Source organism: Cydia splendana, chromosome 1 (assembly GCF_910591565.1).
Source record: "Cydia splendana chromosome 1, ilCydSple1.2, whole genome shotgun sequence".
Classification (NCBI taxonomy): domain Eukaryota; kingdom Metazoa; phylum Arthropoda; class Insecta; order Lepidoptera; family Tortricidae; genus Cydia; species Cydia splendana.
In genome coordinates, this window is record NC_085960.1 from 19315120 (window position 1) to 19387208 (window position 72089).

The 72089-nt window shown below is 37.5% G+C and overlaps 8 protein-coding genes across 9 annotated transcripts in view; 5 read left to right on the forward strand and 3 right to left on the reverse strand.

Moving 5' to 3' along the window:
- Positions 1–9770: 9770 nt before the first annotated feature.
- Positions 9771–15171, reverse strand: LOC134798157 (spondin-1-like; the record flags this gene model as incomplete). Its single annotated transcript, XM_063770502.1, has 7 exons — positions 15070–15171; positions 14264–14425; positions 12211–12425; positions 11594–11776; positions 11165–11374; positions 10463–10720; positions 9771–9971 (listed from the first exon to the last, which is right to left on the reverse strand). Coding segments are annotated over exons 1-7 (1251 nt in total), but the record flags the coding sequence as incomplete, so codon positions are not given.
- A 469-nt stretch (positions 15172–15640) lies between these two features.
- Positions 15641–21265, reverse strand: LOC134791703 (spondin-1-like). 2 transcript variants are annotated; one of them, XM_063762820.1, is made up of 9 exons: positions 20858–21265; positions 20420–20611; positions 19968–20174; positions 19517–19774; positions 18837–19005; positions 18281–18371; positions 17681–17858; positions 16310–16427; positions 15641–15797 (listed from the first exon to the last, which is right to left on the reverse strand). In XM_063762820.1, the coding sequence occupies exons 1-9, from the start codon at positions 21251–21253 to the stop codon at positions 15703–15705; spliced, it is 1704 nt and encodes a 567-aa protein (XP_063618890.1). In that variant the 5' UTR covers positions 21254–21265; the 3' UTR covers positions 15641–15702. The 2 variants fall into 2 exon arrangements, with proteins under 2 accessions (XP_063618890.1, XP_063618883.1); XM_063762813.1 differs by having other exon boundaries at positions 18242–18371.
- Positions 21266–22299: 1034 nt separating this feature from the next.
- On the forward strand, positions 22300–23486 carry LOC134806764 (sodium/potassium/calcium exchanger 1-like). Its single transcript, XM_063780134.1, has 3 exons — positions 22300–22357; positions 22895–23110; positions 23329–23486. The coding sequence occupies exons 1-3, from the start codon at positions 22300–22302 to the stop codon at positions 23484–23486; spliced, it is 432 nt and encodes a 143-aa protein (XP_063636204.1).
- A 5885-nt stretch (positions 23487–29371) lies between these two features.
- On the forward strand, positions 29372–31070 carry LOC134800203 (sodium channel protein Nach-like). The gene has a single exon (XM_063772734.1). The coding sequence runs from the start codon at positions 29401–29403 to the stop codon at positions 31063–31065; it is 1665 nt and encodes a 554-aa protein (XP_063628804.1). The 5' UTR covers positions 29372–29400; the 3' UTR covers positions 31066–31070.
- Positions 31071–31559: 489 nt separating this feature from the next.
- LOC134791436 (engulfment and cell motility protein 1) lies at positions 31560–34199 on the forward strand. The gene has a single exon (XM_063762461.1). It carries the CDS (start codon positions 31691–31693, stop codon positions 33902–33904), a length of 2214 nt encoding a protein of 737 aa, XP_063618531.1. The 5' UTR covers positions 31560–31690; the 3' UTR covers positions 33905–34199.
- Positions 34200–35020: 821 nt separating this feature from the next.
- LOC134791802 (transmembrane protein 87A) lies at positions 35021–47481 on the reverse strand. The gene is made up of 12 exons (XM_063762948.1): positions 47228–47481; positions 46830–46890; positions 45901–45992; positions 45324–45497; positions 42640–42789; positions 41968–42143; positions 41310–41417; positions 40515–40611; positions 39927–40048; positions 38905–39025; positions 35657–35807; positions 35021–35275 (listed from the first exon to the last, which is right to left on the reverse strand). The coding sequence occupies exons 1-12, from the start codon at positions 47318–47320 to the stop codon at positions 35058–35060; spliced, it is 1563 nt and encodes a 520-aa protein (XP_063619018.1). The 5' UTR covers positions 47321–47481; the 3' UTR covers positions 35021–35057.
- Positions 47482–55410: 7929 nt separating this feature from the next.
- LOC134791447 (mesoderm induction early response protein 1-like) lies at positions 55411–56992 on the forward strand. Its single transcript, XM_063762472.1, has one exon. It carries the CDS (start codon positions 55646–55648, stop codon positions 56831–56833), a length of 1188 nt encoding a protein of 395 aa, XP_063618542.1. The 5' UTR covers positions 55411–55645; the 3' UTR covers positions 56834–56992.
- A 13496-nt stretch (positions 56993–70488) lies between these two features.
- Positions 70489–72089, forward strand: part of LOC134791682 (KIF-binding protein-like) — a 2970-nt gene continuing 1369 nt past the window's right edge. The window contains exons 1-2 of the mRNA XM_063762779.1: positions 70489–71503; positions 71808–72089. The exon at positions 71808–72089 is cut by the window's right edge and continues 1369 nt beyond it. Coding sequence (XP_063618849.1) covers positions 70528–71503; positions 71808–72089 — 1258 coding nt within the window. The 5' untranslated portion in view covers positions 70489–70527. The remainder of the gene's footprint in view (positions 71504–71807) is intronic.

Consider the following 72089-nt stretch of genomic DNA (forward strand, 5'->3'; position numbering starts at 1 on the left):
AATAAATGAAAATCTGCACCAAAATTGTAATGTTCAGTTCTGACTCATCCATGATCAAATAATCAAGATAAACATGCAAAGCTTAATCCAAATAAACATAAGAATACAGACATTTGTGTGGTACCTAGTACCAAGACAGTTGGTTAATATAATAATAAAGAATATATGATAACGAAAATACTAAATGAATGACCCACATAAAAAGGTAGTCATCACATGTCGACAATTTCCTCTAGAATATACATTTCTCCTTTATGAAACACACCTAAATAATCTCATAATAGTAGAACAAAGCATAATGTTCCAGATTTGTAACATTCAAACAAAAGCTTATAAGTACAAATTAAAAAAGAACAGAACTTGCCTCTTTCCGTATTTAGCTTAAAATACACTCCGTACGACACAGCGATTCCAAGTGCTTCCAGAATAAATACAGTTTTCAAAGTTTTACCGATCCACTTAGAGTAAGATGCAGGTTGCGGCTTTTTTACTAGCATAATATAAAAATACTGAAATCGTAAAAGATTTTCTCGTCAAACGTTTTTTATATCGCAAAATTATTTGGATGGAATAAAAGCGAACCGAAGAGAGGCCGAGATGAGATGACGTAAAGTTTTTTTTTTTAGTGTGTCCGTGTTGCCTTGCTAGATAGTTAATTGTTTAGGGCCTCTACAGACCTCACGATAATTGTATATTCGATTTGCATTACATCGCGGCATTTGATCGACCCTTCGAGCAACACCGGCTTCCGACACATCGGAAGGGAGGGGCCCAAGCGATATCTCACCGTACAAATCTTTAGGCCATTTTTCGCGGGGGGAAAGGTGCACACAGTCGCACTTCTCACACACTTACATACAAAATCCAATCTGTAATTACGACACAAATACATAGAAAATGACACACGTCAAAGACAAATCTTGCAAACCTAGATCTCTTTTTGTGTACGGACGAGTGACAAGTGTCACAACACGCACACTAACACATTTTCGTTGAAGTATGTTATTGTATTTTGAGAGATGACAAGTCGGATTTGTCGCTCGACCGATCCGCAATTTGTACTGAGCGAGCAAAATCGATAAATCCAACAATTACATGAGACTAAAATATAATAATTGTGTTTAAATGTAATTAAACGTATGATATGTAAATAAAAATATTACATGTGAAATGTAACACTTTCTTTTTGTAAATTTGATGTCCCCGACCTCTTTTTATAACAAAAAACCGAGCAAACAGGCATATTTGTGCAGCAGTGTTCACGCGCGCGTCTGGACTCGGTCTAGTGAAAAATCCAAGTGCAACTAGTTTTATTACCCGCGCTAGATCAGATTGACGCGCTAATCTTGTACCTCGGCAGAGGGGAAATAGTGCGAATGCCGCCTCCCTTCCGTGTTGCTCGAAGGATCGACCGATTAAAGCCCCTACATTCACACTCCTACCTTGTAGTCCGCATCGTAGTCCGCCTCATTGGGTAGGTTCTAGGTCCTACCCGGATTGTGTATGGGGGTCGCGGACTACGTGCCGTCCTACAACACCAAGTAGGATGCCTCTTGGGTCCTACAAATCCTGCAAGCCCCGCCCACCGCTGTAGTCCGCCGCGTAGGATTGTGTCAAAGAGAATGATTGTGTGTGGGTTGTCGTCCTACGTTGCGGATGGACGTGTTTGACGTATGACAACTTCGAGCAACACCGGCTTCCGACACATCGGAAGGGAGGGGCCCAAGCGATATCTCACCGTACAAATCTTTCTGCCATTTTTCGCGGGGGGAAAGGTGCACACAGTCGCACTTCTCACACACTTACATACAAAATCCGATCTGTAATGACGACACAAATACATAGAAAATGACACACGTCAAAGACAAATCTTGCAAACCTCGATCTCTTTTTGTGTACGGACCACAGACCAACCCCTATAGACCGAGCTTATAGGACGACTCGCGGTCACCGCCCGTATGGTGTATAGCAGGGATGTAACGGATGTGGTTTTATCGGAACCGAAAACGGAAACAGATGTTTTCAATTTAGTTTAACGGAACCGAAAACGGAAACGGAACCGAAAAAGGAAACGGAACCGAAAACGGAACCGAAACCAGAATCGGAGCCTGACTTTTTAACGATGTAGTCGTTTTCCCCTTTCTAGAATAAACCTTCAGACAAAGTATACACTTAGCCGTGTCCCCACTAACTTCATCAAAATAGTTCCAAATCGAACTTGATTTCGGCTTCATTGTGCGTTTTTTTACACACTAACATTCACCACACACACTACACACAGTCAGTAGTCAGTACACAACAGAACGCATACGATTTTAATTATAATAACACGAATAAAACAAAGTATACAAACAAACAACAAATTAGCGTAGCACGTGGCAAGCGGGGCGATGAGCGAATGACTGGTATGAACCTGTTTGTTTTTGATGTACGCCGCCGCCGCCGCGCGAAGCATTGACATCCGTTATAACTTCCGTTTCAAACATAACGGAACCGGAACAGAAACGGATGTGTAAAACCAAACGGAAGTTCCGCCTTAACGGAAACGGAACCGGAGCTCCGTAACATCCCTGGTGTATAGGTCAAATATAAGATTGTTCACGCGCCGCTCCGATCAGTTGCGCCCAACGTAACGACCTGTTAGCAGTGTGCACGAGTCTAAGAAAATAAATCGTAAACTATTGAATTCATTGGGAAATCATGGGATATTGCAGCGTAAAATGGTGTGGCAAGTCATCTAAGACATCTACTTACGAAACAGATGGAATAACATCCCACAGGAAAGTCAAATTCATTATTTCATTGAATAATGTTTCTTGTCCGCGGGGTTCATTTTATACTGGTCAGTAAGCAGAGGCGAAGTATGTCCGTCCCTTTTCGTCAACTTGAAAATGCAATGCGCTATCCTTTTCCCTTTCGACTAGTGATGTGACGATGATGGTTTTTCAGTTGCGGAAACTTCGTGCTTCGTCATACCGTATTGTACCATTTTAGACATAATATACTTATAGGTAATATGTTGTGTAAGTTTTTTAGAATCCTCTAGGCCAGCGGAGCAGTTAGGCCGCATGTCACGAGATGGACCTGATGATGAACTTCAAAGAAGCGCGAGGGCACTCGGTGTTGGTTTGTGATAGACATATGTTGTATGGGTTTTTTAGAATCCTCTAGGTGAGCAGTTAGCTCTCATGTCACGAGATGGACCTGATGATGAACTCCAAAGAAGTGCGAGGGAACTAGGTGTTGGTTTGTGATAGACATATGTTGTATGGGTTTTTTAGAATCCTCTAGGTGAGCAGTTAGGTCTCATGTCACGAGATGGACCTGATGATGAACTTCAAAGAAGTGCGAGGGAACTCGGTGTTGGTTTGTGATAGACATATGTTGTATGGGTTTTTTAGAATCCTGTAGGTGAGCAGTTAGACACTTTTTTCTCGTATCAAAAGAGATTGCGATTCTGAGTGGAAATAATATAAAAATTCTAAACTTTAAAATTCATGTTCTGGGTACTTTAAGCAGAAATGCCCTAATATGTTAAGTAAAAATTTCAGGTACATTGTTAAATTACTTAATGAAATATTAAATTAATCAATATAATTATTAAGTAAGTTTACTCTAAGTATACTAAATTGGTAACAATTTTACCACAATAAATTTCGGTATCACTGGTAGCAGTACCCACTACCTGTAATGAACATGTCCCATCCCTACGCTTGCACGTGTCAGCGCGCCATGTTTGAAACGACCAATCGCAACGCCGTGAGCACCCCTCCCGCACCTCACAGTTTGGTGATTTGCGTCGGGAACAAAATGGCCAATATTAGGTTTCTAGAGGCGGTGTTCTGTGGTACGGACGAGTGACAAGTGTCACAACACGCACACTAACACATTTTCGTTGAAGTATGTTATTGTATTCTGAGAGATGAGAAGTCGGATTTGTCGCTCGACCGATCCGCAATTTGTACTGAGCGAGCAAAATCGATAAATCCAACAATTACATGAGACTAAAATATAATAATTGTGTTTGAATGTAATTAAACGTATGATATGTAAAAAAAAATATTACAAGTGAAATGTAACACTTTCTTTTTGTACATTTGATGTCCCCGACCTCTTTTTATAACAAAAAACCGAGCAAACAGGCATTTTTGTGCAGCAGTGTTCACGCGCGCGTCTGGACTCGGTCTAGTGAAAAATCCAAGTGCAACTAGTTTTATTACCCGCGCTAGATTAGATTGACGCGCTAATCTTGTACCTCGGCAGAGGGGAAATAGTGCGAATGCCGCCTCCCTTCCGTGTTGCTCGAAGTATGACAATAATGCGCGCCATTTTTTTAAAAATTATAAAGAAAATCGCTGTTTTTGGGACCAGAAATCACCCAATCACTCCAACAAACAATGGAGGAATAGGCATTGCAACAATTGTTACCAACACTTAAGAAATATGACGCTCTCTGGCAGTTTCTTTTCCCACACTTTTTTTTATTTTTATCCAATAACAAGAAAATACATAGCAGAAGAGCTATTTTCTTTTTTTTTTTATTGCACGTAACATTTTCAAGAGTAAGTAGACCGACACTTGTGAGAAACGAAGCAGTATTGGTGATGGACGGCAAAACAGTACCGTGTGTGAGCTATTTCTTGCTCCGTAATCCTGCAAGGCGAACTACAACGTAAGAGGGTGTGTGAGCTATATCCTACGCCGTAGTCCTGCGAGGCGGACTACAAGGTAGGAGTGTGAATGGGGAGCTTAAATTCGTTGCACCCATTGCACCTACGAGCGTGCATGAACTGTAGGGGGCAGCACAGGTGCCCCCTGTTTATTGACGCGTAATGTATATGTCAAGTTTTAAGCTTCCAATGTAGCCCACAAGATGGCAAAACCTATAAAACGTACGTTAACTGTAGACGGCAGCACAGCCTTTGGCATGACGTGTCAATGTACAGTTTATGTTTCCGATTCAGTCCACAAGATGGCAGACCCTCCAACGCGCAAGGCCCGTCTAGCGCTTTAGGAACACCGGCCTCTTTCGAAAGTGACTCGATAAAGGGTAGTTGTAATAAGCCCGTAATCATTGGCCACGTCCCCACAACATGGCATGAATTGATGTTTTTGTTTCACGAGCTTTAGCTTTTTCACTAAAGCGCTAACCGGTCAACGGCAGCTTGTCCTTAACAGCAGTTTTCCGTTCCACGTAATATCAGGACACCATTACCAATATTACTTAGTTGAAATTTCTAGTTGAGTTTAGGTGTAAAAATATATATGTTTAGTATGGGTTGGTATGGGTAGCACATCGTAACTGGTGAATTTCCAATATGACTTGGAACTCCGGTAGCCGTTTAAGAAGTGTAACACTCTTGCGGTAGATGTCGCTAAGGGTCCCCTTGACCTATTAATATGGTGGAAAGATTTGCTGGCTATGGATGAGGTCTTAGTGGCTCAGATGGCAGAGCACTGGAGTATCGATCCAGGGGTCGTGAGTTCAAGTCTCACCCAAGACAGTAATTTTTCCACTTTTAAATTTATTCTAAGCTTAATAGCATCGTTCGCAGACGTTTCTGCTTGTTAAAAAAAATTATAAAAATATAGTTTGGCAAGCCATTTCCGTCAGTAGAAAAAGGCGGCAAAATTAAAAAATGCAGGCGCGAAGTGTTGTCCTTCCAAATAAATTTTGAATTTCACGCCTTTTCTACTGACAAAGTGGTTTGCCAGAGTGCATAAAACATTGAATATTCTTGGCAATTTGAGATAAAGTACTTTTTTACATTACGTTCGTGAATCAGAAAACTCAGCCCAGCCATTAGGATCAGAAATCACCCCCTTTCGAGAGCAAATAAAGGGTAGAAAGTAGATGTAGATATAATAAGCACTACTTATACTATAGGTGAAATTACAACTCATTCATTGTGACACACACTTGTTTAATTAATCTCTGTCGGTGGACATGAAATTGTTTTAATTTGGCTCAAATTAAGGTCAATTAGTTGAACCACCAACTTTTTCCCGGAGCGAGTCGTTGCTGCGTTTCGGGCTCCGCTGAAACATATTATTAAGTACCTAAGTAAATATTACTAGTAGTTCGCCCCGAACTGAGAACTCGCGGTTAACCAAAAATTATATAAGCGATTGCGATTGACTTTGTTCATTGTTGCACCTACTTATTAGTTATTTACTCTGAGCCTACTTAGGTACTCGTACTTAGCTAGTGCGACATAAAATAGTAGAAAATAAATGAGTGAGCCACTTTCTACGTAACTGGCACATTTTTGACGTTAAATGCTTACACATGGCAACAATTTAGTATGGACATTTTTGAGGTCCATTTTATTTAATTTCTACTATTTTATGTCGCACTATGGGCGGCAATGGATCAAAAATCACGTGGATTTATTGCAAGGTCTGTGGAGCCCTTAACTGATATATTTAAGCAAAGAGTAGTATGTATAATATAATTAATATATAGGACAAAGATAGCCCTCTCGTGGAACTTTTTTGCATCCATTTTGAAGCGCCATCTGTAATTCTTAACCAGAAATATCAACGTCAATATCAGGGGGGAGGGGCATAAATACCGTCTAAGTATATTGCGAACATAAAACACTCTGAAAAAAGGCTTCAGGGCATTTATTAATACACGAAAACAGATTAGGTACTTTAACTTGACTGTTGATGTAAATAAAGTAGGTACCTATCATACACGGCTGGAATAACACACAATTGACCACGAAACACAATTACACGCAGCACAGGTTGTGAATCTACCCGCCATAATTTTTCAAAAATTTTTGGTAATACCTAAAGTTCTCAGCAACTGTGATGGCGTATGAAAACTTTGTTTCTTTTAACATTGTAAAACTGAAAGTATTTTTATTTATCTGAATTATGTCATAGTACAGACAATAAATGGGGTGTTATAATATTTTGAGTTTTATTTGACAAAGTTGTTTTTTTGTGACAATCGCCTCTATAGCAACGATGGCCATAAATAATCTGTTCTAACAGATGTTTTGTTTGATCCATGCCCTGGATACAAGAGTTTTAAGACGTTCTGGCGAAATAAAGTGGAGCCATATTTAATAAAAAAGTTTAGCGTTAAGTAATATAGATGTCGCTATTTTTTCGAATAAAGTGTTTTATATACGACTCTCCCTCCCCTGGATTTAAGTATAGCGTATTAGAAATCATAGAGATTAAAATAAACTGTATCTGTGCTAAGCTGAAATATTTCCTGTCAAATGTCACATACTTATATTATGTTTACATTATTTTATTATTATCTTGCTAATTATTTCAAAATGGTAAATTTAAAAACGATATTATAAAAGTGCAAACCGAGCACTTTCATTTGATACTAAATTCGACCACGTTTTTAGCAAATAAAATGACCAGAATAGCAAGACCTCTCACAAACAGCTTTTTGGCCTTCTAAGCTCTTCTACCTCAATAATCCCTTGATCGAGCCTGCTCATAATTTAATGACTAAAATATAATGCCCTCGACTACACGTTTATCCAATTTCATTTAAATTAGAACAAATTTACTTTAGTTCTTGAGTATCAAACTATCTTCTGACAGTTCAGCTTAAAAACATCGAAATGCCGGGACGTGCCGCTAGCCAGCCGCGTGATCCAAGTCGAATGTAAAAACTTCGCTTCGCTTCGCTCGCTCGTTCGATAAGTACAAGGCGATGAATATAATAACTACCGCCCTTATCTGCTGAATTTGGCTTGGCAGACTATCTATAGTAGGTCTAGGTACCTTGATTTACTTAGAATCAGATCATGCTAACTCTGCAGCGATTTTGATAGCCCCTACATTTATATTTAAACTTAAATCATTAAGTAAAAAGCAACTTTATTCACCTGTCGAAGTTTCTTCACAGTCTTCTTCGCACAGTTCAAAGTTGTATTCTTCTATTCCTCTACAGATTTCTGGTACCTTCTCGTATTCCTGAACAAATAACATAAACAATGTAATAAAATACCTAATACTAGGGACTTTAAATGCGGAGGTCGCGAGTTCGAAACCCGATGGCCTACTACGAAAAACGAAAATGGAAATTTCGTTATCTGCCTCTCTATCACTCGTGTATATTCGAGGCTCTAAACATTCGAGCGATATATGGTCGCGCACATTTCCTCCCGCAGATGCTCCGGCTGTGGAATGAGCTCCCTGCCGAGGTTTTCCCGTGGGTCTACAGTATGAGGTTCTTCAAAAAGGAGTGTACCTACAGGTGTTTAAAGGATCGGCAACACCTCTGAAGTTGCAGGCGTCTATAGGCTACGGTGACGGCTTACCATAAGGCGGGCCGTATGCTTGTTTGCCACCGACGTGGTATTAAAAAAAGTTTGTTACCTCTTCGTCCCCATACTCGACGGGATGGTTGTTGACCAAGTGGTACCGCTCCCGCTTGTGCTGCCCTCTGCGCTTGCCGCCCTCGCAGCTGGCAACGCATTCGTCCCATTCGCTCCAAGCCGACATGGGACACTCCGGTGATGATTCTGGATCCGTTACTAACGATGTTTCACTAAAAATTAGATTTTTAATTTCATTGTAAAATGGCGCATTTACACTGCGTTGATTCTGGATCGTTCGCCGCAGCGTAGATAGGTTTAATCAGTATATATAATATAATATAATCTACATACAGGGTGTCCAAACCTTGACGTCCGAAATATATTTTTGTATGTTAGCCGATTTTTCGTCGTTTTCGAGTTATGATTTTTTTAACTTAACTTTTGTTACAAAATTCCGGGGTTCCCAGGTTCACAGGGTGGCTAAAAAATACATAACTGCATTCCCGTTGCCAGGGAGGTTTTGGGATTTACTGAGCAACTTTTACCATGGGACCAACCTCGAAATTGCGAAAAAAAAATTTGGCTGTTTAATACATTTGTTGCTGGTCCATTTTCTATGGGAGGGTAATTTTTATTTTTCGTGATTTCGGGGTCGGTCCCATAGTAAGTACCAGTAAGTCCCAGTATAATCTCAAAATCTCCCTGGCAACGGGAATGCAGTTCTTTTTTAGCCACCCTGTATGGGACACCCGCAATTTCATAACAAAAGTTAAAAAAATCATAACTCGAAAACTACGAATAATCGGCTAACATACGGGTATATTCTGATAGCCCACGACGTGAGGAATCTAAAAAAAAATTTTGGACGTCAAGGTTTGGACCACCCTGTATGTACATATATTCAAAGTCGGATTAAGCCTCTGCATGGTATTGCAATGACAACGTGTGGCAATGTTATCATAAGTGTTTTGGAATATTCATTCCTTAAGGGAATTAAAATGGGGTTGAAAATATTTTTTTTAATGAGAGACTTATTTAGGCAGATTACATAAATATTTTTTGCACAGCGTTCATGAAGAATTACATGAACACCATAAAAATCCTGCGAACGAAGTTGCAGGAAACAGTTAGTTTGAATGATTTGGTCTCACCTGGTACTGGAGACAGTTGTTTTTACACTCGATTCTTTATCTTCTTCTGAAACAAAGTTGAGTTGTTAAAGCTTATGGTTTTTTAAAGTACGTAAGTATGGCATTTGAATAACGTAATAATGTCAGCAAACGTAATAATAAGAGAACGTAGGCTGATCTTAGCTGAGACGGGGTAATTTCGACCAAATCGACCGCGCAGATTCTACGGCTTGAACTTTGAATTTGCCTTAAATTTTTAACATTAGTAATATTTCCTGTTGATCAGCAATGGGCTACGCATCTTACCTTCTTCCTTATCTTCTTTTTCTACTTCTTCTTCAGTGCTGTCGTGTCGTGTCGTGTCGCCTCCGACTTCATCCTCACCGGATGTCTCAGTGTTATTTTTCAAGCAGTCCGGAGTAAGTTTAAATGTTCTTATCAGCTCGAAGCGGAGCTTTGCGAATGGCTTGATTTCTTTGGGGGCGTTTTGGAATTTTACATTGCCTATCGCCTGAGGAGGCATGAGGTTGTCGTTCGCTGACTGTAAATTTACATAGAATACCATTTTAATTGTAGTACCTACCTAATTACCTATATAGCTGAATGTCTTCGTCTAGCCCTTTGCAGCTAGTATACATTCTCACAAGTAAAGGCAAGGCAAGGAGTTTGAAATTAAAACAATAATTTAACTGCATTAGAAAACTGAAAATCCTGAATCATTTTTCTAATAATGTAGACGTCTGAATGCACGTCACTGTTCGAGTTCCATTCTATCATTAAATTTACGTCATTAGCAAAAGAGGTGTCTTATCATATATCGGGAATTTATATATGTATTAGCATGTCGAGGACTGAGACTTTTACCCTACGCGCCCGGCGCCCGTCCCCAGAGTGGTGTCCACACCTTTCTTTACTAAGTTATCCTCCCAAAATTTCATGCAGGTCGAATATTATGCTGTACGTACTTACCTAATTACCTATACCTATAGGTAACCTAGCATGAAGGACTTTTAGCGTTAAAGTAAGACTTACATTAAAGTCCGATCCCTTGTCGGTTCCCGCATCTAATGGGTAGAGATTATAAGTTATGTTTGGTGTCCACGTATTTGGATTTCTCGCGTTACATAGTTCTAGGTTGGATGCCCCTAAGAACCAGTCTGGCGAAGGCAGGATTGCTGTCACTACCGACACAAGGTGGTATTTCTGGTTCACACGGAATATCGCGGAGGTGGCCGCATTTGTAGTGCGGGGCCTAGTTGCTTTGATTATGCTTCGAACACTGTTGCCAATCTGAAAAGATAATTTAATTTTTAAACTATGACCAAATAAAATAATGCAAAACGTGTTACAAAAACTTCAAATTGTTGAATTTTCTGAATATAAGCAGGTAAGGTAATCAAACACATCGCGCGTCCTTTGGGGTGATAGTCCTAACGTCGTAGGTTTTTACCCACGAGTCGTGCTTTGAAGGTTTTTTTGTTAGCCTATTTCCTCCCCGTTTTAGTGCTAGCTATTTAAGTAGCGAAGTTGTTTAAGTCGTCTCACCATCTCCGTATTGGGTCTTCCTCGTCCACGCCCTTGCAGCATTCGCATGGTAGCTATGCTAGCCGATCTATCGGGATTCATGCACATTGCACAACCGGCCAGTCCCATTTGGGCCTAGTAGTTTTCTTGTCTTACCTACCTTACCAATGCCTGAGTTGCACAACCCATACTCAAGTTAACCTTCAGTACCTTTTCCTGCATATCTAACTCCAGCACTGTAGTATTCCCCTGTTCAGCAAGTGTTTTAACTCCCTCGGAAGCCTCTTTGTTGATGATAAATATTTTAAAGTTTTTGTTATGTGATGCTCCCACTATATCACTGAATGAGGGCGTACTCGTGTTAGACATAGGGTACAAGGGACGGTGGGTATTATAAGACCATAGGCCTTCGAATGTTATCTGGGAAAGAAAATAAAAATTCTGTTAGGAAGAAAGGTTATCCTATAATCATACAATTTTGTGTAGGCAAAGGCATGAATTTTATCAAATCAAGCAATGCTTTCGACAATTTGTTTCTAAGGGAATCCATGTTCCGTATATTTACTTGTCTTCAGACTTTTTATAGGTTTAGGTATCAAGAGTTTCAACTCTAACTGCAGATATAGATTGAAAGCACACCTTATACCTGGCCTCTTCACACACGGAGCAATTAGGGCTTTCGTCCGGTGGCATGTCTTCAAGTTTGCGTACGTCCTCGCACACGCGTCGCGTCAGGCCGCTGTAGTACATGTCGTTTCTGATCGCCACCATTGCGTGGATGGTCACGCAGTCTTGGCCCTTGGGCGGAGCTTTCCATTTGGCCTCGATAAGATGATATTTGAATTAAACATTTCGTTTAAGTGAATAAAATAGAGACATTAGCGAAAAAGTAGTCAAAGGTAGGCAAGGCAACCGATAAACATCTAAATTAAAAATATCTAAGGCAAGCCAGGGTAATTTGGATTAAAAAAAATATTTTTCAAAAGTTGCAGGCGTGCTCCATTATTTTTAAGCAAACAAGCCGGTGGGAATCGATTTATACAGAAGGGACCCGCATACTCGTAATCCGACTAACTTTAACCATCGATTCCAATTGCCAATGGTCTCCGCAGCGATCGATAGGAAAGTGACTTTGCGATTCAAGTCCCGGTATGGGTACGGGTAGGTATTTGCTTGTGTGATCGAGTATGTATATTCTATAGTGCTTTCCTGTAACGCTAGAGAGACGTATAAATTCATACTTGACATCAAATTACCTGCACGATATCCTTAGGTACCAAATTAGTCTGAATTACTGTGTTATTGGGACATTCTCGGTCTCCAAATTTCGTCAGCGGATCATCCGGTAATAACTGACCAGCTAAATAAATCTTCGGTTTCCTTTTGTTGTCAGGATTTTCTGCGCTGTGCCCCGTCAACCAAATAGTGAAACCTATGAACTTGGCTTTCCCGTCATTAGATTTAAGGATAACTAAAACATAAATTAAAGTTTAGCTTAATGAACCTATCTATAAAATTTAGTATATTTTAAAAATTTTAAGCAATATACACCGTGTTTTTTTTGATTTCCGTTAATTTCAAGGGTGCATACCTGAGCTTAAATCAAGTAACTTTCCCAAAGACACCGATATTCTAATTAACTCCATTTCGAAGATAATCAATATTTTATTTTTTTCCTATAAGGCCTCTACAAGCTTGTACACTTGCCTTAAGGCCGGTTTACATATTGATTAGTGTTTAGAATAAGTTCATACATTTGCTACTAAACTTAAGTAAAATCTCGGTCGATCGATGTTCGAATTGACATTGATATGTCACAGATTTCAATTGTTTGGTTTAGTTAAATGTAATGCCCGTGTTACAACAACGCTATATGCTACATTTAATTACTTTTTATTATTAATTTTTCTGAAAAAAAAAGCAAAAAATTTTTTTTTTTTTTCAAAATTAACTATGCCATTTAGTTTTCTTAAACGTACTTAACCATACCCCGAAGTTAACGGAATTCAATAAAAACACGGTGTATATAAATAGGTACACGTGTCCTGACTGACTGATTCATCAACGCAGAACCGAAACTACGAAAATAGAAAGTTGAAATTTACTCACCAGGTGTACAAGAGATAAGAAGCGATTTTGAGAAATTCAACCCCTAAAGGGATTAAAAAGGGGATGAAAGTTTGTATGTTCAAGTTTTTTTTTAGCCAGGAATTTGAAACTTTGTAAAAAGGTATAATATTAAAAAAAAAGAAAACTAATTTCAGCGTTTTTGAAAATTCATCCTCTGAGGTGGTGAAAAAAGGTTTGAAAGTTTGTATGGAGATCAAAATTTTTTTTGAGTGCAGGACATGAAACTTTGCATATGAACATATTATTAAAATACAAGAAAAGTAATTTCAGCGTTTTTAAAAGGCATCTCCTAACAGGGTTAAAAAGGGGTAGAAAGTTGGAATCCATTACAAATTATTTAAAACTTCTTATACAGACATAAGACATATTAGAAGGAATATAAGATAACAAAATAACATTAATTGAACGTTATTTAAAATTCAACCCCTAAGGAGGTTAAAAAGGGGATGAAAGTTTGTCTTGTGGTTTAAATTTTAAGCTAGGAACTTGAAACTTCGTAAAAAGAAATTTTATTAAAAGAGAAGAAAACTACTTTCAGCGATTTTGAAAATTCATCCCTCAAGGTGGTGATCCATTACAAATTCTTTAAAACTTCTTATACAGACATAAGACATTTTAGAAGGAATATAAGATAACAAAATAACATTAATTGAACGTTATATAAAATTCAACCACTAAGGAGGTTAAAAAGGGGATGAAAGTTTGTCTTGTGGTTTTAATTTTAAGCTAGGAACTTGAAATTTCGTAAAAAGAAATTTTATTAAAAGAGAAGAAAACTAATTTCAGCGATTTTGAAAATTCATCCCTCAAGGTGGTGAAAAAAGGGTTGAAAATTTGCATCGAGAGCGAAATTTTTTTTAAATAGTGGACTTGAAAATCTTCTAAGAGGGTTGAGAGGGATTCTATCGAGAACAATTTTTTTCAGTTAGGGGCTTGGATTCGTAGTTTGTGACATTTGTGACACAAAATTAATCTCATGCTTTGTATAATTATTAACAAATGATTAACCGTCCCTACTGATATCTTTTGCTGCATAATGTTCTATGCTCATGTAGAATATAATTATATATTACCACTAACATACAAATCCACGCGAACAAAGTCGCGCGCAACAGCTAGGTGTACATATAGGTACAGGGTATTAGTACATATAACTATGTAATATGTATAAAACTTCACCGGTGTAGGTTCCTTCTGGTACGTAATTATCCACAGGAGGATTAATATCGATTATATAGCGGTCATCAGGAGGCAAAGCGGGCGTCTTAATACCTAAAGGTACTCGACAACTTTCGTCACACAGGACACTTTGTAAAAGTAAAATCATGAAGAAAGGAAAATCTGAAATCCGAAATAAAAAACATGTCGATGTAAAGAAATCCATGGTTGTTAAGAGAACCCTTAAATGCATAAGTACCTTTGTAGGTACTAAAATTGCGTTTTTTCCTGTTTTGTTTTTCTTTTTTGTACAATAAAGTGTTTTACTACTAATATAGGTACTATATACTTTAAAATTTGGTATTAATTTTGTATGCAAATCATAACATAATACACAATAATAAGGTAAGAATCGAGAAGTCTCCGTAGCCAGCCACTCCAGATATATCAATAATATTATAGTCCATTATCGCAATAACGACAATCTGACGCTTAATAAAAAATAACTGCATTCCCGTTGCCAGGGAGGTTTTGGGATTATACTGAGCAACTTTTACAATGGGACCAACCCCGAAATCGCGGAAAAAAAATACCCTCCCATAGGAAATGGACCAGCCAAAATGTATAAATTTTTAGCTAAATTTAGTTAGATACTGAGTAAAAGTATTCTAATTACTTGAATTCGATATCATAAAAAATTAAAAACATCTACATCTTAATTAATTTTGAGGTAGGTAATTGTAAGAATTAAGAAATAACCTAATTAAATAATAAATTAAGGGTTATATAAGTATCCAAATATGTAAAAAGGGTAACAAATTACTTACCGATACTGAACAACTTAAGCATTTTGGAAACCTTTTCGTATGCACTTTTGATCACTCGTTGTAACCATTTGAAAGGACACCACACAAATGTAGCATGACACTAAATATAAACTCCTTCATTATTAGCAGCATTACATTGTTAAACTGTAATGTATACTTTATCGTCCGCATCCTCATATACCTAATGAAAGTAATGAAGATCCCTTCTGTTCTGGTTACTTGCCGATGTTACTCATACAGTATGAATCATACTTCGAGTCAAACGAATAGAGTTGGAATTTTGGATTTTATTCGTTTAATTTTTAAATAGGTAGGTATACTGACTGTTTTTGAAATTTATATAGGAAAATTATTGATAGTAAAATACTATTGAGATTAGAGTACTTAAAACAGTTTAATATTTTTCATATAGGTACTTATTACTAATTCACTCAAGCTTAAAATATCTATTTTACTGACGATTTTATGTATAAGTGTATGGAAAGCACTAGGCAAGTATAGGCACTGGTTGGTTTTTTTAAGATGTCCGATTATTATTACTTAAGAGCTCTTGCTAGAATTCAGACTTTTTTATACACTATCTTTATAACTATAGTGATTAATATGTTATCTTAAATCTAGTTAGAACATAGTTTACAACAAAGATCTGATGTTCTTATTGTTGAAAAGTTCTCGTTTTCTTGAGCCCCACGGGTGTCCCGGAATGACCATGTTCCGTCTACGTTCAGCTGAAATCATAACAAATAGATATATCTACGTTTTAACTACATATCAGAGGATCTACCGCGAAAAACGAAAATCGAAATTTCTTTATCTGCTTCTCTATCGAGTCTATCTATTGGAGTTATAGAGATGCAGATAAATACATTTCATTTTCGCGGTAGGTCCTCGATACATCAACTCGTACTTTATCTTTTGTATATTTACAATTAAGTGATTTGTTTCAACCTTTTTCATATTTTAGTAAAAATTACAGCGTGAAAAAGTCTTCAAATTCAGCTAAACTTTAAATAAATTATTTCGGCTTTTTTTTTACCCTGTACAAAGTTAAAACTGTTAAAAGTATGTAATTGTCATTTTAGCAGTGTGTGAAAGAGTAAGTATGTAAAAACGGCATGATACCTAAAGCTGTAAACTTTTGTGGTCCCAAATTCATAATGGTTGATAATTATGTCAACTCTCAAATACCTAAATAAAATTGTATAAAGCCCACAGCCGCCAGGCGGGGCGCGGTACATACCAGTGACTTCAGTCCTTTCCCCTTCTTCAGTACACGGTTCCTCACATTCCATGCGCTCGAAATCCTCGAAGTGGGTCTTGCAGTATGTTGGAACTTCTTTCTTGCTTGGATGTTTTTCCTAGGAGGAAATAAATTCCTGGATATATCAATGAAATGGGTACGACACACTCGCTAATATTGGCCCAGAAGGCCTCTGTCCAAAACGACATTTTTAAACAAATCCGTTAAAGCAGCCAATCTATAAGAGTTATGTTAACACTAATATTTTTAGCAGATAATAGGTCAAATTGTCACACTTTTATATAGGTAGCACATAGGTGCCTATTTAAATGCAAGTAAATTAATTTTATGTTAAGCAGAAATATCTCTCAACGATAGGTAAGTATATATTAGAAATAAAGGAAAAGTTGAAAAATTGCATGATTGAAGTCATGACTCCGGATTCTACCGCTCTATGAACTAGTCTAGCTAATGTATATACAAGACATAAGAAGCGATTTTGATAAATTCAACCCCTAAAGGGTTAAAACGCGGATGAAAGTTTGTATGGGGATCATTGTTTATTTTAAGTTAGAAACTTGAAACTTCGTGAAAAGGTATTAGGGCTTGTGCACAAATCACGCGAGGTTCGATAGGGGGAGAGGGGGTCACGAAAAAATCACGATAGATCACGTTGGGGGAGGGGGGTATAAGGAAACCTCACGTGTATTTTTCTACAGTGAACGAAACTAAGAAAGAAATAAGTGTTCCGTGAACAAAGTTTTGTACGGAATACTAAAAACTACCACATGAGTAGATACTTTTTCTCGGTTTCGTTAAACATAAATCTTCACTATACACTTCAAAATAGCGAGTCTATTTAACGAAAATAAAAAAATAAACAAGATTTTCTATATACAATACTATTCATCTTAAAAATAGGTCGAATAAAATATTTAAAAAAAAATACACGTGAGGTTGTGTGGGGGGTGGGGGGGTAGGCAAAAACCTCAGCAAATATCACCAAGGGGGAGGGGGGGGTCATAAAGTAGCCGAAAACACCTCGCGTGATTTGTCCACAACCCCTTATATTAAAACAGAAGAAAAGTTATTTCAGTGTTTTTGAAAATTCATCCCCTAATAGGGTTAAAAAGGGGATGAAAGTGGGTTTCGTAAAATAAATACACGCGGACGAAGTCGTGGGCAACAGCTAATATTAATAGATATGAAAAAAAGCGGGCAATATTGACAAGTTTAAATAAATAAATAAATATTAAAGGACATTATTACACAAAACTGAACACAACTGTTAACTCATTAATTTTATCCGCTGGTACTAACTAGTGATTACATAAATTTAAGCATATGATGTCATATGATTTTTTTACTTACATTAGGATCATACATCTCGATTGGTAACCCGTCCACCAGATGGTAGCGTTCCCGCCATTTATAGCCCGTGAGCGTACCGTCTTCGCAGAGACCTTCGCAGGGGCTCCACTCCAGCCATTGTGTCATAGGACATTCCTCTGTTGATTCAGGATCTTGATCTAGAGGTATCTCACTTGAACTGGAACGAGACATCATTAAAAGGAAACTTTAATAACTCTGGTCAACTACGTATTAGGTACCTGCCTAATGATCAAGCAAAGCAGTTATGTAAGTACCAGGTGAAGAGAAAAAATAAATTTAGGTATATGCAAGAGTGCGGTATGCACCCTTATTGACCGTACCGAAAAAAGTTGCTATTCTAGACGAATCGGTTCGATTGATTGTTGTAGATAATAAAGACGAACAAGATGTAGGTAGGTACCTACCTAAGTACCTAACCTAAATATTATCCCGTAATCAAGATGTTTTATTAGTAAACATAGGTAGTTAGGTTTTTATTATTTATTCTCTTAAAAAATATAAATAAATAGCAGAGTTTAGGAATACAGAACCATGGCTCACCGGCCGTGTTCGTCGCTAGCTATGTCAGGATTTTGATACCTGGAGGGCTCGTCGGGTTCTTGACTTTCGGAATCGTTTTTCTCTTCCCCACTTTCAGGTTCCTTAGGCTTTTCTTCTTCTTCCGTTTCTTCTATATAATAAATGGAGAATAAAGCTTTCAAATTATGTAGCATTGGCCAGCACACAAACATTGCACAAAATACAACTCATCTAAGTAATTAAGTATCGCTAAAAGCCATTTCACATTTTCTGATTCGACATTGGTGCCCTAGGACCAACATTTTTATACATATGTCCTCCCGATACCATAGATGCGTCAATTACAGGTAATAATTAATGGGACTGCGATATGGTCCCGGTAAAAAAAAAATAGTTGCGTGAGCGTGTACCTCTCGAGCGACTTTCGTATGCTACCGTAGATAAGATTACTTTTACTTTGTAACTCTGTTCTCGTGTAAGTGACTTGTATGTCTTTTTTGAGAATAAATATCTTTAAACCTAAACCTATATGGTCGCTGAAATAATATCGGTATCAGTTTGACTTCCGATGTTATTTCAAATAATGCGAACGGGCCCTAATAGTCCTAATACTGACCTGTGGATTCTTCACATTCTCGTTGGTACGTCCTTATTAATTGGATACGGATCCTTCCAAATGGGTGGACATCCTTCATATCGATTCCATAGAATGGTGAGTTTTTGTCGTATGAACTCATTTGGACTCTACCAATGGCGTCTTGAGGATACGTCTCTATATTTGGGGACTAGAAAAAGAAGACAAACAGATACTTACATTTTAAGGACCTTTTGGTTCTTACGATTTTATTACGTATCAATCATAACCACGGAATTAGTCAATGGGTAACATTATGGTATACTATTAACCAAATGAGTTTTTATTTTCCACTGTAGCTATGCAAAATTTGTGGAGTCCACTAGTCGAACACAATTAAAAATCAGCTAATGAGACTTGAACTGAACTTATATACGTCGATAATGCAAGACCGGGTATACAAAGTACAAACCCTTGAGGTACTAAGTACTAGGTCAATACGGACAACTGTGGCATAGAGCTAAGTGTGGCTGGCCTTCACATTGGGACCTGTTTATACATTGATTAGTGTTTATTACGAGTTTATACATTTGCTGGCAATAAACACTAATCAATGTGTATGCCACTCTTACCCATATTGACCTCACTTAAATCATAATTTTGACTTAACTCCTCAAGTCATTATATTTTATTAGAATTTTGGCTGTTGAAGTATAGCTTACCTCATAAGATACTCCGCTGTCAGTCCCAGCATCCCACGGATACAAATTTAGTTCTTTTTCTTGAAGCCAGGTGTTGTCTTCCTGACACAACTCAAACCTGGTCACTCCTAGGAACCAGTCGGGAGACGGGTACATCGCGACGGCGGTGGTGATCAAGTGGTTGACTTTGTCGGCTCGGAAGAATGCGTGAGATGGATTGTCCATCTTTTTGTAACCGTGACCTTTTGCTTTGATAATTGTCCGGACGCCATCACCAATCTGAAGAAATATCATCGTATACTCGTATAAGGCTTGTTTTCAACAAACATTGAAGCATACAATTTTGACGATCAATGAGCACTACATATGATAATAACAAGACGACTTCTTTGTAAGGAACCTACATACTTAGTTACGACAGTTACGAGTAATAATTATGAAGGTACATTGATTTGATAATTAATCTGCAAACCTTTTCTCGTATCTCAGCTTCTAACTTGCTACTGTTGGCATGCTCGGCCAGTTGTCTCAGACCATCGGAAGCCAGCTCCCCAGGCGCCCAAAGCACGAAATCAGTCGCATGAGACGCCCCAATTAAGTCACTGTAGCGCGGCAACCAGTCGCTTTCTGGGTATAGTCGCGGATGAATATTACGAGACCAGATACCCGTAAATGTAACCTAAGAAAAAGAGAATACAAAGTTGTCGATCAGTTGAACATGCCTGGTTTCATTTCACATAAACCCACTTTAAATATTAATCCAGCGTCAAAGCTAGTGAAGTGAGAGAAACCTCAGAGCAATTCGACACGGCGGGCTTCATGGTTAAAAATGGTGGAAATAATTCCAAAATCTGATAATTAGACTATGTACCTACTTGAATACCTTACAGCTACATAATCCATTCGTTATACCTTATACCTTACCTGATATTTCGCCTCATCACAAATGTTACATTCGTAGTTAAGGTTTGGAGACACATCGTCAGGTTGGCGCATGTCCTCGCACAGTTTACGAGTCAGCGGAGCCCCGTCTTCAAACCAGACCTCCTGGCTTTCTGCCACCATAGCTCGGATGGTCACGCATCCGCTGCCTGCAGGAGGAGCTTCCCAATACACCTGTGTTTTAAGTGAGTCTCAATTTTAGTAAAGCTAAATGTAACAACATCTAGCTAATAACTGCCTCTCTAAGCATAAGAGCAGTAACTCAATTTAAAATATTTTTCAATTGCAGAACATATCGTACAAGTACAAGGTATACAATTGAATGACATTTCGAAATGAGTTACTGCTCTTATGCAAAGCGCGCCAGATAAGTTCTCATAATAAAGAAGAGAATGTAATTCCAAATAAGTAGGTACTTACTTCTACAGAAGATTTCGTATTATAGCTGGCTTGCTCCACAGAATACAAACAGCGATCACTATATTTTCCTGATGCTTGGCTTTGGGGTCTCAGTTCACCTGGATTTTGAGCCAACATCCTCCTTGGATTCCTCGGGTCCTGCTTTAAATCGCCTTCAGCTGACAGCATGAACGCCGTAAATTCAGATTCATCGTCTGTTCTTGTAATTTGAATAGTATACACTTCTTCCGGTAAGTACGTATTGTCAGTGCCTATAATATTTAACTGAAATCGGCCATCCGAGGGAGACGCCAAAGACGTAGAACCGTAAGGTCGACGATCACAACGAAAACTTGTAGTGGGCTTCAAAACCAGTATTAGCAAGAGCAGAAAACGTGCAAGTCTCGTTTGTGACATTCTGCTATATCGCTGAAAAATAATGCCTCTTAACTTTACTCAATTGATACATACAATATTGAATAAAATTATAGTAATTTTAACTTACATAATTCTATGCTCAGAACTCTAAAATGAGGTGTTTTTCAAGACTGCGTAACGATTCAAATGAAGACAGTGGGACAGGACTATGTGGGACGCGTCGACGGATATCGCATATCCTACCCAATTACTTAAGAACTCGTCTTAATCTAAAGGGATATATTACATACACTCTGTAGCTATACTTCATATGAGTATTTAGAATCCATGTTGATTATAATTACTTATATACAGTTCTAAAGAAAATATGCAGGTACTTATTCAATACATTATATATGTATATATTTATATACCTGAAACTCTATTAAAATACACGAATAATAATTTCGGCTTTTTTGAAAATTCTTCCCCAACGGGGGTTAAAAAGAAGTTGAAAGTTTGTACTTATTAGGAAAGAAATATGAAACTCCGTAATGAAACACAAAATTAGACAAAATTTGTAATTTGTATCGGGTACAAAATTTTTTTTAGTACGAAACTTGAAAATTCAGCGTTTTTGAATACGTATTCATACCTAAAGGGAGTTAAATTAAGGTTGAAAATATTTTTCAAACGATCTCGTTACCTGGAACTTCGTAAAAAGGCGTTATATTGGAATACAATAAAAACAATTTCAGCTGTTTGGAAATATGTACCTATATTCTTCTAAGGGGGGTTGAGAGAGGGAACTTTTTTTCAGTAAGTGCTCTAAACTTCGTACGTTGTGATAGACCAATGTCATGCGTTGTAAAATTATGAACCCTACCTACCCTATCTTTTGCTGCACAATGTTCTATGCTCATGCATGTTACTCATGTAGAATATATACTTAACAACCAACATATAAATCCACGCGTACGAATACGAAGTCGCGGGCAACAGTTAGTTTATAAATATAGAGTAACAATAATTACGAATTCCCTTGTAGAATATTACCTATCTATAAATTATAACGTTTATTCAGTTATGTTTTTTTGATTTATAAAATGGTTGCAATCACGAATATTTTGTACACAACACATAAGAGTAAAGTCAGCGTCACAAGTAAAATATATGATCACTAGCTTTTGCCCGCGACTTCGTCTGCGTGGAATTAGTTATTTGGGTACCATAATTTTTAAACAAATCTGCTTTTTATTACATACTTCTTTTCACCCCCAAAATGGATGACTAATTAGTCAAAAATGCGAACTTTCTTTATTTGTAACGAAAGGTCTTTTGAGCCCTTTTTAATTTAAGATATTCTTTTCTTTTATTTATTTATTTATTAATTTTGACGTGATAACGTCTTATAAATCGATGAACACCGGTAGCATGCACGAAAAAGTCTCACGTTGTGGACAAATCTCCATGGTAACGTTGTGGACAGATATCCATGGTAACGTTACACGTAATGTAATGGTAATGTTTTCTTATGACGTTATCACGCAAAATTATCGTCCGTAAACCGACTTTACAGACAACCATATTTTTTTATCTTAACATCACTTCCATTTCCACTCCAACTTGGAGGTTCGAGAAGTTGCAGAAGTTGGAGAGATTGATGAAAAAAATGGGGAAGTTAAAGTTGGAAAGTTAAAGCTGGAGAAGTTGAAGAAGTTGGAGAAGTTGAAAAAGTTGAAGAAGTTCGAGTTGGAGAAGTTGAAGTTGAAGAAGTTGAAAAGGTTGGAGTAGTTGAAGGTGGAGAAGTTGAAGGTGGAGAAGTTGAAGGTGGAGAAGTTGAAGGTGGAGAAGTTGAAGAAGGTGGAGAAGGCGGAGAAGTTGAAGAAGGTGGAGAAGGCGGAGAAGTTGAAGAAGGTGGAGAAGTTGAAGAAGTTATAGTTGGAGAAGTTGAAGTTGAATTTGAAGAAGTTGGAAAAGTTGAAGTCGAAGAAGTTGAAAAGGTTGGAGAAGTTGAAGAAGGTGGAGAAGTTGAAGAAGGTGGAGAAGTTGAAGAAGTTATAGTTGGAGAAGTTGAAGTTGAATTTGAAGAAGTTGGAAAAGTTAAGTCGAAGAAGTTGAAAAGGTTGGAAAAGTTGAAGTTGAAGAAGTTGAAGAAGTAGGAGTTGAAGTTGAAGAAGTTGAAAAGGTTGGAGAAGTTGAAGTTGATGAAGTAGGAGTAGTTGAAAAGGTTGAAGAAGTAGGAGTAGTTGAAGTTGAAGAATTGAAAAGGTTGGAGAAGTTGAAGAAGTAGGAGAAGCTGAAGTTAGAGAAGTTGAAGTTGAAGAAGTTGAAAAGGTTGGAGAAGTTGAAGTTGATGCAACAGGAGAAGTTGAAGTTACGGAAGTTGAAGTTGAAGAAGTTGGACAAGTTGAAGTTGAAGAAGTAAGAGAAGTAGGAGAAGTTGAAGTTGAAGACGTAGGAGAAGTTGAAGTTCAATAAGTTGGAGAAGTTAAAGTTGAAGAAGTTGAAAAGATTGGAGAAGTTGCAGTTTAAGAAGTAGGAGTAGTTGATGTTATGGTTGACTGGTAGAGAGTGCCTTTAGGCATTAAGTCCGCCATTTGTACATTTTATTTGTATTTTGTTCAATAATGTTTAAATAAATACACTCGGCGTCAAAAAAATCGCACCTCACCAAAAATTCGTTTCAAGCAAATATAGCTCTTATCTTACACATCGTACCCTGTCAATATTGATATCATTTGAAAGCGCAATTAATGAACTTTAAAAAGATACATCGTCATTTTCCGTAAAAACAGCCATCGCCAAACATCGGCGTTTTGTTTAAAAAAGGGCCGAGATCCGATTTTTATCGGTCCCTTCTTGTGCAAACAAGGACGGGTATAAAATGAGGGGTAAAGGTTAGTTACGGGTCATTCGCTCTCCAGAGGTCACTGAGGTCACTACTGAGCAGGAAAAGCCCTTGGATATGGATACCAGGCCAGAATAAGCAGCTCAAGAGGTGGCACTGCTGCAAACAGGACGATGGCAGTATCAAGATGCTGAAAGATTTAACATAAGCGGTTTCCGAGTGCGTCGAGTCTCGCAGCGGTTCCAGGAGACTAGTGATTACATCAGGAAGTCTGGATCTGGAAGATAACGCTGTTCTTCCGCTAGGGACAGCCGGTACATTGTATCGAACTCTTTGCAGAACCATTTCTCCGACGCTGTTAAGCTACAGGAGCAGCTTCAAGCAGCTCGTATAACAGCAGTAAGCATCTCTACGATCAGAAGAAGGCTGGTAGAGAAGAGGATGTTGCCCCGTAGAGCTGCTACAGGCCCCCAATTAAAGCCAGAGCATCGAATAGCCTGGAGGCAATTTTCCCGACTGCACGAAGATTGGACGTTTGAAGAATAGAGGAATGTCTTCTTTTCCGACGAGACGAGGGTGTGCCTTGGCACCAACGACAGGTGCAGGAGGGTGTATAGGACGCAGGGAGAGCAATTCACGCAAGCCTGCACCGACGAGACCGTCTGCTAAGGGCACGGATCTCGCATGTTCTGGGACGGCATTTCGATCGACGGGAAAACGGGATCTCGTGTGCATTTCCCGCACTGAATGTGGTCACAGCCAGGGATTCCTGATTGCTCGGCGTTACATAACCAAGATCTAGAGGAGCATGTGGTCCCATATGCTGGTTTTGTTGGACCCAACTTCCAGTTTATGCATGACAACGCCCGCTGCGACGCTGCGTTGATTGTGCGAGACTACCTGCGTGAGGTTGGGATCACCGTAAAGGAGTGGCCAGCAAGGAGCCCTGACCTGAACCCAATCGAACATCTCTGGGATCAGCTAAAACGGCGGGTGCGATCGCATGATCCTGCTCCTGCCACTCTCGACCAGCTTCAAGACGCCATTATTAAGGAGTGGAACAACTTTCCTCAAAAACGCATCGTGGCACTCATGAACAGTCATGACTGATCGCATGGAAGCTACTCGAAGGGTAAGAGGAGGTAGCACTAGGTTTTAAGTTTATTTTTTCTGTATCTGTTGATTTTGTAGTGTTTTTTATTCTTTGTAATTTTAACCTGAATACACGTTGATTCCTTTTTCCTGAAAAAATCTTTTTTTATGGGATAGCTCGTCAATTTTACGACATTTTCCAATAGAGGGTTTCATAAGCTTTTAAATAAGGCCCCATAGTCTTATCTTGCCTTATCATATATATATAAAATTGAAAAACCAGAACGGGATAAAAAACGAGGGAAGAAGCGAGATGGCGCCTTACAAATATCTAAAAAAGTTTTTAACACGTTTCTCAAATACGACGTACGTATGATACAGTATGATACGAAAAAACTGATCCAATCTATTAACTAAATATGAGAATAGAACTAGAGCATAAAAACTATCGCTTTCGATGCGTATTTAATTTATAATAAGCAAAAGAATTTTTTATAACAATCTTTATTTTACGACGATCGCGCGATCGGCCATCTCTCGGCAACTCTCGGTTATTTTCGTTACGGTGGTGCTACAGACTAGACCAAATTATTCGTAAGTTAAAGTAACCTAAATTATGTTTTATTTCGGCGTTTTTTTACACGAAGTAAAATAAAAAGTGCTGACAACCTCAACCTTAGTCTATAGCCCATACGAGTGACTTATGCCATATATGACTTATCAATCAAATTAATATTGTCATATCATATTATTTATAATTTGTATTTTGTTGTTTATTTCTTTTTGACTTATATTATTCAGATTGACTTTCACGGCTTCGGCAAACATTGCCATGCCGGGGAACGGGCTGCCGAGATGGGCCAGAAATACAAAGTTGATAGTAAGTTATAATGTAGGTAGATAAAGTGCATGTTCAGATATTTTTGAGCGACCTGATGAAAATAATCAAATGTACAGTCAGCAGTCAGCCAAATATTGTAATATAACTTTGTTGCCATAGAAATAAGGATGTGTTACGATATAGTGGCGAAATATTGAGGGACCAAAGCGGCAGCTTCAGTGACTCGGACACTTAGAGATAATGGGAGAGGACCGTGCCGTGAAGAGAGCGTACTTGGGACAACAAAATGGGAGACGCCCGAGTGGACGTCCTAGGTACCGCTGAAACGACGTAGTTGCTCCAGACCTGCTCAACCTCGGCCATGGCGACTGGCGAGAGCTATTGCAAGACCGAGAAACATGGCGTGATCTGGTGGCGGAGGCCAGGGGTTGGCATTTGAATCACGCATTACAGGGAGGGGGGGGGGGGGGGGGGGGAAGGGTGGCATTTTATAGGGGTTGGTCACCCCTTTCAAATGACAGCCGATTTGTGTCTAGGAGACGCGTAGTTTTTTTTATACGTGTTTGAAGTTACGAAATACAGTGGTCAAAACGAAATACAGTGCCAGAATCACCGTTAGGTACGACGACGAGCGAAGCGAGGAGGAGTGTTAGATATCTTGCGTTCACAACACACCCGACTCGCTGTCAAAAAAGAAATACAGTGATCAAAAACATGTATACGGACAAAGTGCTCAAAAATTGTTATACGAAATTTTATAAGTCAAAATTGGTTATTGAACATAACCTCAAAAAATAAAATATAATTTTTCGTCGTAACTATTGATTTCCTAACTTTGGGGAGGGGTCGGGGGGTTCCTACCCCCTCCCCCCCCTACCTACAATGCGTAATTCAAATGCAACCCCAATGGGGACTACCTACGTTTGTATGAAAAGGCGATTTATGGGCGGTGGTCGTCCATATTTGTCTTAAGGCGGAAATTAATCTAATCAATGTTTTTGCAACTAGGCTTATAAAAATAAATAATATTTTTTTGTTAAAACAAGTTTTAAATAAATACCTACGTACGATGAAAAAATACCATCTTGCCTTTTCGCAATGAGAAATTTGCGAATTAAGTTATCCAAATAACGGCTACAAATAAGAAATTCCTATCACAGTTATAAACCCTGGCAGGGTTGAATACATAATAATATCTATATTATTATGTATTTAACTAAACTTAAGACCAACTCTTTATTTCATTTACGCGAGCGGAGCTGCGGGCCCGTCTAGTATAATATAAGACTTAAAACCGCTTGAAAGAAAAAAGTTAAGATGTGCGATTTTTTTGACGCTGAGTGTATATACCTACAAAAATTTGTACCTGGTGAGATGTCGGATCTCGGAGGCTAGACATTTCTAGAACAGTCCAGAACATTCGAGAGTATTCGAGAGCATTCCACAGCATTTAAGAACATCCTGGAATGTTGTCGAATGTTCGAGAACATTCTAGATCATTGTGGAATATTCCAGAACACTTTCGAATGTTGTGGAATATTCCCGACACTTTCGAATGTTGTGGAATATTCTGGAACATTCGAAGCCGTCTCGGGTCTCGGTGGCTAGACATTTCTAGCACAGTCCAGACCATTCGAGAGTATTCGAGTGCATTCGACAGCATTTCTGAACATTCTGGAATGTTGTCGAATATTCGAGAACATTCTAGATCATTGTGGAACATTCCAGAACACTTTCGAATGTTGTGGAATATTCTGGAACATTCGAAGCTGTCTCGGGTATAGGAGGTTAGACATTTCTAGAATAGTCCAGACCATTAAGAGTATTCCACAGCATTTCAGAACATTCTCGAATGTTGTCGAATATTTGAGAACATTCTAGATCATTGTGGAACATTCCAGAATACTTTCGAATGTTCTAGATTTCTAGAATATTCTATATCCTTCCCCGGGACTCAAACTATCTGTATACCAAATTTCAACCGAATCGGTTCAGCGGTTATAGATTCCCCATACAAACTTCCACCCCCTTTTTCACCCCCTTAAAGAGGGATTTCTGGGATAAAAACTACCCTATGTCCTTCCCCGGGACTCAAACTATCTCTATGCCAAATTTCATCAAAATCGGTTCAGCGGTTTAAGCGTGAAGAGGTAACAGACAGACAGACAGACACACTTTCGCATTTATAATATTAGTATGGATTTCTATAGTTCGTTTTTTTTAGCATTAGAAAGAACTTGAAAGAAGGTAAGCGATTTTGACATGTCTTTTAATTGAAAAACGCATTTCAAAAATCAGTAACTATTACTTATGAAAGCAGAAGAATATAAATGATCGTATTAGATTCATAATTGTTACATATCTGCTATAACTTATTTTTAAAATGTGTTTTGCAATTAAAAAACACATCAAGATTGTTTACCTTATTTCTAATGCTAAAAAAACGAACTTTAGGTAGATACTATTACCTAATACATTCGTATGGATACCTACAAAAACTTACGACATCGACATATGAATGAAATATAGATATAACGTCATATAAGTATAAAAATTACAATGAAAGTGAAGTCAAACTATGTAAAAACTGGTCAAGAACTTGTCGTCTAGTTTGATATTTTTTGGACCTATGGTTAAAAGTTAGCCCCATGTTAGCCATCTGACGGCTTAAAATAGGATGAAAAAATATTGGCTTTATCAAGAAATGGTTTTGATTCGTTTTTAATGACCTACGAGTATATGTAAGTCCTATAACTATCCAACGGTAGGTACCCTACATACAGTCCCTACATACCATAGAGTTAAAGCGAAAATAAATTCATCCCCACTTTACGTGTAGAATATTCTTTTTTATAGTTTTTATTTTATCACTTTCTTGGCGTGATTAATTTACATACTCATGCCAAAATGCACATTTCTAGCAGTCGGTCAAGCCGAGCACAAACAAACTGACGGATATGGCGAAACCTTAATTCCCTAAAAACGTTCTTCTTCCTCGCGTTGTCCCGGCATTTTGCCACGGCTCATGGGAGCCTGGGGTCCGCTTGACAACTAATCCCGAGAATTGACTAGCACTAGTTTTTTTTAAAGCCCTAAAACACGTTAAAAACCTAAAATTGTTAAAAAGTGATTTTTCTTTAAAATTGATGTTGACTGTACGCGTTACACGATTAATATATTCAAGTGACGTGACAAAGTGCAGTTTAATTGCTTGTCCGGAATGTATAGCTTTGCACGTAACAGTATATTATTATTATGTGTACCGTAAATAGTTATGACCCATTGCATACTAAAGTCTAAAACCAAAAGTATTGACTAATATTAAATAGGTAACTATCTAACCATTACCTAACTACTTACATGATAGTGGTATAAAAACTTAATACTTACAACAGTTACAACTTCAGCATTTTTTTTTTCAAAATGGAAAAGAAACAACATTCATTTTTCCACGAAGAACTCGCGCCGTGTCACATGCCGAAACAGATAAAGAAACTGCTAAGCAAGAGAGTTCGTTTTCAGGAAGCCAAGACACGAGTTAAGCTTAGCCGAGAACAGATTGTACGAAAAAGTTTACAGCAAGTATTCTTTGAATACATGGTAAATTCTTCTTTAAGTGGTGTCCGATTTCTTGTTGATACAACTAAGAGCAAAGCGGAGAAGACGATGTGGTTTGCCATGATTGGATGTGCAATTTTTGGCTTTTTCTACTTGGTGAACAACGCGCTTCGAGCCCAGAGTGATCAACCTGCATATATGACATTAGAAGATCCATCCCTTCCAATCAACGAAATTATTTTTCCAGCCATTGCAATTTGCAACCATAATCGAATAAAAAAATCAGCTGTTGCACATCTGGTTGATGTTTTGTACTCTCACGATAATACAACATTTTCCAGCAAAGAAGAACTTTTTGAAGTAGTTACGTTATACGGCTATCTCTACGATTTTTCTTATTCCAGAAGAGCGGATATTATGAAGTACAATGTTTTCCTTGAAAAAATTGAAAACATAGTGGACAAAGCTGAAAATATTAAGAAAAGTAACATATCGGAATTGATGCTTTCGCTAACTCCGACCTGTGACGAGAGTTTAATTAAATGTAGTTGGAAAGGAGTGGTTCAAGATTGCAATCGTTTATTTAGAACGCAAATTACCCAATTCGGCTTCTGTTGCACATTTAACTACTACAATACTGAAGCAGGCAGAAAGGCAGAAGACCCTGATGATCCTCTAGATGAGCCTTATATATTGAAGGATCACGAAGCAGGGCCCTACTACGGCCTCACCTTAGCGGTTAACGCAAATACACACGAGTATCTTTACACAACACGTCAAAGCTACGGTTTCGACGTTCTATTCTTTGATCGATACGATTATGCTGATCAAACTGCCGGCGGGCTAGTCCACAGAGTAGCATCATTAGGCTCCCAGTATGATATGGAACTGCATCCATACGCTTACTACTCGACATCAAACTTCAAACGATTTCCTATTGAGAAAAGACAATGCAAATTTGCTGATGAAATGCAAAATGAGTACCATAACCATTATAGCTTGAGTAATTGTCTAGTGCGGTGCAGAATGAGAACTATAGAGAGACTTTGCAACTGTGTGCCTTTTTTTCTGCCAAGAAGGAGTAACGTTTCAGCATGCACATTGGAAGAGCTGTATTGTCAGAATAAATACAGTCAAAAACTTTTATTCGTATATCCTCCTGAGGATTTACCAGGTTTAGAGTTAGAACGGGAAAATTCTCTAAACTGCCCGACATGTCTCGCTGATTGCTCCGTTACAAAATATAATGTCATTAGCAATAGATTACTGCGAGATAGCACGATTGAGTTCGCCAAAGACCTTGATTTAAATGATCACAATATATCTATAATCCGTATATTTTATCTTCATCGTACATTGCCCCTATTCCGAGAGGACGTGACGTATCATTGGTATGAATTAATTAGTTACTTAGGTGGGCTATGTGGATTTTTTACTGGATTTTCTATGATAAGTCTGGCTGAATTCTTTTACTACATCTTCATACGTCTTTATTACATTTTAGTTGAAAATTTTAGACGATATGGTTAATTTTCGTGTGCCTATATGCTATTAGAGTCTGTGCGGAAAGAGATGAGTCGTGGAATGTATAGGGTCCAATACATTCCACGACTCTTCTCTTTCCGAAAACGTTCCGAACAGACTCTATACTTAAAGCCGTAACAGACTACCGCACGACATCGCGACCTTGGTACGCCGCACCCATAAGTGAGAGCGGGAAAGAGATATCTCACTTTGCGGCGCACGTAGGTCGCGCTACTCGCGGTGCGGTGCGGTAGTGCTATTATTTTACTCTTTTTCATTTTATTTCATTTCAAACGTAGACAGAGAGAATCATACTGTCTTTGTCTTACGCTAGTATAGTTTTTTTTCTTGTTATTTACTGGCAAATTGAGTTTGCAAGACTATAACTCAATCGATCGATTAAATGCCGCCATGTAACGCAAAACGTATGCGATTATTGTGAGGTATGTAGATCCCCTTTAAAAAAAGAACTGTCATCAAATGTCATTCGCTGTCCTGTCATTTCCTGCTTGCTTTTATTTCGTATTGCCTTGCCCTATGCACAGTTTAATGGGAGGGACAACGGGGTGTGAGCATTTGAGCATCTGAAATACTCATTTCGTGCATTGTGTACGTGACAAATGATAAATAAATGTCTATTAAGCCATTGAAGATGCCTTCAGCGACGAGGGATTCGACTATACTTAAGATTGCGGTGGAAATGCTAAATGCTCCCGATAAGGTTCCTCAGTTGATAGAATTCGACCAAAGCCAACCCTTATCAAGCATTATTCAGCTCCTCTGCAAGCCGTGGGGTCTCCCAGATCCCGATAACTATGCGTTGCAGTTCTCGGAGAGCAACAACCAGAACTACATCACCGAGAAGAATCGAAATGAGATCAAGAACGGGTCCGTGCTACGCTTGGAGCAGTCGCCAGCGAAAACTGTGCAGGAGATACTGTATAAAATTAACCATGGAAATGAGATCGAGCAAGGTAATGCTCTCACTAAACTCTCTAGCCTAAGCAGTGACCTCACTTTCGCGCTTGAATTCATTAACAAAAAGGGTTTGACCTTAATAATTTGTAATATTGAATCCGGAAAATTCAAAGGTACTTGTCTGAAGCATGCTCTAGTTACTTTTGTCGAGCTTATGGACCATGGCATTATTTCCTGGGATATACTGGAGAATCAGTTCATTAATAAAGTGGCAAGTTTTGTCAGTAATCAAAGCACAGCCCAAGATCCTAAAGTCATTCAGTCCTGCTTGTCTATTCTCGAGAATATTGTTCTCAACAGCTCAGGGAAGAATTCCCATGTTGAAAAAGAAATAACCATTCCAAGTTTGATCTCCCAATTGCAAAATCCTAATCAAGATGAGGTTAAAGTGATTCAACAAAATACTATTGCTCTCATCAACGCCATATTGGCCAAAGCCGATCTAACTAAAAGAAAAACGATTGCTGCAACTTTGTCATCAAAACAGGTCCGTAATGTCATTTATGACAATTTGGTTGGTGTATTGGCTGTTCAAGCACAAGATACAGAGCTGGCACACCAGCTGTATGTGCTACAGACACTTTTACTTGGCCTGCTTGAGCCCAAAATGAGACAGAGAGCCGATTCACAAGAACAGGATTCACAGGAAAAGATAAAAGAGCTAAGGAAAATTGCATTTGAAAATGATAACAATTTCAACATAGAAGTTACAACAAGACGTCAGATTGGTAGCTTCTCAAAAGATTTTAAGAAACTTGGTTTTAAATGTGAGATTGATCCAATAAAAGATTTTAATGAAACTCCCCCTGGTATGTTGGCCTTGGACTGTATGCTGTACTTTGCAAGAAACTATCCCGAAGACTACACAAAGATTGTTTTAGAAAACAGCTGCAGAGCTGATGAACATGAATGTCCATTTGGTAAAACCAGTGTAGAACTTGTGAAGCAGCTGTGTGACATATTGCACATCGGAGACCCACCAAGTGAGCAGGGCCAAACATACCACCCTATGTTCTTCACCCATGACCATCCTTTTGAGGAACTATTCTGTATTTGCATAGTCCTTCTTAACAAAACATGGAAGGAGATGAGAGCAACCTCAGAGGACTTTGTAAAAGTTTCCAGTGTTGTGAGAGAACAGATCAGCAGGGCACTGTCCATCTCACCTAAAGGTTTTGACAAGTTTCGCCAGAAGGTCAACCAACTGACCTATGCAGAGATCACACAGATTTGGCAGACTGAAAGAACTAATAGAGAAGTTTGGGAATCACATGCTAGACCTATTGTTGAGCTGAAAGAAAAAATAACCCCAGAAATTATTGATCTGATCCAACAGCAAAGATTAGGGGTACTAGTAGGTGGGACTAGATTTAAAAAGTATTCATCAAGAGGGCAGAGGGTTAAGGATAAGTTTTGGTATGTCCGATTGTCCCCCAACCACAAAGTTCTCCATCATGGAGATTGTGATGAAAAAAGCACTCCAAGTTTAGAAGAGCTTGGTAACAAACTGTCTGTAGCAGACATAAAGAGTGTTGTAACAGGAAAAGATTGCCCACACATGAAAGATTTACGAGGCAGAAAAATAAACCCAAGTTTGGCTTTCTCCCTGATACTCAAATCTGCTGAAGTGACTTCTTTAGAATTTGTCGCCCCAGATGAGCAGGTATTTGACTATTGGACAGATGGTGTTAACGCTCTACTAAAGGAAAAGATGACAAGTAAATCATATGAAAATGATCTTGAAACTTTGTTGTCAATGGATATAAAAGTACGTCTACTCGATGCAGAGGGCATTGACATCCCACAGGACCCTCCACAGATACCTGATGAACCTGAGGATTACGACTTTTACTACGATAATAATTAAACATTTCCATTTTATTCATAAGATGATTTTCCGGATTATATTACTTCCATGTGTATCGAAAATTCCTAGTATTAGTAGTTGAATAAGTTTTAAGCAAGATATTTATTAATTTTTAACTTATTTAAGAAAATGTAATCCTTTCCATTTATACTGAGTGAATTTTATCAGCACTTCCACTTAATAATAATAACAGTGGCCATATTCCATATTATATTTTATATACCAAAGATCATGTCTAAAGAACAAGAGAATATATTTTAAAATGTGCGTGTACAAATAAATGTTTTCTTAGACATTGTTGCAGTTTATTTTACTAGTAAGTAGTCGTAGTTTTTATTTATTTATAGCCTTTTTGTTGTGGCACCCAAATGCTGTTTATTTGCTCTTCCCGTTTCCTCACTGATTCACTGTTAAATGTTTTGGGTGCACGCGTTCTGTCTTGTCTCTGGCTCTGGGTGTAGTAGTAATGTAGTTTAATTGTTATATTCACGGAAGAAAGAATGAGCGCGCCGCGGTTATATTAGTTTAGCCTTGATGACAAACATAATAAAATACAGTAAAGGGCCATAAAGTTTGCACATCGGTATTTAGAAAGAGAATATTGGAGGCAACGAGAATGAAAGAGACAACGCTCTACGAAGCCGAAATTCCGATGTGCAAACTTTATGGCCCTTTACTGTACGCATCTAGATTTACGTGTACAGAAGGTACCCTAAAAAAATCTAGTCTTTAATTTACCACTTTTTTTAGCATGATTGATAAACACGATGGGTACGGTGACAGGTGCCATCTATATACATTTTATATCCTAAAACGCAAAATTGTATTGAGATATGACATCTGTCAGCATACCCTACCGTACCGTACTATAGTACTAGCGAGCTACTACAGACAGACATGGCGAAATAAAGGTTTTCTAATTAACTATGGAACCCGGAAAAGGGGTATTTATGTAAGGCTTGTTGCAGTCACAAGCGAAAAATGCTACTACACTCAATAGGGCCTTCCTATAAAACGATTTCATATTACACCTTTGTGTCAGCTACTGATTGATGACCCGCAAAGCGGTGTCTTATTTCGTCAAGAGGTCAAGTCAAGCAAAAAGAAACAAATATGATTATAATACTTTACACGTTTATTTAAGTAACTTTGTTTACTGCATCTTGGACACCTCGAACTTGGTGTTGATGATCTCCTCGTCGGAATCTAGGAGCGGCAGCGTGCTGGTGGGGATGTTCTCCTCCACCCAGCGCAGATCCGAGTCCAGCGAGTTGGCGGCCGGCTCGGGGGCCTCGCGCTCCTCGCCGCCGCCGCCGGTCGAGCCGCGCATCTTCACGCCGTACGCGTCGTTCACGAACTGCTCTTCTTCTTCTGAAAAAGAAAAGAGGGGCATTTAATTCTAATATATGTAACTTGTAATCATTGGGCTGTTCAAGTATCCGCAAAGAACCACAAACCTTTAGATTATTGTTGGAAAATGTAATGGATCTCAAGGCTGTTAAGAGTTATACCAAGAAAAGTCTGCAACGATTTTGATAGCACAGCACACACAGTGCAAGTGTTATTTTAAACGTCAAACTTCTATTAAATTATGACGTATTAAATAAGACTTGCACTGCGTATGCTATCGCTGCAGACATTTTGGTCTAACACAACAACTTCAATCAACTTGGCCTGGCAAACTGGAGAAAAAAAATTGTTCGAATAATAAGACATCCAGCTTTGATGTACCTAATGTATGTAATGAATTACCATCATCCTCATCGTCGGCGTTGTCGAGGAGCGGCGTGAACGCGTAGCGCTGGTTGTTGTTGGTGGGCCGCCACAGCACCATGATCACGGTCAGCACGCTCGCGAACAGAATGTGCCAGTACGCCTCGTCCATCCACACCTCCTTCCAATCCTGGAGAACGACTGACATTTTACACAACTTACTATACAAAGTTTCTCTCAGATTAGAATTTTTATAACCTCAAAAGTAATGGTGCAAAGTTTAATCTGAGTAGGTAGGTAAAACTATGCATTGAATTGTAGTGTCGTTTACATATCTTAGGAACTCTATCATATTGGAAGAAAAAGTTAATTACCACGACTTTTAGCTAGTTTGTTAGTGCACGGCACCTTGCACTTTGTGACTATGCGCTGAAACTTGGCACAGTTGATTCTTAGCTGGTCATGAGCAGATACAGACCGGGAGACCTCGAGAGCCACGTCTCATTTAGTGGGGGGGAGGGGGGGAAGTTCGACGCCGCCGCGCTTCACTTGGAGCAACATTTCTCTAAAACTGTACCTATTAGGGCATGTGATATATCATTTTCGGATAAATTAAGGATGAGGAATTTTTTTTTGGAACCAAAACAATGCACTTTCTAACAAAAAAAAAACATAAAGTAGAAAAGACAAAAAAATGTATCTTGGATTTTTCATAATTACCAATTTTTTTTTAAAGTGTAGTAGGAATCTGAAAACAAAAAATATAGTTGTAAAGCTACACTTATTACGTTTAAGAAAATATATAGTTTATTATACGAAACCGTTGTTACATGGGAGATAAAAAATAATATTAAGCGTGGGCCAGAGTGATCTCAATACAAAATATTATTAATGTGGGAAAGTTACTTATAATTTGTTCTACAATCGTTTATTTTTTTAGTTTTTCGTAAATAACTCGTAAACGGTAGCCTACAGCAAAAAAATATCTTTTACATAAATAATCTGTTTCAGATTTCTTATAAAATAAGTGCTACTTTTTTTCGCTAAGATCAATATTAAAAAAAATATATTGAAGGGAGAAAATAAATACTAAGGTCCCCTTTTTTAGTCATTCGTAAATAACTCGTAAAGGATGGCCAATAGCAAAAAATATTTTAACACATGAATAATTAGCATAAAATTTCCTACAAAAAAGGTTATTCAAACTTTTTCGCTAGGATCAATATTTAAAAAGGGGACCTTAGAATTTATTTTCTCTCTTTAATATCGTTTTTAATATTGATCCTAGCGAAAAAGTTTGAATGATCTTTTTTGTAGGAAATTTTATGTAAATTATTCATGTACTAAAAAATTTTTTGCTATTGGCCATCGTTTACGAGTTATTTACGAATGAATAAAAAAGGGGACCTAAGTATTGGGTCCTTACCTATGAAATTGGCGTTTTTGTTCATAGATATAAGTCATCAGACTTATATCTATGAAGTTTTTTTTTTTTTTTACAAAAGTACATACACAATTACAATAAAACTACAATATGATTTCGCCAAACTGCTTGACAGCAATTAATTGTTATTTTTTATTGTTAAGTGTTCAGAATTAAGCCTTGAAAATAGGTCTTTTCATGTGCTGTCGGTTCGAGTATTAAAATTACTTATATTTTTCTAATGGTACCAATTTTCAAGAAATGGAGATATTGAAAACATACCTTAAAGGTGTCAAAAATTACTGGAAAATTTTTGTTTGGTTTGAATTAGCCATCAAAAAAATATCCGCAAAATTAATTGTATGGAAATTAGTGTTTCGTTGAAATTCTCCGAACAAAACGCCAATTTCATAGGTAATGACCTAATATTTATTTTCTCCCTTCAATATTTTTTTTAATATTGATGGTAGCGAAAAACAGTAGTACTTATTTTATAAGAAATCTGAAACAGATTATTTACGTAACAGATAATTTTTTGCTGTGGGCTACCGTTTACGAGTTATTTACGAAAAACAAGAAAAATAAACGATTGTAGAACAAATTATAAGTAACTTTCCCACATTCATAATATTTTGTATTGAGATCACTCTGACCCACGCTTAATATTATTTTTTATCTCCCATTTATCAACAGTTTTGTATATTAAACTATATATTTTCTTAAACGTAATAAGTGTAGCTTTACGACTGTTATTTTTTGTTTTCAGATTCCTGCTACACTTTAAAAAAAAATGGTAATTATGAAAAAATCAAAAATACGTTTTTTAGTCTTTTCTACTTTATGCTTTTTTTTTTGTTAGAAAGTGCATTGTTTTTGTTCCAAAACTAGATTCCTCATCCTTAGTTTATCCGAAAATGATATATTACATGCCCTAATAGGTATAGTTTTAGAGAAATGTTGCTCCAAGTGAAGCGCGGCAGCGTCGAACTTTCCCCCTCCCCCCCCACTAAATGAGAGGTGGCTCTCGACGGCTCCCGGTCTTTATCTGCTCAAGACCAGCTACGAATCAACTGTGCCAAGTTTCAGCGCATAGTCTCAAAGTGCAAGGTCCCCATACAACGGTGTGCAGTAACAAAGCAGCTATTTTGAGATTAGAAAAATTCTAATTTGCCGCATGCCCGCAGCTATAGTCTGTATCTTTAGGTAGGTATTTAAATAAATATAAACAATTTGTACAATTTCGGGTAGTTATAAGAGCTGTTTCCCACTGACGTCCCGTTTTTTGCGGGTACGGTTTTTTGCAAGATCCAGTTTTCTTCAGTATGCATGCAGGATCCCGCAAACAGAATCCTCGTGTGAAAGTTACTATATTAGCACCTATACTATAAGTAGACGCAAATCAAACTCACGACTGGGGTCGTAAAACTTCTCATTCACACTCGCGTGGTCGTAGGCAGGGTGAGAGAGATAGTGATATGGCTCCGGTCGTCAGTTTGGTTTGCGTCTACTATACTAAAACGGGATCCTATAAAAAACCGTACCCGCAAAAAACTGGACGTCAGTGGGAAACAGCTCTTATTTATTGGTTAACCAACCAAATACAAAATCCGCCTGGATTTGTCACTGAACGACCTGACTTTAACCTACATTATTTGATCATGTAATGTTTTCATCTACCATCAACTGGCTTAAGGAGCCATTTGAGGGTAGATTTTGTTTACTTTTATTTAAATACCTACAGATACAGAGTATAGTTGCGACCATCGGCGCTGTCATTTCAATGTTGAATGTAGGTACTGCATAGAAGGTTCAAAATCTTGTAACGGTTTGATGTTAATCCTACGTTATACAAAATAAAACTCACAGTGATGCAGGGGAGGACTCGGAACGCCTTGATGGAATACAGCATGAAAACCACAGAGGAGATGACGGCAAATATCAGCGTGTTCGTGAAATGCCGGTACAACGAGAGCTTGATTGTGTTCCTAAAAACAAAAATATATACAGAGCGTGACCAGGCCTGTGTCACCAATTTGACAATTGTCAGGTGAAATTGACAATTAAGGAACCCGGCGACCTTCGTTACATGCCAGCCCAGAAAAGTAAAGAGCGAGTTGTCAGTAACATGAGAAATAATTGTCAATTTGGTGGCCTATGGAACGTGGCAGTAGAAACTAGCCGAAGGAAAAAGGATACTTACATAATATACCCAGAGTTGTTTTATGCTTTAACCTTCCTGTACATGATCAATTATTGATCAGCTACTCTCTGCTGCCATGAATTAGTGGATTACTTATTTTATTAATAAAATAAAACAACTCTTACATGCACAAATGAAAAACTCATGGCGAAATTTAGGCGAAACCTTTAATTTAATTTGTATTGGTTTTTTAAATTCTTTTTTTTGTTTAACGAAAGCGTATTTGCCACTTAAAAGCGCGATTGTAAGTTGTCGGAAAATAAAAGGCCAATATTAATAAAGACTTCTGCAATTATTCATTTACAGTATTTTGTACCAAAACATGTGTTTTTATGTTGCCCTATTAAAATATTAGTGGTGGCTTATTAAAATAATACCAGCCGTTTTAACACATTTAAACAAATCTAGTTAAAAAAAAGCGATCGTAAACTTATATGGGTTTCGCTATCGGTCGTTACTTTTGCTTGTTAATGGCTTAAAAAAAACTAAGCCATAAAACCCGCTTACCACACTCCTACCCCTTAGTAATCTTGCACTAAATTTCAACCCCTGTTTAACTTAGGGGATGCATTCCAAGATAACAGAGATCCCATGTTTTTTCCAGACAGGCCGAATCCAAATCCGTTTTTACGTGATAGATCGACAAATGGAACCGTAACAAAACTAGCTTAGTACAAAGTACTGACCTCCTCAGTTGCAGCGTGCGCATGGTGTGTGCGAGCGAGACGAACACCCACCAACAGATGGCACTGTCCAGGAGCGACATGGGGGCTTCAGATAGGAGCAAGTCGCGGTTCGAGTCATCGGCCTGCGAACAACAACTTATATTATAATATAAAACATCATATTATGTAGATGTCTTCATGGAAACCGTTTTTCGGTCACTTACTCGTATTTGTCATTTGGCATTCTTATAATACGGAACCCTAAAAAACAGGTGACAATGCAATATTATGATGAAATCACAAACTGGTCTGATGAGGGAGACCAAAGGTAGGAAGAATTCTGTGTGCAACGTAACTTTATTTAGTTTGGATTTGTTAGAATCTTCTGATAAATATTAAATGATTGTTGAAATCAACAGTACATTCAGCGATTAAAGCTTTTTATCAAAAATTAAATGTTTAATTTATGATTTTTTGAAAAAATTCTCAAAGTTGAGAATTTTTTCAAAGACCCTATGGCAATATGCAACCATGATGCAACCTGACTAACCTTATTTATAGGAGTACCTTTATGCTTAGTATATGTGATATATTTGAGTAAGTACATACCTTGTGGTGCAGCCTCAGCCAGGCCTCGATGGCGGCCAGCACGCCCCACAGCACGCCCGTGCCCACCACGCGCTGCAGCGCCGGGCCCAGCCGCGGCCTGCCACACAACACAAATACAACATAAATTTCAAGGCACGCACACAAAAACATGTCATATGTGATATGACATGTCGTGACATCAGGACTAAAAAAAAGTGTTCGGCTTTTTAAACGACTTCAAGATTTCCAAGGCGTTATTCATAAGATAAATAAATAGATATTATTGGATAATTTTACACAGATCGGCCTAGGCCCACGTAAGCTCAATAAGGCTTGTGTTGTGGGTCAGTACCCACAGTACAGTTACTAGACGACGATATATATAATATACACATACATACAAATACTTATATACATAGAAAACATCCATAACTCAGGCACAAATATTTGTGATGAACACACAAATAAATGCCCTTAACAGGATTCGAACATGGGACCTCCTGCTTCGTAGGCAAGGTCACTACCAACTAGGCTAGGAGGCCGTTAGGACGTTTGCTAAGAAATTCTGTTATGATCCTATAATCAAATAGACTTCAGTACACTCAAATGAAGTTGATTTAGATATCACTGTCATTCATTCAATTGACATGATGGGGACGATGGGATGCTAGTGTGATGGGGACCTTGGGCCCACCGTGGCTCAGAACGGGTTTTAGTTTCTTAAGTTTTGTAGGGAATATATTGTAATATTTGTAATTAATTGACAGATTGAAGCGCTGGAGTAGAAGAATCGTGCGTTGAATAGAGTCGACTCACTTGACGATGCCGAAGCCGAGCGACACGATGATGACGAGCATGCGGGCCAGCGCGCGCTTCGCCACCGACATCCACTCCGCGAACATGTACGCCTCCGCGTTGAAATATCTACACAAACAAACATTCATTAGGGTGGTCTCACTCTCTCATTAAGCGAAATGTGAGACAAAATACACATTCGGCAAAGAAATTGGACAGTTGGAATACCACACTTAGATACATATACTGCGTTCATTGCGTATTATATAAATGTAAACCATTATTTTCCATTTATAATTGGATATTTGTTCCTTAGGCTCACACAAAAACGGCTTTACGGATTTTGTACGATGTAATGGCCTGGGTATATGGTACGTGGCACTGGCTGGCAGCTACTTGAGATACCGTATCATGTGTGGATTATTATTGCCTTACCTATTGATACGAGTATTGCATGGTTATATGCGAAATGCGTAGCGGAGAAAGAATAAAACCGGACGGACAAGTTCGAGTCGGAGTCGGACTTCGCCCACCGAGGGTTCCTTACTTTTTAGTATTTGTTGTTATAGCGGCAACAGAAGTAAGTAAACACACTGTAATAGGGTCCCGTTTTTACCTTTTGGGTGCGGAGCCCTAAAAAGCGATGTACTGAATGCTGCTCGGGTACGCGTGTACTCACCCGGTGCTGTCTATGGAGGAGTAGACCGCGTAGTAAGTGGCGCTCTCCACCATGCCGAGCAGGGCCACGCCGCCGATCCAGTACTGGATGCGCAGCAGGTCGCGCCACTGCAGCGCGCACACGGTGAGCCAGCCCGCGCACAGCACCGTGTACACGGCGCACATCACCCCGAAAAACTGTCAATTTGATAAACTGTTGATACTTGTTGACGAATAACTGAATTTATCGGAAGCGCCTTTCCGATATCGGATGTCGGAAGGCGCCTATGACAAAAACAGCTGCAGGAGAGTGCCATTGGCATTAAGTTCGCCGGTTATGCGTCATTTATCGTTTTTTAGTAATTATGATTTATTAAATGCATAAATAAATACAGAGCAACACATATATCTTACATTTTACTTCCGACATCCGATATCGGATCGGACAATGTGAAAACGCTTTAACTCACGAGCGCGATGGTCTTTAAATTATGCAGGGTATTTTTTCAACCCTTAGCCATATTTTGCGAGGCGTATATATACAGATCATACTGCGCTTCTTTTACTACGTGACCAACCTTGTATTTGCAAGAAAAATTGGCTAAATTAATGTTGTATTAAGCAGACACGTCTGTAAACGATACCACAGAACTTAGAAACAAATAAGTTTTATAACTCCTGTGGTATTACGTACCGGTAATAAGGGGTAGATGGCAGCAGATAGATAACTTGTGCCAGACACCATCTCGACATGCACCGTGCCGTTAAACTTAGTCGTACTTAGCACCGCCATGCTTAAAATGTAGATACCCTCCTTATCCACTGTGATAAGTGGGGGGAATTTCTGTAAAAGACAATTATTGTAGTAGTATAAATAAATGCATTGTGGTAGATATAAAAATATTAATATGCTTATAAACAATGAAAAGACAATTAATTATTTCCTAGCAACATGCATAACACCAGCATAAGGATAACGATTTTTACTAATTTCCTCAACAGTTGTTAATAATTTCCATGTTTCGCCTTTGTAGACACTAGAATTGTATAAAATGTGTAGGTACAGTTATTATTAAGTTTGAAACTTCGAAATACCTACCTAAATAATAATAATATGTTGTAAATTCATAAATATGTGAGACAGATGTAAGTGGTTATTGAAATGCGCTCGAAATTCAATCTTGTGTAAGTAGCTTAAAAATTTAAATATACATATGTAGTTTTATTACAACCAAGGTCTACAAATTATAGTTAGGTGAAAATTAATTAAATAATGAAATTACACTGCACAACTGAACTATTGAAATAGTGTATTAAATGAAGCAAGTTGTTGTATGGAGACCCATGCATTAATTTCTCAGTCGATGAAATTTTGCTTGGTTATTGTGTAGTATGAGCCGAAACTAACATATAAATATCCAAAACAAAAAACACTCCTAAGTTAGGTATTTATACGTAAAAATACAAATCTGTTTATATATTGAACCAAGTAATTCCTCCGTCCAAAATGATTTTACCAAATATGTAAGTTATTTGTATCAGTATGTGATACTAGAAACAAATCTAAAACTTTTGTCAAACATGAGAATATTTTTTTTATGATAATTCCTTTTTTGAAGCTTATTTTCATCGGAAAATTGCTCTGCCATTTTTTCCTTCTTATATGATCTTAGAATATAATTTTCACGTCAGCAGCTCGAACAAGGGTACTTTGCTTCTTGAAAACAGTGAGCAAAATGCGATTTTGCTCACTGAGTGAGACAAAATGACATTCAAGTGACCTTTACAGTCAAATGTCATTTCAACATGCGGGGTCTAATACAAGTTCGAAATACTTGGGTTCTATTATCTCTGTCCCTTTCACGCTGTTAGCAAAAAGAAACAGACAAAAAAAAGTTCAAACGACATTCAACGGTATATTGACGGTTTATAATAGACCCCCGAAAAACTTCAGAACGCATCGTTCCAAACCACGTACGAGTATAAATTATTAATAATTAATTAATAACAATAATGTTTAAGATTTGATAAAAATACAATATTTTAGGTATTTTATTGTACAATTAAAATAATGAACTCAAAAAATACACAGATTATCACGCAAAATTAATTATTTTACTTTGTGAATTTCTACTATAGTTGACAAATAGTACGTATCCGCAATTCGGACCGTATCTTACAAAGTTTTTTTTTTTCAAAAAAACGTTGTCGATTGAAATGTCAGTTGTTCGTTATTTCCTTATTATTTTACTGAAATTTATTATTACGTTTTGTTTTTTTGTTCGATTGCGGTAATTAAACTCAATTGTTTGTATATCTTAAGAAAACATGAGCGTATAGGTATTAAGTGATGAAGAAGGATTACATTTTTTAAGTTTTCTAATAGGTATGTTCTCACTACTCCCGTGAAAAATTTTGTGTACTACACGAGATCAAAGTTATTTACATCTCGTGCGCTTTTGAGTCCCTTACTACGCTCAAGATTCTAAATTAGATTCACTCGCTACGCTCGTGAATCTATTATAGAATCTTTCGCTTGCACGGGACTCAAAATAAGCACTCAAAGAAATATCAAACTTTGATCTCTTGTTGTACAAATAACTATTGGCGTAGTGGGTAAGAAAATCCAAAAAAAATGCATACCCAAATTTATGTATTTTAGAACTATTAAAAACTGAGAGTGGAAAATTTCTTAGCCTGATTTCTTTTAAGAAAGAAATATCATCCCTTGTACACCCCGCTCCCTATACACTGCTCCCGATATGTTTAGTTTTTAATATGCTCGTTATTTTTTTGGATGTTTTTATAGTTGAATGGAAAGAAAACTGTGAACTTAATTCAATAAATAAAATGGATAGAGAAATTTTCCACAGCGAGTAAAAAGGCAATTTCTGGAAAAAGTATAGTTACATGGTAACTTTTTTAGATTTCAATTTGTAGGTTTATACCTACAAATTGAAATCGGCAATAAAATGGCATTCCAGTGAAAAAATTAGACAATTTTCCGGTCCAATACACGCCAAAAAATTATATTTTGTTAATATTGGTATTTCTGCGGGGATATTTTTTTTTGATATTTCATATATTGTTGCAATACGTTACATGAATATGTCCGGAGAAGAAAGTTTAAACGGAGCATTTTTCCGTAAAAAGATATTAACAATTTAAGACTTTAGGTATTTACTTAAATCCTATTATTATTATTCTTTGGAATACAATACTTTTTATTTATTGATACTTTATCATACTGTAAAGGTTTTTCTGGCTGAGGAATTACTGCGGGGTCCACTACCTTTATGTACTACACTAAAAGTAAAAACAAAAAACATATCACTGACATCCAGTGTAGCAGAATAGCCAGCCAATATGTGTACTCACAGATTGTGCGGTGATCCCAGCCTCTTTCTTCCCATCCGCTTTAACAATAGCGTCGTCGTCTTGAATAGGTATGGAGTGCTTGCTTGGACACGCGATCCTGCGTTCGCCATTGGCATGGGGAAGCATTGTTCTGTTGCCCACATCGCTGGGGGGCTTTGTGCATACTACAATACGCTGGAATATACGATATTGTCAAAAAGCAATAGTTAAAAAATACCTGTAATGAAGTTATTTAAATGTCGAACTTCAATAAAACACCACTTCAATTAAATGAAAGATACTGCTATTTTAAAGCTTGATCAAGTAACAAAGTTTGATAGTTCCTAAGGTATATAGGTAATAAAATTCATAACCATCAGTTAAAATTATTTGTTAAACTGTTCTTCAAATTTGTTTCTTATGTGTGTTTTTGTATAAAGAAAAAAACCTATTTAACCTAAAAGAAATGAAAAAGGGGAAATTATTTTAGTTCTTGCAAAATGGAGCCTTAGGATGTGACAACAATAAAATTGCACTAACAATGGCACAATTATCTCTAAGGTCCCTTTTCCAATGAATTTTTAAAGAGTGTTTATACCTTTTCAAAATAATGGAAGTAGTCGGGAGAGCAAGAGCTCTGCTCCCAACGGTATGACACAGTCAGGTTAGAGTCCACATTGTCACAGGCAACTGGAAAACGAGAAAAAAATCAGATATAACATTTAATATAATTTCATTCCATTCACTGTCTAGAACCCTGATCCGTGGGGTACTGGCACTCAGGATGCTACAGGAGACTGCAAGGCTTCCTTGCTCCAATTATCAATCTAACAATTCATACTGACAACCAGTCTGGCCTAGTGGGTAGTGACCCTGCCTGTGAAGCCGATGGTCCTGGGTTCGAATCCCAGTAAGGGCATTTATTTGTGTGATGACACAGATATTTGTTCCTGAGACATGGTTGTTTTCTATGTATTTAAGTACATATTTAATTATTATATATATTGTTGTCTGAGTACCCACAACACAAGCCTTCTTGAGCTTACTGTGGGACTTATTCAATCTGTGTAAGAATGTCCTATAATATTTATTTATTACTTATACTGCAGGGCTCATTAGATCTATTTTGTTTCAATTTATTATTTCTAAATTTTTATTGTAACTCCCACATATATTTTGTTTGTAACCACACTATTTCTTAAATATTTAATCTTACTTTTATAAATGTAAGCTTGCTGTAAATCAATAAATTGATTAAAATACAGTAGAAAAATACAATGGATTTATATCAATGTTTTTGAAGTTTCTTGGTCACAACTCCTAGAAAATTTGTTAGGTATAAGATTTTAACAGTTTTTAAATGACTAATCATTGTACTGTAAAAAAATTCAGGCAGTAGCTGGAAACTTCCTACTTAGAGGAACAGAGAGAGGAATGTTATTTGCATCCCTCTTAACAGCGGGATGGTAGAAATATGCCACAATTAAAAATTAATTAAAAATAAAACTTAACATTGTTATAACTTACTTGTTACTACGACTCTGGAATCTTTAAATAATGATTTTGCCAGCGTAAACTGGCATAATTCCTGCAACAGATAACATGGCTCGTATAGTCAACACTATGAAGCATTTAGATTTACCTGCATTTAATTTGAAGAAAATTATTACCTGTAGCAGTATGGATCATTAAAACATTAGTTTTGGGCTAAAACTTCCTTGTATTGATAATCGATAGTATAGTAGACATTAAAACGTTTATGAGTTATGATATGATTCAGGGAGACACTTGAAACACGACAAAAATTGTATATGTTGTACGCCCATAAATCGATGCTTTAGAACATTCTTATACACCACTCCATCATCTTGAAAATGTAACTAACCGTTTAATAGCATAAATACAATAAATTAACCAATGCTCACCCCACTCAGCGGCAAGTCCCATTTCCCAACATCGGAAAAGCAGAGTGAAACTTTGACGGTCGCTAATAAAAATATACAGAGTAGTCGCAACATTATAAATAAAGCTTAAATATAAGGAACAGGAACTGCAATTTATTTTACTTTCTCCCGACCGCCTCTAAACCACATTTTCTTTTATTTCAACTAAAATTCAGACTTTCCTTAAAACTCATTTACGCCGCATTTGACAATTCTTTCTGCACCTAAACAATAGACAAAAATTTACTCAAGGGGCAAGGGCTCTACAGACGGTACCAATTTATCAACACAACAGCGCGGTGCCATTTATACGAACTATCTGTGGCCACCGATATGATATCTATCTATGTCTGATTTCCATACCAGTGAACTGCAGTGAACCAACGGGTTCCAGCATGGATCCAGCAGAAGGATTGGTCATGGCTCAATACAATTTGTTGGGCAACTTAGACGATTACAATACACGATTAGAAATTACCAAGGTCGGAATTTGGTCGCAACCACGTTGCCGAGTGTAGTAGGCACTTTTTAGCGCTCTTCTACCAAAAATGCTGCCATGTGTTTGGATTCGTTCTTTTTAGTAGAAAATGATAAGCTTTGAGAAGGGAGGGTTCGGTCCAGACTATAATTATACTTGGTCAAGCAGATCTTGTCAGTAGAAAAAGGCGGCAAATTTGAAAACTGTAGGCGCGAAGGGATATCGTCTCATAGAAAATCTGAATTTCGCGCCTCTTTCTACTGACAGGATTTGCTTGACCATCTATATATCCCTATAATCTCCATTATATTTGACGTATCACTTCAACTTGGCATGAAAACTTTTAGAGTTAGACCAAGAAAAGTCTGCAACGATTTTGATAGCATACGCAGTACAAGTGTTATTTATACGTCATAATTTCATAGAAGTTTGACGTTTAAAATAACACTTGCACTATAATACTGCATGTGCTATCAAAATCGTTGCAGAGGTTGCAGACTTAGTCTAAGCCTAGCCACACACGTTCGGAATTTTCCGTACGGAATGACATGTGCAAGCGAGACAGCGCTATGCATTTGTAGAGCGACGTCCTGTTCCTGTCATACCGTACGGAAACCGAATGAAAATTCCGTGCGTGTGCGGCCAGGCCACGGATCTAGAATTAATAAACCGGATCGAATACACTGGCCAAAACGTGTGTCCACATGAGAAGTCAAACCTGAGCCCTGCATCTCTTTCTAATTAGGGTGACCATAAGTCACATGAATGTGGGATATTTGCATAAGATGGAATATATAGTTTGGACAGGATCTTTTCTCATTCGTGCATAATCAGAGAGAATCATACTGTATTATCCCTATGCTAGTATAATTGCCCCAGAAAAGAGATCGATATAGTTTTTTTCTCTTCTGTTAAACGCTTCACACAACCTTAGGCCCCATTCGCACGACAGCTTAAAAAGCGTTGCGTTAAAACCCGACGTTGGCGCTTTTTTACCGTTTCCAATATTTGTGTTCACATGAACGCTTAAAAATCACTTGTGAGTCGTAATGCCACGTACGCATCTCAGCAAAGCCATACTTTATTTGCTATTACGACGTATTATTTGAATATAGCTTAAATATTTCAGGAATTTGTAAGCATACGTTGACATTTTTAAGGTGAAACTAATATTTGTGTTCACATGAACGCTTAAAAATCACTTGTGAGTCGTAATGCCACGTACGCATCTCAGCAAAGCCATACTTTATTTGCTATTACGACGTATTATTTGAATATAGCTTGAATATTTCAAGAATTTGTAAGCATACGTTGACATTTTTAAGGTGAAACTAATAATAATCTTGACGATTGACACCAAAAATTGACACTTGACAGCCAACTGACAGCAGCGCCGGCGCTTTTTTAACGCTTGTGAGAACAGATACACGGAGTTCCGTATGCTCTATTCAATTTGACGCCAACGCTCAACGCCGAAAATCGAACAGTGCTCGATAAAAAAGCGCCGCGCTTAAAAACCGCCTTCGTGTGAATACATACATGGTTATCCATTGGTGTCATTCAAACGCTTTTTTAACGCGCGTTGAAAAAGCTGCCGTGCGAACGGGGCCTTACTTAATTTAGTCGTTATAAAAGCTTTTTGTCGTTATAAAAGCTGTTACAGATGGGATGGACGTATTGGATCGCGATCAATGCGATCATGGTCAATTGTGAGGAAGGCCGTACGTCCATCAAAGACACAGCTATAAAAGAGAGCGAGACAGATCCGGGGTCGGGTAAAACGTTGTAGTTGTACCTTAACTAGGTAATTCGCAAATCGTATCGATTAAAAACACTGCCTTCGGTCGTGTTTTAATTTATCACCACTCGTTGCAAATTTAATTCCTACTTTCAACACTTGTATCGCAAATAACTTTATATTATTACTATGCCGACTGGTTATCGATACTAGTCATTTTGTCAAGCCCTAGCGTAGCGTAACAATTTATGTTTTTGCACGAAATTATCTTGATTATTGACTAAAATGATAAAATATTAGCACTCAACGAAATAAAAACTTACATTTAACTGTGTAAACCGGCATCCTACACTATTTATGCTCTTCATAATTGAACAAAATACCTATCACCAAAGAGAATATAATCACTACGTTTTAAGAGACGGGACTTCCATACTAGCGACTTGATTGGTCTGTGTATATGTTTGGTTATCCAATCATGTACGACAATGATCAATGTACGACATAGAACTGTCAAAGAACAATAGTACCAACATAACATACTTAAATAGTGTAGTATGCTACACGCATAGACTTATAATATATAGAGACGGTGTCTCAGCGAGCTGTCACTGTTGCCACTTTTGTTTAGTGCACGATTAACAATGAGGCCCACCTTGCTGTAGCCATGTCGATAAAGTCATATCGATAAACTATCGACATTTCTTGCAATTTTAATTTTACTTCAAAGGTTTAACGGTACCTAAAATGAACAAAAACGCTTTTATTCTTTATTGTGGTTATCAGATCACAATTTTATAGTCACGCCCCAGCAGGGAACCAAGGGAAAGTTCAGATATTTAATTAAAATACATAAATACCTCCTAAAATAGGTGTTCCGCAATAATTGAATTATATTATTATATTATAATATATTCATTATCCATTAGCATTTCAATTATGTTTATGTTTAACGAAGATATTGAAGCTTCAATTAATCGCTATTTCGTTCCGCTGTGTAGCGTTTATCGATATATAACATGATTAAAATCGACTTTTCACATCCCTAAAAGAGCACACATATACGCTTTTACGCACCCATACACAGCCTGGGCGCATCACAAAAGGCAACACTTGATTTGAAGTCCATCTTGTCAACAGTATGGTTGTCCTTTTTTGACAAACGGCATTTTTAAAAGAGCGAGGGTAGAGAAATGATACTAGTTGCTGCGCCGTGAAAGAGAACAGAAAACGTTGGGCCCTTGGCTACACGCTTGCGAATTACCTAGATACCTATATAATACCTATGTTATTTTTTGATTAATATAAATATAATGATAATAAAATGCATAACGTGTCGTTTTCTTTCCATTAAAATTAAACATACTATGGTGCAACCGTTGCCGTACTGGGTTCTATTTATATAAAAAAGACCATGTTGGCCCGCGACTTCGACTTAACTGGCATAGTATGAAATAAATGATAGCATTGAAGCTATCATTTGGCATAGGTTTCATAAGTATTGTGGATATGGACCAAAATTACTCATTGTCCTTTCGTACTCGAAATCAGGTTAGAATCGAGTCCACATTTAAGTCGTATGTTATATATAGTGTTCTTTGAGTGGACTAATACATGGTTGGACTTAAATGTGAACACGACTTTTATTTGTTAAAATAAAAATATATAAAATGATTTTTTTTAATAATTTAATATAATTAATTTAAAATACATCCCGACGGTTCGACGGTCCACAGGTAACAGAGGAAAATGTGTCTTGAATAATAAAATTAAGTCTTCCATTACAACTTATTTGACCCACTGCCTGCATCTGAAAACATTTAATAATTAAAACAGACTCACAGACATTTTCTTATATTTTAGGTTAAAATCTTAAATAATAGGAAATATTACGCAAAACTCTGCGTAGGTAGCGCCACTACCACTATCTGTCACAATCTGGGGGTCTACCGCGAAACAAGAAAATCGAAATTTCGTTATCTAACCTCTCTATCACTCTTGCACATTCAAGCGATAAAGAGGCAGATAACTAAATTTCGATTTTCGCGTTTACCGGTAGGCCCTTGTTAACAAACCGCCTTGATGCATCAATGTCATAATTTATAGTCTGTGAAAACTTGTCAAAAAACAGTTTAAGGCAGAGTATGTATAAGTTAGTCTATGAATTTTCTAGAGTCGGTAGTGCTGCACTCTGGCGGCAGAACATTGCTGTAATATCCCCTATTACTAGATTCCAAAAATAATATAATAAAAATAATATAATAATATGTCCATTCCATTAATACACAGATGATAGATGGATGGTGTTTAGCAAAAATGAGTCATCCCACATCCATTTTGCAATAAAATGTCAACTTTAAGCGTAATTTTTTTGAGTTGACATCTTATTGAAAAATGAATGTGGGTTGACACATTATTGCTTATCAGCATCCAGATAATTTTCCACTAAAAATATTCGGAGAAATAATTATAGTCATGTTGTATGCAAGTTACCAGGAAATTCACTCATTTTATTTTATTTACTATTTACATTGATAAAAAATTAGGCTGCAGTCGATATCGATACTTCGTATCGATACTTGTAGTACATCCCTAGTTCACAATGAAAGTGGATATGAAATATCTAATTTTCGATGTGTTTATAGCCTGCTACACTAAAATAAGGCTAAAAGTATCTAAAGCAATACTTACCTGTCTTCATCTAATGGAAATTTTGCCATAAACTTCCTTTTTTGCGATTTTCGCGAGTGTATCAATTTCCACATATTTCGCACTGAAACAACTTAGTTTTCGGTGGCATTTAAACAAAATCTATAGACTCACTGTATGTTCTTATCACGTTTGACTGTTTTGGAAAATAACGAAGGCTTTTAAAAAAGAAATTGCAAGAAATACGTAAGTAAAACCTACGAACCGCCATGATAAACAACAAAGCAATGTGGCTGACAGTTGACATGACAGATGAATAGCACTGACGTTTTATTTTGTTTTTTTTGGCTATGGCTAGGTCACTATAGTCCATACAAAACCTTTTTTTGTTCCTAGTTGCGTGAGCCTGCCTATCACTATCAATATCATACTTATGGTGTGTTCATATACGTGATGAGTGATGACTTCGCTTTTGCATACTTTAGCTATTATTTAAGCGTAAGCGTCATCGTAGATCTGTAATTGCAACAAAATTTTCAAATTTGCCGCCTTTGTATACTGACGGAAATGTGTGTCCAACCTATATAGAATCGATTACATATATATAAATAGTTAGAATTAACGTTTTAGTAATTAAATATTATGTATAAATATGAGTCTGTAATGTCTAAGGACTTTGGATTTAATTTTTGGCAATTATATAGCTCTCATTACGTGAACCGAATAATTAATCATGCCGAAATAAGTATATCTTTCTTTATTTATTAGTATACTATTTAGGTAAACCTATTTTTACATTAAGTACGTCATAACAATTCTGTAAGACCGATCCAAATCGTACCGATATCATGGTCACCCTAATGAGTTTGACAATGTATTCTTGTATTTTTATCGTAAAATTGAATAATTGTGACCTACCTGTGAAAAGGTGGTGAAAAGATATTCCACAATCAGCGTAGCTTTCACTTCTACAACCGCTCACACAACATTTTTTAACCACTTTTTAAAATATTTTACGAATAAATGCTATGCAGCGCCATTTAGGTATTTTGTAAATACACGAAAAATATGTCATCAAGTTGGGGATACTAAATAATATTCAAAGTTACTACAATTTCTACCATATTCAATTTAATGTCTTTTTTTCTTGTGCACATGCTTGGTTTAATCAGTTAATAATATTGACGTCATAATAATTAACAAATTACTTAAAAGATATCAGAACTGTAAACGGAATATAGCACTAAAATAGTATAAGAAGGTAATGAATTTCAGTAGTATATGGATATAATTTCTACCACAATGGTATCTTTTTAACATTGGCAACATGTGCGAGTGAGACACAGGGCTCGGGTTTTTCTATCTCAAGTGGACCGTTTTCTATAGTCTGGTACGAACAACTTTCTGTCTCGGTGATAAGGTTCAAATTAGTATGGCAAAAAAAGTGACAGCTCGCTCCAGTTTAAACAATATAACTCATAGACTTATAATATATAGAGACGGTGTCTCAGCGAGCTGTCACTGTTGCCACTTTTGTTTAGTGTACGATTAACAATGAGGCCCACCTTGCTGTAGCCATGTCGATAAAGTCATATCGATAAACTATCGACATTTCTTGCAATTTTAATTTTACTTCAAAGGTTTAACGGTACCTAAAATGAACAAAAACGCTTTTATTCTTTATTGTGGTTATCAGATCACAATTTTATAGTCACGCCCCAGCAGGGAACCAAGGGAAAGTTCAGATATTTAATTAAAATACATAAATACCTCCTAAAATAGGTGTTCCGCAATAATTGAATTATATTATTATATTATAATATATTCATTATCCATTAGCATTTCAATTATGTTTATGTTTAACGAAGATATTGAAGCTTCAATTAATCGCTATTTCGTTCCGCTGTGTAGCGTTTATCGACTTTTCACATCCCTAAAAGAGCACACATATACGCTTTTACGCACCCATACACAGCCTGGGCGCATCACAAAAGGCAACACTTGATTTGAAGTCCATCTTGTCAACAGTATGGTTGTCCTTTTTTGACAAACGGCATTTTTAAAAGAGCGAGGGGAGAGAAATGATACTAGTTGCTGCGCCGTGAAAGAGAACAGAAAACGTTGGGCCCTTGATATAACTTCATGGGGCCAGGATAAAATGCCGGCTACATACGTAACGATAAATCGTTGCGATAAAACTGTGCAGTCCGACTGTGCGATAAATCGAATGTTCCTAGTGCCTCCACACGCCTCCGATATCGGAGCCGATCGTCAGTTCTCCGCAAAGCTCATCAGAAACAACATGTCATCCACAATGGCACTGCTTTGGAGTTAGATTTATGATTTCTCTATTATACAAATGTATAATGTAGGTAAAGCCATACCATGAAAAATCCCGTAAGTACATAAATAAGTTTTTGCCAAAAATTTCATTTTTGGTACAAGCTTTTATTGCTGACTGTACTTTTCTTACAACAGACAACTAATACTCATCAAGACAATTATAAAAACCCCTAACACTATTAGGTTGCGTTGTTTCATCACCTGCCGGCCACCTCCTGTCTCCATCCTCAGATCAGCTCAATGGTGCCATAATATTGGATTGTCATCCGATTTATACATGCAAATTACAAATACAATGCAAATACAAAAAAAAATCAGCTCAATCGGAAACCGGGAAGTGGATCAAATTTAACTTGCTAGATTTGATTACAGACCGACAAACAGACAGACAACAGTCAGGTGAAACTAAATAAAAGCTTGTAAAAACAGCGACTACGAACAGAGCAGAGAACCCTACTATCGGGTCACTGGCACTAAATGCAGTACCGTCTTGACCATAAGGGCACACGGGGCCCGTGCACACACGGCCCCGTTCCTCAGGGGGCCCCGAAGGATAGACAGTAACAGTATATATATTTGATTACACATAATAAATGTTAGTTTAATTCACTTTCTTTACTTTCCAAATTCTAAAGTTTATTTTTTTCATTAATGTACTTACTTGAATAATAGGTAACCCACGTGCGCACACAAGCGAGCGACGTGAAGTACTGCCGAAATGAACGGTCGCCATCCACACGCAACGATAAAACTGTGCAGTTCGCTTCGACAACGATTTTTCTGATATAATTTGCAACTGCCACCGATCAACGATTTATCGTAACGATTTGTAATACTCACGGTTCGATTTATCTGCACAGTCGGACTGCACAGTTTTATCGCAACGATTTATCGTTACGTATGTAGCCGGCATAACTTTAGCTTTTTTTACAACCATGAATGGTAGAAAACGTAGTGTAAGCCCAGTGGCAACATTTAGTGTCAGCCATGTACCATTTCGTGTCAAAATATTTTTGTTTGGTTTATAGTATTTCGCATTAAAATTAGCATTAAATGTTATTCTCTTGGTATATTTTATACGCTATAGTAGTCTAATTTATGAGACAGCTGTAGAATTCAAAGTTAGCGAGAATGTTATTGTGATGTGATCTTCGGCGGCACTGCTGGTCTGTGCCCTGTGGTGGCTGTAGTCATGACTGATTGCGCGCTGGTGACCAGTGTAAGCGAACACGATGCCAGTATGGACGTGGGGAGCGACAAGTCTCTCTTCGAGCCTACTGTTGATATGATGGTGAATGACTTCGACGACGAGCGCACGTTGGAGGAAGAGGAAGCGTTGGCGGCAGGGGAGCAACAGGATCCTAAGGCGGAGTTGAACAGCCTGCAACGTGAAGGGGACATGCCTTTGGATGAGTTGCTAGCCTTGTACGGCTTAGACAAGAATATGGACAAGCCAGCACCAGAACCCATACCTGAGCCCATTCCCGAAGAAGTAGAGAAGCCTGAGTCTGAACTGCAGCAGTTGTACACAGAGACAACAAGCCCTGAGGCGACAAGATGCCTGCGCTCCGGCTCTCGGCCCCCCTCAGAAGAAGAAGAAGACTATGACTACAGCCCCGATGAAGATGATTGGAAGAAAACTATAATGGTTGGTAGTGATTTCCAAGCAGGCATTCCAGAGGGCTTGTGTAGCTATGATGATGCACTGCCGTATGAAAATGAGGATAAGTTGCTCTGGAACCCTACTGTCCTAGAGGAAAATGTTATTGAAGATTACATGAAGAAAATTAATGCATTAAACTGTGGCAATGGAGTTGAAGCAGTGCCTAAAGGAAAGCAGCTGCGGGATGACGAAGAGGCCCTGTTCCTGTTGCAGCAGTGCGGTCACAATGTAGAGGAGGCTCTCCGGCGACGGCGCATCTCTGCCCAAACCCCAGCACATGCCAGCTTGTGGTCTGAAGAAGAATGCCGTAATTTTGAAAATGGCCTTAAAGCTCACGGTAAAGATTTTCACCTGATAAGGCAAAACAAAGTAAGGACTCGGTCTGTTGGTGAACTGGTACAGTTCTATTACATATGGAAGAAGACAGAACGACATGATATATTTGCTAACAAAGCTAGGTTAGAGAAGAAAAAGTATACTCTTCATCCAGGACATACAGATTATATGGACAGGTTCTTAGAGGAGCAAGAGGCTACAGGTGGAACAGGTACTGTGCGTCCAGCATCCCCATCCCCCATGATGGTTTATGCTCCATCTTCTGATGCCCAGCCTGACCCGCTGGCTTTAGGAGAAAAAGAAGTGTTCTCTCAGTTAAACCACTCTGCACCTCCAAGGACCATGTCCACAGAAGAACAGGAACCAGACCATGGCTCCTAATATTTGTATGTAAAGGCAAGACCACACTGTTTTTCTTTGCATGTACAAAGCATGCTGAATGCTAGCTTGATTTATCCAGTCAAATTAGCATAGTAAGTTGCATTTTTAGAGAAACTTAGTACTAAATGTGACTTATTGGGTTAAGGCCTGCACAAACCGGCACAGCACAGCGCAGATCACCGAGGAGGATTTACGCCGCGCAGCGCACACCGGCGAGGTAAAATCCCCCGCGATACCGCGAGCGCCCGCCTGGCGGCCGGCGCACCAGGGAGCAATACGGCGCAGGCCGCGGGATGCCGCGGTATCCTCTAACGTGCCCCTCGATGCCGCGGAGTAACAATCCTCCGTGATGCTCCGAGGTCGGTCTCAAAGCATTTAAATATATACCTGAAGGTAATTGGAATAGGGAAGAAAATACATTGCTAATTTTAAAGTGATCTGCGCTGTTCTCCGCCGGTTTGCGCAGGCCTTAGACAGTGGTTAGTTCCCAAGGCATTGACTGAACTAACTTTATTCAAAACATTAAATGTATAGGTAGTTTACCTTTTTACAAGAAGTGATTATGTGGGTCTTAAGGCGTGTCTCCATATGGCGCGGCAAACTATCGAACATTGGCTTGCGAGCCAACCCGGTATCCATTGCGCGCGGCTGCCTCGCGAGCCAATGTTCGATAGTTTGCCGTGCGATATGGAGACAGGCCTTTAAAGGTGCATTTTCGGTGTATTCTAAATGTTTTATGAAGTCTATGTTGTCCATCACTATAACTTTGTGGACAAAAAAATATTTTCGCCGAGCCTGTTCCAGACTCAATATGTTAAAGTAGGCCTAGCAACAAATAGTTTTGAATAATTTTATTGTTGTTTTATCAAAAGATTCATTATCTTTAAAGGAAAGTTCAGATGTCAATTACAGACTATTATCTGAATTTATGAGATATCCAGTTAATCCAGTATTAAAATCAGCCAATACAATACACAATTTATGTAGTATAAAAATATTGTGTTTATAGGCATCATAATGATCAACTTTTTTAAGAGTACTAAAATTAAAAACCGGGCAAGTGCGAGTCGGACTCGCACACGAAGGGTTCCGTACCATTATCTATAAAAACGGTCACGCATCCAAGTACTGACCCCGCCCGACGTTGCTTAACTTCGGTCAAAAATCACGTTTGTTGTATGGGAGCCCCACTTAAATCTTTATTTTATTCTGTTTTTAGTATTTGTTGTTATAGCGGCAACAGAAATACATCATCTATCACAGATCACGAGATACAGCCTGGTGACAGACGGACGGACGGACGGACAGCGGAGTCTTAGTAGTAGGGTCCCGTTTTACCCTTTGGGTACGGAACCCTAAAAATTAGGGTTTTTTAAGCTACCATATATGGAAAAAATTTAGGTATAAAGATTTCTCCAATTTTATTCTAAAATTTCTCAATGTAGTGTTCATAATTTTTCAAGTACCTATGTGAAAATATATCAGGCTTCCTATTCCTACTTAGTTGAATTGAAATAGCTACCTGTTAAGCATAGCGACTTAGAGTTGTTTGCAGCAGGCCTTTTGTACATACAGAGAAGCACTAAATCGATCTGCATACATACAATCCTCCATTTGTTGTTTAGTATCTATCATTATCTATAGTAGTATATATTTAGGAAAAATTGATTTGTTTCAAGTTAAATTTAAAAATATTGGTTTCTCATGCTTTCTAAAGTAGACGATGCCCTAATTGTTTAGTGGTCTTATATGTGAGGTATCCTTGGCAAGGACACTCACTCCTTAAATACCAGGGGGGTCTTTTGTATGGAGTACGTAGTTAGTATAAGGCACTTTTGAGGTACCTGCTCGATTTTTTTATAGCTACTTATATCTAGCTTTGATTATTATTTTATGAAATGAGTTAACTAAAAAAGTAAAAATCTACTTCTAAAAATTTGTTAAGACCGAATATTTTATTACCTTTAGCCACGTCAAATTAAGCCCAATTTGGGCAATCTGCGGAAATATTTCGTGTAGTTTTGCAAATTGGTACAGGCATACCTTGTGGTGTCCAGATAAACATACTAAAAGTCCTCGAGGGTAGGGGGTGTGCTGTAGGGGGGGGGGGGGGGGGTTTATATTTTATCAGCAGGTCGCTTAGCTTGCTAACTCTAAACGATTTTTTTTATTTATGATGAACAATTACAAAAAAACGACGTTTTCTTAATCGTCTATTTTGTATCTCTTATTTAACTTTAACAGCCTGTAGCTCCTGAAGTATTGATTGTAGAGTAAAATTAAACATAACCAAATGTGTAGTAAATTTTATGTTAAAACTTTTGTCCGAAGTAATTATAATGCTATTCATACAGATATTCGAGATATGAGCAAAATATGAAAAGAAGGTACCTTCAACCCCCCCCCCCCCCCCACCCTCAGCACACCCCCTACCCTCGAGGACTTTTAGTATGTTTATCTGGACACCACAAGGTATACCTGTACCAATTTTCAAAACTACACGAATTATTTCCGCAGATTTTTCTAATTTGCTTAGGCTACTTGTCGTTTTTCAATATTGTTCCTTCAAGAAGGTATTACGGGATTGTCAGGTTTCAAAAGCCTTCATGTCTGTAAATTTAGCTAAGCAAATAGCAAGGTGAATATACATCACTTTTGTTTCATTTGTTATATGTATTTAAGAGCGCTTTTGGCGGCAGTTACTCATGTGAAATGAAACCCGTTTGCAAAGCTTACAATCGTATATAGATATATTATCGTATATAGATTGTATAAAATAAATGGTGTATGAAATTCAGAATCACAACCGCAACAGGGAAAGTACCTATCTAACTGTCAATTCGATAAAATTGCGATTGTCTATGATATTTTCGAATTCCCTTATAAAAAAAGTACCATCGTTGAGAGAGACTTGAGAGCACCATCTATTGGGCAATTAAGGTTTACCATCCTTCCCGATTGCTAGTTTTCCTTTCCTAGGAACAATGTTAAGTTTAGTTAAGTATTTATTAAGTGTAGTTGTGTGTTCCGTTTGTTTGAGTATTTAAGAGAATACTTGTATATGAATTTATTTAAGCATAAAGCAGATCTAAAGCGCTAAATGCAAAAAAGCAGGTTGATTTTTAAATATATTTTGAGGGACCTTTATGAGTAGGGACGTAGCTATGTTAGCGCTCTCTGTCGTGCTCATGAGTTTCAAGTTGTTATTTTTCTCTGCAGGCTATCTGCTTTGGGCTGTGCGTTTTTAACGTAATAGGGAGTATTACTGCAATGTTCTGCCGCCAGCGGTCAGAGTGCAGCACTAGTGCACATACTAAACCATAGAGTAACTTATACGTACTAGGCCTTAAACAGTTTTCACTACGACAATGTTGCATCAAGGCGGTTTGTTTACAGGTGGCCTACCGCGAAACGCGAAAATCGAAATTTCGTCACAGTAGGTCATGTGATTGAGCTAGTGACGCCCTCTACGCAGAGTTTTGCGTAATATTCCCTATTGGAGCAATATTTTATAGGTACGTTTAATTCCCATAAAGATCCTTTAAAAACAGCGAAAAATCATTTTTGAAAAGCGCGCTCCTGTAATCCACTTCGCCTAGATAGCCGGACACTTTCTGCTGAAAAGAACAGAGTCGGTCTCTCTTACATGCTCTTGCATAGAGGCTCCTCTTCACGTTGGGCCAACGCCAACGCCAACGAGGGACGCATTTATGCGTTAGAGGGAGCAAGTGATATTGCTATCTCATTCTACCGCATGGCTGCGTCCCTCGTTGGCGTTGGCGTTGGCCCAACGTGAAGAGGAGCCTTAACAGAATGATAGCACAAACTGTCCTGCAAAAAGATAAATCCCATCAAAAACATTACATGTAAAAAGGTGCAAGTCTCGCAACACTTCTACTACAAAAAAGTTTTGAGATGTAATGTGAAACCAAGTCGGTTATTTTAATCAGTGCCAGTAATACATATAATGACCTGGCAATCGCACGGCTGCATAATGACATAAGGATCATCGTTACCTATTAAAAATTCTTCTAATTGAACATAACGCTAGCGTAGGGATTGCAAACCGGATTGATTTACAATCCGGCCGGATCCGGCCGGACCGGATCCGGTTAGGTATAAGGATTTTAAAGTTCATTAAATGACATATTTTTCAAGTTTTATGCGTTATATGAGAAACAAAGGGTATTTTTATTTATGTATTCATAAAACAACAATTTTAAGTTAATAAGAAATAACTTTTTAACAATAACAATAAATAAACTAAATATTAAAAAGTGTCACATAGTCAATCTCAATTTAAAAATAAAATTTGGAATGTTAGTCATTTATTAATTTTATTATATTTAATCATTCGCATTCTGCTCAAATTTATACGTTTACAATAAAAATATAAATTTGATTAGATTCCTAAGCCTGTTAATGGGATAATTATGGGATGGGAAATGGAACTCCTTGAAAGGACAAGTTTTCGTAACTGTTCTTTGATGGAATTATTTGTAACGCTGACATCCATTCTAGTAACAAGATATTTTACTTTTAACCAAAATTGTATGAAAGGAGCTCCTATATTATCTTGCTTTTATTTTTTATCCGTGAAAATAGTTTTATAGCCTAAAACACAAATAAATAAATAGTTCATGAATAAATATTTGGGGACAATTTTATACAGATCGACCTAGCTACTCGTAGCCCCAAACCAAGCAAAGCTTGTAATATGGGTACTAGCTCTAGGTAGTACTACTAGGCGACGATATATATACGTATAGTATATTGATAAATACATGCTTATATACGTAGAAAACACCCATAACTCAGGAACAAATATCTGTGTTCATCACACAAATAAATGCCCTTACCGGTATTCAAACCCAGGACCATCGGCTTCATAGGCAGGGTCACTGAATGGTCACTACTCACTAGGCCAGACCGGTCGTTACAAATGCCTTCCATGGCATCTCCATCCTTTAATTTTTACTTCTAATTATTTAAGTAATCGTCGTATCGTGCCGATTCGTGCCACCAACATGAAAGAAGAGGATATCCTCTTCTGTTCTCAATCATCGTCATATTAAATATCTTCATAATTTACTAAATTTGGGTTTTTTTATTCGTTCTTTATTCTGTTTAACTTCTTTCTTCTATCCGTCGCCTTTATCTCACCTAAAACGCGCAGTGGGTGCTGCGTGCGGTCTTTTTTTCTATTTTCCCGGATCCGGTCCGGATCCGGTGATTTCAACCGGATCCGGTAGCTCCTAAAAATTGCCGGATCCGGCCGGATTACCGGATCCGCCGGACCGGATTGCAATCCCTACGCTAGCGCTAATAAAATTGCAGTTTGAGCATTACACCTATTTACGAGTACGGTACGGTACGAGTAAAGCATTATGTGCGATTGCCAAGTCATTATATGTATTACTGGCACTGATTAAAATAACCGACTTGGTTTCACATTACATCTCAAAACTTTTTTGTAGTAGAAGTGTTGCGAGACTTGCACCTTTTTACATGTAATGTTTTTGATGGGATCTCATCTCTTTTTGTAAGCAATCCTTGTTTTCGGGTACTCACACCTATACTATGTATACACATATCATAACTAAACACATCTTCATTCATACTCACATCGTACATCGTAGTGTACCTTTACTTTACCTACTATTTGTATTAACTGCAACAGTAACTTTGTAATAGCATATATTTATATGGAATTACAAACTTACTTATGCAGTTTCTTAGATCTTTAAAACATGACTGATATTGCAATATTTTAAGGTTTTCTATTGCTTGATACACTGAAAACTACCTATGTTTAAATTTTAAAGCTTGTGGGTATGCTAGAAGTACCTTAGAATTATGATGATCGGTGAGTGTGTCACTGTCGAAATTAAGGATTAAGGAACTTTTACGTAAAATAATTTTTAAACTACAAGTTCAAATTGAATGTTTTTGAGATTATATTAAAGCATGTTAACCCCTATATGTCACTGAAAATTCAGGGTTCTAGCTTTAGCCAGCACAAAATTACAGGACGTCGAAAATGGCCTGAATTGCTTCGAGAAAAGGATGGTACGGCCGTGCCTCTTTGTATTGCTCGACTTGGCGGGGGCACTGCCGTGCCCCCAGATAAATAAAATACTTAACCCCTTTGTACATAGATGCAACCAGGGTCGTAAAACAAAATAGCTATAGTTCGTTTTCTTAGCATTAGTAAGAAGGTAAGCGATCTTGACATGTCTTTTCTAGGGATGTTGCGGATGCAGATTTTTTGACATCCGCGGATGCGGATATTTAAAGTCTCACATCCGCGGATACGGATGCGAATGTCAAGATTTGGTACTTAAAAAACGTCAAATATTACATTTTTAGCATTTTTTATTTAAAAAAACGAAACGTTTAGTATTTGAGCAAGAATATAGGTGCGTTTTATTTAATAAATAGTAACTTGGCCGACTTTTCGGGATCTAGACGATTTCGTTATATATAATGACGAAATTACCTAGCACTTACGCCGCCGGCGCCGCCGCTAATCCGCTAATACGTTCCTGTTACCGACTTGGTCGACATCCGCATCATGCGGATGCTCCGCATCGATTTTATGCGGATGCGGATGCAGATGCGGATGTTCCGCGGATGCGGATGCGAATATCCGCAACATCCCTAGCCTTTTCATTAACAATCACCATTGAAAAATAAGTCACAGCAAATATGTTAGAATTATAAATCAAAATCATATACGATCTTTTACATTCTTTTGCTTTCACAAGTAATATAAACTAATTTTTAAAGCGTTTTTCAATATTTTTTTAATATAAAGTCAGGTCAAGATTGTTTACCTTCTTTCTAATGCTAAAAAAAAGGAACTATATTAGATATAGCGTGTAGGTGTTGTGGTAGGGGCGAATGGCGTATAAAAATGGTTTATCTCTTTATCTCTAATTAGGCACCGAGAATAGATTTTAATAATTTTAATAATTATACCTGGTCAAGCAGATCTTGTCAGTGGAAAAAGGCGACAAATATATATATCCCTATCAGCAAGTAAATACCTCGGTTATTAGGAGATGCATGAGATTAAGAAGATAGTGGACGACCAATCCTCCATACAAACGTAGTCCCCATTTTCCTCAATACACAACTATTGTTATTTTTGTACACACAATTTGATGTATATTATTTACCTTGGCAGCTATGCCCCTTCGTTTGACTCTTTTTGATTAAGTATTTAAAGTTCGTAGCGAAGAAGAAATTCCATAGAATTTATTAGAATGCTTCTAACTATTATAATAATTTAAATAATTATAAAATCAAACAAACGTAGCTGTGGATAATATACTATAATTGTATCAAGATATTTTCTATAATGTTGTTATCCGGGGAGGAAAATGGGGACCGGAGACCGGACTACCTACGTTTGTAACATAGAGTAATATAAGTAAAGAAAGAGTGGTATTAATGTCGACTATGAAATAACGCGCGTTTTGGTAAGAAACTGATGTATGGAGTTACCACTCTTTCTCTATGGTTTGTAAGGAGAAGCGGTCACGTAGCGTCGTTCACTTTCGTCTTTTACTTAAGACGCTCTGGCTTTATAATTTCCCAGTGATCATTAGTAGGTTCATAATAAGTAAGCCATCCATGATCGACATTCATATTTTATGGAATTGAAGGAGGCGAGGCCTTCTGAGATCATTTAAATGGGTACAGATGTAGTGCATAATTATTTTCCAGCGTATTTTCACGGAAACGTACGAACATGACTGTCAGTCTCGGACGTCTCGGTACAAAAAGTACCTACCGAGGTTGACTGAAGTCTCATGACAAATACGAACGTTTCTGAGAAAAAACGATGGATAGCAATTATGCACTACATCTGTACCTCTTGTTTTTTGTCTCTGTTAGTGTCTCACGTCATATTTATTTGATTACTAAATACTGTTGTGTGTATTGTGAAATGTATAAGGGTATCAGAAATTTGCTTGGTGTAAATGTAAACTTATAATACGCAGACCTGCCTAGTTAGAGTTACCTGTAACTTATATTTTGGATGTACAAATTATACAATCGACTCTACCTGTGTGTGTTTATCTAATTCTCAGAAAACTGGACAACATTATGTTAGAGTAAAGCCGAAGGATAGGCAGACCTACATGACTAAATATATAGATGAAATACCTATCTGCTGCGGTATCATGGACGCATTTTTATCACTTGTCATGCGTCACTTTCGCACTTGTTAGAACGTGACAGGCACGATGACAGATGATACAAAACCGACCATCTAAGACCTACTGGTATAATTATATTATAGGTAAGTCCGACTATTGTGACGAATGTTCAACAGCGGAACTCTACACACTTTTTATTACAGATTGTACTAAGTTAGGCCTTTTGTGACTTTCGTCTACTTATAATTTTAATAAGTTTAACATGTGCTGTTTTAGATTGGGCTTGAGAACACTCTGGCTCTATTTTAAAATTGACAAATATTATTGTTTGTATGTGGATGATCGCATTTTATACCTATGATTTAATTTTTATTATTTTTGACGAGAACGATTTTTAGGAATAATGAATACTTAACAGTATAACATAGATTATAAGATATTATCAGTACAATGTATATAAATAAATTACAATAATTTTAATGATTTATTGTAGGTACGCATCTAGCATAATTTAATAAGGAACACCATGCTGGTTTCTACAAAAAGACGTGTTGTAATAAGAACGTGTACACAATCAATGGGTAGTGTAAAGGTTACTAAAATAGATAAACATTAAACAGTGCAAGTTTTAGTGATGGTTTTTATTTCGTAAAACATATACTTAAGTTGTACCGTTATTTTAATTTACTTAATAAATAAGCTTTCACATTTTTTTTTCGTACCCATGGAGTGACCACTTAGCGTTCATTCATATATTACGTCACAGCAACATGGGGAAGGGAAGGGGGTCATGGCAATTGTGTCAGTAGTACGTATTAACGACCTATCTTTATTCTATGAAAAAGTGTGAAAAGGGGTCTAAAATATCGAAATTTTGTGTGATGTCGATGTCAGTATATGGACAACCCCTTATAATCCGGCAAACCCACTTTGTCAGTAGAAAAAGGCGCGAAATTCATTTTTTTATGGTGGACAACCCTTCGCAACTACAATTTTTTTTAAATAAAACTATGGAAACTGATTAGGTATATCGCGTATAAATGCCTTTATAATACAACGTTATAATAAAAGTTTCGAAACGTATTATAAATACAGTAAGTACATATAATGGTCCTACTTTATGCACTTTATGGCACTAGTGCGGAAAGAGCACTTTCTGTGCGTATGTTAAAACTTTCAAACGGGCCATATGTACTGTAAAACGTACGATACACGTGCGAAAAGGTAATTCGCAACTCGTGGCGACTTAAAACACTCCCTTCGGTCGTGTTTTATTTTATCGCCACTTGTTTCGAATTTCCTCTTTTCCGCACTTCCATTCCATAGTTTTATTTCATGAGTAACTACAATATTTTTAATTTTCCGCCTTTTTCTACTAGCTGGGGCCGATTGCATAACAAAGTACAACTAATATTACAAGCGGAACTCCTTTTCTAATTTTACTTATTAAATAAGGAGTTCCGCTTGTAATATTAGTTGTAGTTTGTTATGCAATCGGCCCCTGGTTTGTTAGTGCACACCGTTGTATGGGGCCCTTGCACTTTGAGACTATGCGCTAAAACTTGGCACAGTTGGTTCTTAGCTGGTCTTGAGCAGATACAGACCGGGAGACATCGAGAGCCACCTCTCATTTAGTAGGGGGAGGGGGGAAGATCGACGCTGCCACGCTTCACTTGGAGCAACATTTCTCTAAAACTATACCTATTAGGGCATGTGATATATCATTTTCTGATAAATTAAGGATGAGGAATCTATTTTTAGAACAAAAACATTGCACTTTCTAACAAAAAAAAGCTTAAAGTAGAAAAGGCTAAAAAACTTATTTTTTTTATAATTACCATTTTTTTTAAAGCGTTGCTGGAATCTGAAAACAAAAAATATAGTCGTAAAGCTACACTTATTACGTCTAAAAAAATATATGGTTTATTATACAAATCTGTTGATAAATGGGAGATAAAAAATAATATTAAGCGTGGGTCAGAGTGATTTCATATGAAGGTTCCGGAAGGTTACTTAATATATAGGTAATTTGTTCTACAATCGTTTATTTTTTTTAGTTTTTCGTAAATAACTCGTAAACGGTAGCCCACAGCAAAAAAATATCTTTTACGTAAATAATCTGTTTCAGATTTCTAATAATATAAGTGCTATTATTTACGAATGACTAAAAAAGGGGACCTTAGAATTTTTCCCCCTTCAATATTTTTTTTTAATATTGATCGTAGCGAAAAAAAGTAGCACTTATTTTATAAGAAATCTGAAACAGATTACTTAAGTAAAACATATTTTTTTGTTGTGGGCTACCGTTTACGAGTTATTTACGAAAAACTAAAAAAAAAAAACGATTGTAGAACATAGAAATAGAAGGTAGGATCGTATAGAAGTGGTATACGCGTGCCTCCGTGAGGGACAAAACGTACGCAAATGCGACACTGATTGGTCGAATTTATTTGTTGCCCACCATTATCCATTCTAAAAAAAATGGTGGGGAACAAAAAATATGTGAGACTGTGATAAGGACAAACAATAATAGCGCTTTCTCTGCTACTCCTACTGAAAGATACGTAAGACTATCCCGTTCTGTCAGTTATCCCCACCACTCATGCCCAATCCAGTTTAATACTAGATTCAAAGAACAAATACAACAACAACAAAGAACAAATTATAAGTAACTTTCCCACCTTAATAATATTTTGCATTGAGATCACTCTGACCCACGCTTAATATTATTTTTTATCTCCCATTTATCACCAGATTTGTATAATAAAATATTTTTTTTTAAACGTAATAAGTCTACACTTACTTTACGACTGTATTTTTTGTTTTCAGATTCCTGCTACACTTAAAAATAAAATTGGTGTTAAAAAAAATCAAAAATACGTTTTTTAGTATTTACTACTTTATTGGTTTTTTTGTTAGACAGTGCATTGTTTTTGTTCTAAAAATAGATTCCTCATCCTCAATTTATCCGAAAATGATAATAATATATTACATGCCCTAAGCCCCCATTCGCACGACAGCTTTTTCAACGCGCGTTAAAAAAGCGCTTGAATCTGTCCGCACTCTAATTTCGACTTAACGTCCAAGGCTTAAAGTCGAAAATCCAACAACGCTTGATAAAAAGCGCCACCGCTGTCGTGTGAATAAATACACACGTATCCATTTGTGTCATTCAAACGCTTTTTTAACGCGCGTTGAAAAAGCTGTCGTGTGAATGGGGGCTAATAGGTATAGTTATAGAGAAATGTTGCTCCAAGTGAAGCGCCGCAGCGTCGGACTTCCCCCCCTCCTCACCACTAAATGAGAGGTGGCTCTCGACGGCTCCCGGTCTGTATCTGCTTATGACCTGCTAAGAATCAACTGTGCGTGCCAAGTTTCAGCGCATAGTCACAAAATGCAAGGTGTCGTGCACTAACAAACTAGCTATACTTAGGCCCCATTCGCACGACAGCTTAAAAAGCGTTGCGTTAAAACCCGACGTTGGCGCTTTTTTACCGTTTCCAATATTTGTGTTCATATGAACGCTTAAAAATCACTTGTGAGTCGTACTGCCACGTACGCATCTCAGCAAAGCCATACTTTATTTGCTATTACGACGTATTATTTGAATATAGCTTGAATATTTCAGGAATTTGTAAGCAAAAGTTGACATTTTTAAGGTGAAACTAATAATAATCTTGACGATTGACACCAAAAATTGACACTTGACAGCCAACTGACAGCAGCGCCGGCGCTTTTTTAACGCTTGTGAGAACAGATACACGGAGTTCCGTATGCTCTATTCAATTTGACGCCAACGCTCAACGCCGAAAATCGAACAGTGCTCGATAAAAAAGCGCCGCGCTTAAAAACCGCCTTCGTGTGAATACATACATGGTTATCCATTTGCGTCATTCAAACGCTTTTTTAACGCGCGTTGAAAAAGCTGCCGTGCGAACGGGGCCTTACTGAACTGACACAAAAATGGCTTGCCAAATTATCCGATATACAGTTTTTAGGCCTCTGCAGACTTTACAACAAATCGCATGCGATTTTGACACATTGCGAATTTGATCGATCAATTGAATCCATTGAACCTACTTAGTCCAGACGGACAATGTTCGCCTAATCTCATTAAATTGTATGATCAAATTAGGTCGTATGGACGCAATAATGGATTCGGGTCGCATTTGATTGGATTGTAAGTTTTTGACCAATCAAATGGAGACGGGGACGTAAGAATATTTGACGCTAGTAAGCGCGATTGGATCATTTTTTTATTTAATTTCGGGCGCTCGAATGTCATAATTTCATAAATCTAAAATTCGTCATTAAATTGTGTACTCAGTGTACTGAGTGGACGCTAGATGAGATTGATTGACGCCAATTTTTTCCTGATCAAAAACACTGACATTTTATCACGCCAGGTGGCGCCTCCGTAATGTAGTTGCTGTCACTGTCAAATCACATACATTTTATCAAATAAATTGTAAACATTCTCCTTTTTCTCCAAAATACTCCAATATTGTGCGACAAATTGTGGAAATATAGGATCTCTCTTTTTTCCCCAAGGACCCGATATGCATAAATCGGTGAGAAAAAGCTTTGAGTATCAAAAACTAAGGCATATGACAAAGACCGTTTTTATAGGCTGCATTTTAAGGAAGATAATTATTTTGGAAAGAGTAAATACACAGGTAAGCTAAGTTTTAATGAAGTAGTACATAATTTAGGGCATAATGGCTTGGCCACACATGCTGTACTCCATACGCATCACGACTTTGTGTACCTATCTGACGTGTCGTAGGGCGGGCGTATATGAAACGCCTTCTTGTACATCCAGGTGATCCAGGTATACACCAAAGCTTTGTTTTCGATCGAACACCTGTAATATAAGAAGAAAAACTGCACGTGAGCCTTCGAAAATTTGAATAAACGGTAAAATACACAAGATAACCTCAAATATATTAAGTGATTATCTTTGTATCAAATCAGCCTTTTTTTCACCAACTGTAGCATTTCTCCTTCGAAGCTCGGTTTGCAGTTTCCGTACAGTCATAAATGAATACATTTTACTTTAATAATCGCAAGTATTATTGAAAAATTCGCACTTGTCACTTGACAGCAAAACGTAAAGTAAGCCAGCAGCAGTGGCGACATCTGTCCTAACCTTTCAGTGTGCCTCCTCATTGGTGATTTGCTCATACCGTCTGAACCTGAACAGGCCTTTTAGCTTAGCCGACAAATGACATCCGATTTGTTGCAAAGTCTGTAGAGGCTTATAATCTCATCCAAGTACACAAGTAGCTAATGCAGTTGCACTAAAAAAAAACGAATGTCAAAATTGATAATGTAAATGAATACTATTGATATTGAGACCAAAATAACCACAAAATTTTAACAAGAGTAAAGGAACTAATTGATATACATTGGTATAATTCGTTTGTTAAGACTTAATTTGTAAATAAAGTGAACATTCGTGTATCTTATGGAATAATCGACATCTTGTCGCATACTATGTCCTCACACTGAATTTGAAAAAGTGATATGCAAATAATGGGGGAAACGGCAGAAAATATGACTGAGAAAGAAGTGCTTAACGATTTCAAAGAGAGCTATTATAAAGTAAGGAAGTTACTCGACGAGGAGAGCAAAAATGACCCAGAAACTGAGCCGTATCTCTCCAAATACAAAGCCAAAGAGTTATTGTTGACCATGCGCGAATCTCTTACCAAAATAATAAGGTCCCAGACCGATTTGGACAGGGTAAAGCTGGATGCGATGCTGGGAACGGTTCTCTTAAACATCGGCATCATTAACATGGACACGGAAGAATTGACGGCCAGCGAAAAGGTTCTTACAGAAGCAGTGGATCTACTCTCCGAAAATTCTTTAAAACCAGAGGTCATTACGACTGTGCTAAATATTTACAATAATTTAGGCATTCTATGGTCAAGCAGAGATAATCCGGAAACAGCTAAAGTATTTTTACTTAAAGCCAAAGAACTGTATGAATCTTTCAAATGTACTTTACAAATGCCTTTGCCTATTGAACAAATGATTGCGAACTTTGAGGAGACTCCTGTATCGGATTTTATGCTGCTGGAGAAAGCATATACATTGACCCTGTACTACTTGGCACAGGTGTATGGTACATTGAAAGAGAATTTGAAGTCAGGTGTGTACTGTCATTCAACTCTGCGCAGGCAGTTGCAGTACTTGGACTATGAGCCCATAGATTGGGCTTTAAATTCTGCCACACTGTCTCAGTTCTTTGCTGAGCAGAATGGTTTTTACCAGTCAAAACATCACTTAGCAGCAGCTTCTACAATCCTTGAGAAGTATGAGGAGAAAATGATGGAGTCAGCCAGTAATGATGATGCATTTTTAGCTAAAGTGGAAACATTTAAACATAGATCAGCAGATGTGGCTCGGTGCTGGGCAAAGTATTGCCTGCTGCTTATGACTGCCTCAAAGGCTAGGTTGATGACAGACAGTGAAATGAGCGCTGATGCTGTAACTGGTTAGTTTTGATATTTTGGATTTTATATTAATATATTTCATTATTGCAAGTACCATGCCTTTTACCTCTGGAAACGATTCTCACCACAATAATGCAGTTATTAAGTATATAACTCTGAACACTCTTATTTTGAAACCATTATTGTCTATGTATTTATTTTTTATTGCATTCGATTCCATTCCATTAATCCACACACATCTGACAAAAGGATGCAAGCTTTTTGATACCTCTTATTGTTATTGTTGCTATTTATCTTAATTTATCAACTAATTTTAATCTTGTATTAAATTTCTTCCTATTTCAGACATGTCTAATTTGAAACTTGAAGATGAAGGAAATATCTGTGATGGAGACATTAAAAACCTAATATTCCCTGATCTGGATGTGTCTGCATATGAAAAGAAAATTACAGATAAGGTCCTACTCACTTACCAAGATGCCAGAGAAGTGTTTCTAAGTTGCCAGAGCTGGTTAAATAAAGCTAAAGAATACTATAAATTGGATACATTAGCATCGGATTACATAGAGCTTGTTCAAGACAATTCTCAAGCTTATTCATATCTGGCATTTTTTGAAGAGGATGATG

Excerpts from the sequence above, each read along its gene's own strand:
- LOC134791802 (XM_063762948.1), bottom strand. The coding sequence starts at position 47,320 with ATGTTGCGACTACTCTGTATATTTTTATTAGCGACCGTCAAAGTTTCA. Across the intron at positions 42,790-45,323 it reads CTGGGATCACCGCACAATCT|AAATTCCCCCCACTTATCAC; the intron begins GTGAGTACACAT and ends TGTCTTTTACAG. Across the intron at positions 40,049-40,514 it reads GGCTGAGGCTGCACCACAAG|GCCGATGACTCGAACCGCGA; the intron begins GTATGTACTTAC and ends TGTTGTTCGCAG.
- LOC134800203 (XM_063772734.1), top strand. The coding sequence starts at position 29,401 with ATGGAAAAGAAACAACATTCATTTTTCCACGAAGAACTCGCGCCGTGT.
- LOC134791436 (XM_063762461.1), top strand. The coding sequence starts at position 31,691 with ATGTCTATTAAGCCATTGAAGATGCCTTCAGCGACGAGGGATTCGACT.
- LOC134806764 (XM_063780134.1), top strand. The coding sequence starts at position 22,300 with ATGGTTGCAATCACGAATATTTTGTACACAACACATAAGAGTAAAGTC. Across the intron at positions 22,358-22,894 it reads GAGTAAAGTCAGCGTCACAA|CTGGAGAAGTTGAAGAAGTT; the intron begins GTAAAATATATG and ends GGAAAGTTAAAG. Across the intron at positions 23,111-23,328 it reads AGGCGGAGAAGTTGAAGAAG|TTGAAGTTGAAGAAGTTGAA; the intron begins GTGGAGAAGTTG and ends AGGTTGGAAAAG.
- LOC134791447 (XM_063762472.1), top strand. The coding sequence starts at position 55,646 with ATGACTGATTGCGCGCTGGTGACCAGTGTAAGCGAACACGATGCCAGT.
- LOC134791703 (XM_063762813.1), bottom strand. The coding sequence starts at position 21,253 with ATGTCACAAACGAGACTTGCACGTTTTCTGCTCTTGCTAATACTGGTT. Across the intron at positions 19,006-19,516 it reads ACAGCGGAGTATCTTATGAG|TCCCCAAATATAGAGACGTA; the intron begins GTAAGCTATACT and ends TTCTTTTTCTAG. Across the intron at positions 18,372-18,836 it reads AGAATGTGAAGAATCCACAG|AAGAAACGGAAGAAGAAGAA; the intron begins GTCAGTATTAGG and ends TTTATTATATAG.